Below are 54,012 nucleotides of genomic sequence, written 5' to 3'. Positions count from 1 at the left end.
AAAACTTACAATATCTATCCAGTCATCTAAATTCAATTTGCAAATTTATTTATATTGTGATACATGCTTGGAAAGACAGGTAATTGATCAAGACATACTCCCTCTCCTCAGCAGAAAATAATACCTACTAAAAGATAATAACAAAAGGAACTATAAAAATAATTACTAGGAATGGTCTAAGCTCTTTTCATATATTTTATTTTATTCATATATTTTATTTTATAATGTCTTTTCATATTCATTTTATTTTAAAAATAAAATATTCTAAAAGTTAATGGGTAGTATTATTTTCCTAATTAGACAGGTGAAGAAACTGAGGCACAGATAAATGATTCGCCTAAGGTCCTCTATCTACAGTTAGAAATTAGCAGAAATAGAAAAATGCTGGTCATCATTCATACCAGCCACAATATGGAAATAACCTAATGTCTGCTAATGGATGAATGGACAAAGAAGATGCGTTTGATGTGCTTGTATGTGCACACACATGTGCATTTAAATTCTTTGGAATATTATTCAGTCATGAAAAAGAAGAAAATCCTGTAATAGCACAGATGGAGCTTGAGGGCATTATACTAAGTAAAGTAAACCAGAGAGAGAAAGTCAAATACTGTATGATAGCATTTATATGTGAAATCTGAAAAAGCCAAACTTACAGAAATATATAGAAATAGTAGAAAAGTGTGGTTACCAGGAGTAGAAGAAATAGATGTTGATCAGACAACATAAATGTTCAATTATAAGGTAAATGAATTCTGGGGTATAAAGTACAGCACGGTGACTAAAACTAACCTCCTGTATCATATACCTCAAAGTTGCTAAATGAGTAGCTCTTAAATTTTCTCATCACAGAAAAAGAAATAGCAATTATGTGCATGAATGACGTACCCAAGTTCTTGTTCAATTTTAAGCTGTGAGCTAACATGATGGTGGTAACCATTTTCTAATGCATAAGTGTGTTAGGTGACACATAGTACACTTACACAGTGTCATGTGTCCACTGGAGGGAGGGGAACAAATTACTGCAATCACCCAGGCTGGAGAGAGTGGAGTGACTTCCATTGGCCCACAGCCCTGAGTGAATGGAGCCCAAAATTCTGCCTGCTCTATGCTGGCATCGAGCAAGGAAAGGGGCTCCCTTTGGAAATAATGGACTCTAGTGTAGATTCCATGGCCTGCAAAGTCTGTGAAAAATAGTCTGTGATCATCTCATTTCCATATATGCTTCTATTCTGCCCAGTTTTAAAAATTGTTCTTCCTGTACGTCCTCTGAGGTCTGGGGAGAGTGCGTGGCTCTGAAGGTTCTACATAAAGGCACGTGCCTATGCAATAATTACAGACAGGTTAGAATAAGGGATTAAATGGAGAAACTGGGTTGCCCCCCCACAATTCCCAGGCCTCCAAAGAAACAAACAAGGCAAAATATTGACTAGAGAAGTTCTCTTTCAGTCTTAAGTTCTTTCTTGATGACTTTGAGACAAGCCACCCTGGCTTTGTGGCATTTATGATCTCGTCAAATCTTTTGTCTGAATTACAGCTTCATAATCATTCCGTCCCAATTATGACACTGTGTGTCACACTCCATTATCTAGGGTGCTGCCAGAAAATGCCTTCCCAGAGGGTGGATTACCTTGATCACAATTCTTTTCTTACCCAGGCCTGCTCTGGGATGTGTGGTGAGGAAAGAAGCAGAAGGGGAAGGGAGTCCTGATATCTCGATGACAACGAGAAGGAGCCTGACATTTCCACCCAGCTCTCCAGGTAGCACTGCCCGTTCACTCTCCACTTCGCCCTAAGCCTTTATTAACCTGGTGTGGAATATGGCAATTTTCTAAGCCACGGTCATTAAAGTAAATATCATTTCTCTCCATAAGGCTCCTTTTAGCTGCTGGCTTCCTCGTGCTTGTTTAGCTCATGCAATTTGATGCCAAATATTTGAGAGACAGTACTCAGAAATCACCAAGCAGCTAGACTGTGAAATGAGGTGTTCCCATGCACCAGGGGAAGGAGCAGTCTGCAGGGATGTTGTGTTTTGTATTTGCTTTACATTCATTATATGTTTCTTGCTGAGCCTGCCTTTTCCACAAATATTGAAGACTGAGCTGACTAATGACTCCCCATTAACACCAACTCATGTTGATGATTATGCATCTTCAAAAAGTACTTAATAAATACTATTAAAAGATTTTGCTTTACAGCGATAGCAATCTTGCCAGATGTGATATTGTGTTCTTAGACAAAGGCAATCTTGGAAAGATTTCAAGGTAACATTTAAAAAGTAATCTTTTATTACATTGCCTAGTAAGATGCCCTGCAAGTGCTTAAAACACATAAGAGGTTTGAATTCAGATAAAGAGTGTGTTACCAGATGAAGACAGTAATTACCCTGTCCCCAAACTCAAATTGCATTTACCCTGCCTTTTGCCTATGAACCTGCCAACACTCGATCCAGCATTCAGCTGGAAAGTGCCAGTTCCTGCTTCCTGCTGATATGCAGATATTAATGAATGGGTGCTTTTATTAACAGTGTAAGACAAGAATATTTCTGTCATGTTGTTACACCTACTGCCTGGTATAGATCATAAAGGGCAAGGTAAAATTTAATTTGCAATAACTCTGGAGCCAGAGTAATAGTGGCCCAGGAGTCCTTTGTCAGAGCATCTTGGCTTTTCATTAACAACTCAGCCACTAAATTCTTTTCAACTCTGGCAGAAGCAGCCAGGGAACACTTTGGGAATGCTATAAAAGGCATCCTCCTAATCTTCACATCGTTGGAAAGACTCTTTAGCATCTGTTAAAATATTTTTTTCCTTCTAATCTGCCTGAAACCAATAGGGAGAAAATTCTGAGATGTTTCATAATTAAGCAATAAGAAATGGTAGAAGGGGATCTGTGCTGAGTTAATCACAGTTGTGGAGCATTAAAAAAAAAAAAGAAAAGACTTAAGTACCCCGAAATCTTTAAGCATCTAATTCTCCTCTGAAAGTGCCTTCTTGCAATTATTAAGGAGTCTTTTCTTATTTCAAAGAGGAAGATGCCAGTTGTGGAAAACCCCATCCTTAAGGGAGGGTTAAGACTGGGAGTGGTGCAGGCTAACAGCGAGTGCAAGCCTTTGGCCTGAAGCGGGGAGGGAGGAGAAATGCTGGGGATCTTGTAGGACATGAGGCCTCTTGTTTAGACCCTTTGTCCGTTAGCCCGAGTGTCTGGGTGTGGTTTATAGACGAAAATGCAATTGTAAGAGCTGCAACATGTGGGGAATGGGAAGGAGGGGATTATAACTGAAGACTTGAGCTGGTTTCACCTCCAGGAATTTCTTGTGCACTTCTGAGTTGTCATCAGCACACAGCTGGTTACCAAAACAAATCTGAGAGCAGAAAGTCCTTCCCCAAAGGTTTATGTCCCCCTCTTTAAACCAAATAGCTGAGCACCTAATCCCTATTTTCAAATGAGGACTCAGCATCCCCATAAAGTCCTTACTAGCCCATTTGGAGCTTAAGGGAGACGCCCCTGCAACTCAAATGTGCTGTCTCTTCCGGCCATTGACCCAGGAGTTTTTCCCATTATGTTTATTCAAAGCTGAGATCAAGGGTAGGAACTAATTCTGGAAAAGTCTTTTACACTGGTGACCATACTCACCTTTGTGAAAAGTTTACCTGCTGAGTTGACCTAATTTTATGAATTCACTTGTTAACAATAACTACCTTAGCAATAACAATAGCGAACTTGGGCCTCCCTGCTGGTGCAAGGGGTTAAGTCACTGCACTATGAAGCTATCGGCAGCCACTGTAGCACGAATTCAATCCCCGCTGGCCAGGGAGCTACCCACATGGCACAGCAGCCCTCTCCTGTCTTGCCCACTGCTCCCCTCAGCAGTGTGTTTCAGTCAGTCTGCCCGTTCTGTTCCCTACTTTTTCTGGTGAATCCTCTCAGCCCCTGCACCTCTGACCTGTACCCCATTTCTTGGATGCATAAATAAATCAATCTTAGAAAAAACAGCAAACTTGATCAACTCTACCATTATAACTGTAGTCAGGTCATCGAATGCGCACCTTGCCACCTGTAAGCAGGCGCTTAGTCTTGTTTATCTACTTGTGTTGATTTGACATTTTATTCTGTTAAACATTTAAGGCAGGGAGGGCAATGTCTAAAGAAAATTAAATTGCCAGGACCCCAGGAAACACTTGCCAGAGTGCATAAAGCCCAGGAAGACAAGAAATACCCAGAGGGGAGAAAGGTAGCCCTGAACCCAACCTACAGGCAGGCGATAAAGCCTCAGGAGAGCAAGAAGCGCCCCCTTCCTGAGAGGGAAGCATTTCCTTGAAAACGGCAGGTTTCTAGGCTCTAAAGCAATTCCCTAAATAGGAGAAGCAATATCCCAGGATTCCCCTTCCCAAGGGAAGGGCAGAGCTGGTTGACGCCATGAGGACTTAAGCCAAATGCTCTTCTCTGCCCCACCCTGCACCCAGGTTGCACAGTAAAAAGAAGTGACTTAAAGACTGCTGCCTGGGGGGCCTCCCTGGTGGCGAAATGGGTTAAGTGTCAGCACTGTGAAGCTATCCACAGCCACTGCAGCACAAGTTCAATCCCTGGCCAGGGAGCTGACCCACGTGGCACAGCAGACCTCTCCTGACTTGCCCGCTGCTCCCCTCAGCAGTGTATTTCAGTAGATGCACCTGTTCTGCTCCCCACTCTGTTTTTGGTGAATCCTCTCACCCCCACCCCCACCCCCATCCCACACACCTCTGGCCCAGCTCTTGTCTGCATAAATAAATAAATATTTAAAAACAAGAAAAACTGCTGCCTGGACCTGCTCGGTACACCCCAGGAAGGGGCAGAGTGAGCAGTTCCTGCATCCCATTCAAGACCTGAGCCCCACAACTTCTTCTCAATTGTTTTACCCAGGACTCTACCTGCCCGAACCTCTTTCTGGGCATAATTTCATTCTGTCTCTAAATAAACTTTGGTTTTGCTTCTGTTAAGGATGTGGCTGTGAATTCTTCACACCATAGTCAAGGACCCAGGAACCCCAAAATCCAGGAACCACCAAGCCCAGTGATTTCACAAAGAGGCCAAAATCTATTGGCTTGAAACCCTCCATTAAATACTGGAATTAAATACAGAGCTGGTGTTTTGGGATGATCTTCTCAGCACAGTCACAATTCCCTGAGGCCACATTTGCACACTTGCCTACTCACTGCAGTGTATCTGCCACCTCAAAATATAGGCCAAGGCCCTTGCACGGTCACTCACAAGCATTCGTCTGCCTGAAGCAGTGACAAAATTTGAGTCACTTGACACATGCTCAGCTGAGGTCAATGAGGCAGCCCTGCTTTGTTATTTCAGCTTTCCTATTCGACACAAGCATCCTTTGCAAAATCTATTTGCCATGTTTTTGAAATTCTTGTACTTTTTTTAGTTGGTGATTTTGTTACCAAGCGTGAACTCACTACTGGGAGTGCTGCAGGCTGATACAGTCACAACAGACTTTGAGAAAAGAAAGAAACTCTATTGCAAATGGATTAGCAAGAAGACAGGAGGTAAACAAAAATCTACCTCCCCAGTTGAGAAAGGATATGAGTTTTTATAGTTTGGGGCACCAGGTTTGAGAAGAAAGGAGTTAAATTTTATTGGCTAAAGGCATAGAGTGGGCTGAGGGCAAAGAAATTGGGACTTGGCTGGAGTGCCTACTTACAGGCCAGCTCAGATGTAGAGAAGTCCGGCTTGTCTTCAACTAGCTGAGTTTGAATTTCTGTTGGTGGGTCGCTTCCCTCTGGGTAGACCCCTCCTCTGTGCACACAGGGTCCTGGTGGCAGTCAGCCCTGGAGTCAGCCCAGTTAGCTCAAAGTTAGTGGCTTCTGCTTGTTCAGCCTGGGTCATTTGCACGTAAACTGCAAGTGCAAGCCTCCCAGAGAAAGTTCAAGAACCTTTTTTTCTTTTGTGCTCTAGAGTCTGAGAACAATTCAACCCTTTGGGCTGGGTTCCAATGTTGTTGTTTAGAATGTTCTCCAAGCACAGCGACAAGCACGGTGTCTGTTCCTAGACCCAAGGTGCCTATGATACATCTCAGAGGCTAGATGTGTTTGGTAAGCTTCGTTCAGGGATGTTCAGGGGAAGCTTCATTCTTGGCTATGAGTTCAGTGTCAATGAATCAACCTCATATATTAACTAAGATGTCTTTAAACAGAGGCACATATGAAACAGTTATGTATTGATCAGTTGATGAAACTGTTGTGGCCGGAGGCTTGCAGGAACCTGACCCTGTATTTCCCCTAGGACAGTGATTCAGTTTTCACTAATTCAGTGTTTACTGTGACTATATAAACATAACTACCAGGAATAGCAAGAATCAACTGTATCATCATAATTGTGTACTTCATTGTCTCCCTGCTCAGCCTGCTCTAACGAAATTGACATTTGCAATGGTCTCGAGGTTAAATCACGATCATTGAAAAGGTGTTTTCTCCTGTCTCTCCTCTTTAGCATCTTAGATTGTAGATTTTCTTAAGTCTTTTGACCTCAGTCCCTGCTGAACCTCTCTAAGTCATGATTCCCAAGCTCCCCCTCCAAGCCTATGAATTTCTGAGGTCAGCATTGGGGCTCAAGAGACAAAGGAACTCTCTCTGTGGGGTTTCTTGATCAACTTTGGCCTTGCCCGTGACTCTGATCGCTAAGAAAATGTCTTGTTCATAACTTGATGACAATATCCAGCCTACAACTCTTGCTTTAAGGAGTAAAGGAAACTGAAATAAGTTATTATAAGGAATATTTGGAAGCTTTCTAGTTTTCTGCTGGTCTGAGGACTCCGCTGACGTCCTGCATGCCTTTATGGTGTTAGAAAAATGACTAAGGACTATTTAGGGGATACACAAAAACTTTATTTAACACTTTATGAAGCGGATAGTTTCTTTCCTTGAACTGCAAAATGGGAACAGGGCAAGAAGCTTATATAGGACTAAGAATAAAGAACAAGGAAGAGAGACATAGAAAGCATCTATTGACTAGGGCCACAAAGTCTGTGTTATTTGGGGGCAGTAAGCCCAGAGCTGGCATTAGGGGATATTGTTAGCTGCATCAATTGTCTTTCTAGTTAAGCGGAGCGTTTACAGGTGCAAGAAAATTATCTATCTGGCACCCTTTGCAGAGGCAGACCTACCTTGGACCTAGAAATTTATTTCAACAGTAGAATAGAAAGAATTCCCCATTACTTCAGTTGACACCCCAACAAGTACAGCTGAATAATTTACCAGACTCACTGCAAAATGAAAATATGGAGTGTTTTGTCAGGGGGAAAAAAAAGTCAGTATAGGCACTAAAACACAAACCTTTTCCTTTTCTTGTGAGATCACTCCCAATTTATCATGGTGAGGTTTTTTTTTTAAGACTTATTTATTTATTTATACAAGAACTGGGGTACAGGCCAGAAGCATGGGAGGATGAGAGAATTCACCAGAGACAGAGTGGGAAGAAGAACAGGCAGACAGACCGAAAGCACTGCTGAGGGGAGCAGCGGCAAGACAGGGGAGGTCTGCTGCGCCATGTGGGCATCTCCCTGGCCGGCGGGGAATCGAACAGCACTGCAGAGGCTATGGACAGCTTCGTAGCGCAGCACTCAACCCACTGAGCCACCAGGGAGGCCCTGTCATGGTGTTTTTAATAAGCTTTTCAATACTGTTTTAAGTGGGGATAAAAATTAAAATATTAGCATGAATTTGTTGGTCATTTTTATATTATGCAGTTTAGAACGAAACTACAAGTACATTCATTGACATACACTCTCTGTATTTTTTTTTTTAAAGATTTATTTTATACAAGAGCTGAGGTACAGGCCAGAGGCACGGGAGGGTGAGAGGATTCACCAGAGACAGAGTGGGGAACAGAACAGGCAGATCGACCAAAGTACACTGCTAGGGGAGCAGTGGGCGAGACAGGAGAGGTCTGCTGCGCCATGTGGGAATCTCCCTGGCCGGCCGGGATTCGAACCGGCACTGCAGAGGCTGTGGACAGCTTCCCAGTGCTGCGCTCAACCCGCTGTACCACCGGGGAGCTCCCACTCTCTGTATTTCACGCACATATATTTCATTGTTACCAGAAACAGTAAAAATGATGCACAAAACTAACTCCACTGTTGCCATTTCATGTCTTCCCACACATGCAGCCATGGTTGCTGTCTACATATGGGCTGTTCTGCTCTTCCCTTTCCGTCATCACTGTTCAGGATGAATGTTGGGCTAATAGAGAAGAAGGGGGTGAGAAAAGCTACCATAAGTTTCCTTGGTCTTTTGTATTACTTAGAACGCCATCAGTTTCTTTCCGCATTTGAAGCAAGTTCTCATTCAAATTAAGTGAGGCCCCTTGGGGCTGTCTGTACCCCTACTTACCAGTCAGAGGTGCAGCATGCCTACTGGCATGCTCTTTGTATCTTGCTGAACACTCACCTTTGTTGGGTCTGCGGGAATCTCACGCTTGTAAGCATCACAATGCTATATCTGAAAGGGTGGCAAAGAGCAGCAGACACATCCCTCAGGCCAATCCCTTGAACGAGTGAACGTGCTCATTCAGCCTGGACAGGTATCTGTTATCAGAAAGGAAGCTCTGGGTCTGAATGTAAAGCTAGCTGAGCAAATTGCAACACGTCACAGTAAAAAGTGTTGCGATGATATTGTGTGACAAAAACAATCTGAGGGCCTCCCTGGTGGTGCAAGGGGTTAAGCACTGCACTATGAAGCAGTCCGCCTCTGCAGCCTGAGTTCGATCCCTGGCAGGCCAGGGAGAAACCCACTTGGTGAGGCAGACCTCTCCTGTCTCGCCCGCTGCTCCCCTCAGCAGTGTATTTCATCAGTCTGCCTGTTCTGTTCCCCACTCTGTCTCTGGTGAATCCTCTCACTCCCTGCTTCGCTGGCCTGTACCCCAACTCTTGTATGCAAAAATAAATAAATCTTTTAAAAAAAAAAACAAACAATCTGAGATCTGGGTCTGATAGGCTGATGAGCTGCCGCCCAGATGAGCTAATCCCTGGAAAATGCCTTCATGTTTAGAAAGAATGAGCATCAACAAGTCGTTCAAAACCAATGATGCCTCTAGGGAAAGGTTTGAAGAAAAGAGGGATATCCAGTGTAGAAAGTGGAAAACTGTTCACAAGACTAAGGTGGAGGCAGGATGGTAAACAGACAAAGGAAGAAGGCAAAGATCAAAAATCCTGTTCTTATAAGCAGCCATTTGAGTACATTTGAGAAAGAAAGTGACAATTTCATGTGAGATGCTATTATTTCACCTCTGAATGTAAGAATCTGAGTTTAAACTTCAGAAAATGCGAGGAAGCAATTTCCAGAAACTGTGAATGCAAGTAGTGAGGGGAGGGCAATATTGGCAGGGGGTGGATGAAAGGAAGAAAGAGGCAGAGGCCACAGAGGACTATGAATAGACTATAAGTCCCATTGTCATTCCAAAATCATTTGTGCGTCTCTTAGCTAAAATTGATTGCAATAAACAGCTGTGGATTGCAGTGGACACATGCTAAGGTGGTCCCCTCGAGTCCCACCTCTGGGTTTTGTGCTGCTGTGTCTTCTACTGCACTCGAGTGCAGGTGGGACCTGTTACTTGCTTCTAACCAGCAGAAAATAACAAAGGTGACAGGAAGCTCATGACTGTATCTATTCCCCCAAGACTCACGGTGGATGCCCGCAGCTGCAACTAGTCCTGAAACTTACATATACATCTTTTACCAAAACGTGCAAGACCAATGCACGTATACCTAGTAAATGCTTTTTCCAATATGTATATACCTATGTATATACACATATATTCATCACTTTAATGGCCTAATGCAAAGGAATAGTTCAGATTGGGATTGGAGATTAAAATTAGCCTCAGTCGGGCCTTCCCGGTGGCGCAGCGGTTGAGCGCTGGGTTGAGAAGCTGCCCGCAGCCTCTGCAGTGCCGGTTCGATCCCCGGCTGCTCCCCCAGCCACTGGTCGAGGGTCCCACATGGCGCGCAGACCTCTCCTGCCGCCCGCTGCTCCCCTCAGCAGTGTACTTCGGTCCTTCTGCCTGCTCTGCTCCCTGCTCTGGCTCTGGTGAATTCTCTCACCCTCCCACGCTTCTGACTGTACCCAGTGCATGTATAAACAAATTAAATTAAATTAAATAAATATTTTTAAAAAATTTAAAAAAAATTAGCCTCAGTCAACTACCATTTACCACCAATATGAATTCTAAGGATAGTTAACATCCAAAGACCTTGAGGTTGAAAGCTCAATCACAATGATATATTCCTGTAAACTTCAAACTAATTCAAGATCTTTAATCACCATTTCTGTATAATTTCTAATGACATTTTTATTATTCTTTCTATTCATTGGCTTCACTATTAAACCTATAGAATTCATGTTCCCTGGAAGCTAAGTCTACCCCTACTTGATTTCCATTGTTGTTCAAATAGATTACATTTGAGAAGTTTACCCCTTACATTCATCTTTTGTCATTTTTTTTCACTCACTTTTCTAAAATATAAAGAAGTAAACATGAAGATATATGCTCGAGTAAATTCACAAATCCTGCAGCGAGAAACACCTCACAATTCCAAAGCTGATCTGTTGCCTGGCAGGTGGAACCTGTGTGTGTAGCTCACAATTTTCCCTGGTTCGATTATAAATACAAATCCAATGTGCAATTTGTAAGGCAGCCTAAGGCTATCGATGCATAATTTCTGGAAGAATGTGTTCTACAACAATCAAATATGTGAAAGACAGCAAGATATGCAAAGACCAAAAAAGACCTTGGGAAGGTTAAAATGATAAATTGAAACCTTCAAGTACCGGTAGGGGGGCATGTGGCTGAGCAGGGGGAGAATGTTCTTCATGTTCTCACCTGTCCTGTGATGAAGTGAATAGCTCAGGCTCCAGAGTGAGAGATAAGCTGAGCTAGTCAACGCTCTCCCTCCAGATGACCCAATCCCCTTCTGCTTCTCTCCCAAACCAAAGCCAAACCAAGGGACACAAACCAAGGAAAAGACAGAATCCAAAGTTTTAATAGATCTGTGGTAAATCCAACCTGAGTCCACCATTAAAGTTCCTCTTTTCTTAGAAAATTGGAATCAGGGAACATTTTCTCTGGCTTCACAAGCAGAAAAGATGAAATTGGTAATGAAGCAGAAGCACCATGTCACTTGCTTAAAGTTCACTCACATTTAACATTTCACACACCATTTACATTCCAGCTCTCTCTCCACCAAGTGAAAAAGGCAGTGGTGCCCTTTGGGGCTGAGCAGGAGGGTTGACTCTCCTTGAAGGGTCTCTCTCTCACCCCCTGCCCCACGTCGTTTCCTCGCTCAGTCCTGAGAAGTCTTCCTGTCAAATGAAACCATCTGTGGCTAAGTAACAGTTCACCACCATCTGAGCACCACGAAATCACAAAGGTCTTTCTATCACAAACAAAGGCACCAGAATCCCCCAGCAGGGCCCTGCTTCATTTTCCAGATATCTTTACATATTCTGCAGAATCTGCTTTTGAGTTTTACAGTCAGCATTTCCTGTCTTGATCAATGAGATTTAACTTGCAGCCGTGGTTTCACACACCACACATTTCAGAGAGATTTGACACACAATATTAACAGGAAGGAGTGGATTCTCTGTTCAAAGCTTCATGGGCTGACTTATGCCCCAGCCCCCATTTGTTAGCCATCCCAATCCCTGTAACTTCCAAATATAACCCCTTTTTGGAGATGAAGATTTAAAGGAAGTGATCAAGTTAAAATGAAACCATTAGGGAGGATTTAATTCAATCTGACTGGTGTCTTTATAAGAAGAGGAAATCTAAGCATACCGAGAGGCACCTGGGGTGAGTGTGGAGAGCAAGTAGCAAGATGGCTGCCATCTACAAGCCTGGGAGAGAGGCTTCAGAAGTAACCGGCATCGCCAACGCCTTGATGTGGGATCTCCAGCCTCCAGAACTGTGAGAAATAAATTACTGTTCTTTAAGCCAACTGGTCTAATACACAGGCAGTGTTCTGAAGCAATTATATGCATGAACTCAATTTATTCTTACCACCTGTGAGCATGAATCAGGAGAAATGTTAACGTTAGCTTAAAAATGAAAGTTTAAAGTAGGTGGGGTGCCAAATATGTGATGGGACTGGATTGTAAATATCTTCAAAGATTATATTTGTCTTCTGCACTGATAGAACACCAATATGTTTCTTTTTCAAACTTTAAGGAACAGGAAAAAAATTCTTTTTACTCCATTGAAGGCATGGGTTATGGTTTCTGGAAAGAAATAAACCAACTCCTCTGTTTCCTCTCTTTATGTTTAAAGTCCCTGAATATGACCTATCAGTTAGGATGCTTTATAATGTAAGAGAATTCCCAACTCAAATTGACCAGAGTGAAAAGAAAAAAAAAAAAAAAAAAAAGGTGGCGTTCCCCCTAGCTGCTTCAAATTCTCCCTCAAGGAAGCAATATAGCTGCCTAGATTCCGGACTTCACATTTTCTCCCCATATCACTCAGTGGCAAGACCAATGTCTTTTGAGTATATTTTCTAAAATCCTCAGCAAGGATCTGTGCCCAGTGTTTTGACTTTCAGTTTTACATCATGCATGAAACACTGCAGCCAGGGAAAAGGCATAGTGTAATTTTGGTTTAACACAATTAAATTTCCACCCAAGTCATAGAACTGAGTGTGTCAGGATAGAGAAGTGGTTAAGGTAGAAAGTAATAAAGAATTATTTAATGAGTGTAGAGCTTGTTTGGGATGATCAAAAAGCTCTGGAGTCTAAAAACTTTCTTTTGTTTACTTCTTTATTCATGTTTGTTTTCTCTATATATCACATATGAGTAAAATCATCTAGTGCTGGCCGTTCTCTATCTGATTTATTTCACTGGCAAAAATTCATCTTTTTGACAATTTGGTATTCCATTGTGTATATATTCCAGCCCTCCTTTATTCAGTCATTGTTGATGGGAAGGGGGTAGAGAGATCAGTAAAAGAGGGACAGTAGTGTGCTGAATCATAGCCTTGGACTTGAGCAATGAACTTAATGTAGTACATACATTGATGTTCAATGATGCACATCTGAAACTTATATAATGGCATAATATGATATCACTTTAATTAAAAAAATAGAAAGGAAATACTCCTTAATTTTTTTCTGGAAATAGATGGTAGTGATGCTTGCACAAAATTTGAATACTTACTGTCACTAATTTGAACACTTAAAAATGATCAACATTGCAAATTTTATGTTATCTATTTTACCACAAAATTATTAAAGTAATTCAAAACATAAAAACAAGAAAAACTTTCTAACAGGTTCACTTCCACCCCAACTGAGGTCAAATGGTATTTCAGCCCCAAAGTGCATTTTTGCCATTAAAAATAGCCCTTGAGTGTGCCCCTCCATCTCAGAACCTCCTCAAGGCTCATAGGACAAGGGGAAAAAAAAACCTGCCAAATGTCAGCAGAGAGAATTATACTGCGGTTGTATTGAACACGGGCTTGTGCAGGGCTGGGGGTATTCGATGCTATTCATGGGATCTGGAACCCTTTTGTTCAACTGGCAGAGATTTCACATGGGGAGATAATGAAGGTCAAATCACTTATTGGTGGTTCCGATGGGGGAGAAAGTAAACCAGTGGGCTCGTAAACTGTTATTTTCTAGCAGCACTTTTGGTGCATAAGAAAGAGAACAAGTTCTCTCGGGGGGAGCTGGCAGGTATTCTCAGAAAATGAACTGCTGAGGGTCGGTTTTCTCCTGTGATGTGTATGGTCAGGCAGATCCAACCCTTTCAGAGAGCAGAGTTCTTCCCTCTTGACAGCTACAACCCAGGTGAGCAGATCACCTGGCGATAAAAGCTGCTCCTTTGCACTATTTCTGCAGCAAAGGGGAAATCCAGGTCCAAGGCAGCCACCTAGCTGCCAGGTGGGTGAGTTCACCCGGACTGGATGTTCGAGTAGCTGTTGTTTAAAAACAATGAATGCACATCCATTATGCCCATCAACTTCCTGATGATTTCAGCCTGCCTGGTGGGTTGTGACAGACTGAAGCAGAAAAGAAACAAGTTTTCGGGTTCCTGGGTGGTGAGCCCCTTTGATGCTTGCAGAGGCCCCCGATGCTGTGCAGCGCCCACAGACAGCCGCGCTCCAGAGACAAGACACGCTGCATCTCAGCTCTGGGCGCTGACAGCGAACCACTTAGAGTGAGCACTCCATCAAAGAGTGTGGACCATCTCAAGCACCAGCATTAAAAACACAAAGAAGCCTGCATCTTGATAAGAGGACACAGCTGAGAAGAGGAATGTACAGAAAGAAAGAAAACGACCTAGAGTCTGTGAAATGTTACAAGTCTCAAAATTGTAAAAATGCCTGCCATGAAAAGAGAAGGCACAGCTCCACTAAGAGTTTCAGAAATGAAAGGGAGGAAGTTGCTCGCTGCAATGGAGGCTCCGCATGCACTGAGCTGTGCTTGAGATCACATTGTTTTCAGGACTGAGCATTTCCTTCCCTGAGCAGGCCTGTGATTTGAAGCATTTCAAGCTAGCGGTGCCTCCTTGCCAAGAAATGCAAGATCTTCTGAAATACAAACATTTTTTGATGAAGAAAACAAAACGGATTAGTGGCAATAGTCAGGACAAAACTTGCTTTTGCAAGAAGCAAATGAACAATTTGGAGGAGATTCCAGGTCTGGGAACCAGAATTCTTCCAGTTGCTTCCTTGTTGCACCCCAAGATTCAGGAGGACAGGACCTCGACCTATGTTTCTCTTCATCTAGCTGTAGATTCATATCTTTTAATATCCCCTGTAATAGATTGGTGGTCTAGTTAAAAAAAAAAAAATATTGGAAAGGAGACTAAGTAGAAACATAAATAATAAATTTGCTATGCTGGAAATTAAGTTCTCAGCAAGGCGTGCCACATAATAATGTTGATCCATGGGGAGTGAAGACTGGGTCTCCTAGAGAGAAGACTACATCTTCTGGAAGTGTTTGTATTTTCATAATAACTCCCCAATTTCTTCTGTTTTATTTTCCTCTTCCCTAACCTCCATTAAAATCGCCTGCAATTTAGGATTGCAACATTGTGTGAAATGTAGTTGGCATTCTGTTATCCGTATAAAATCAAAGTCCTGCTACCTACTACTGCTCCACCAGACATCCAGAGGTCACTAATTCAATGTGATAACTGGATTATATATCAGTTTATATACCCAGGCAGTTTTCCCAATAATCCCAGTTTACCATGAGCCCCAAGGCTCTGGGGCAAGCAGCCAGGATCCAAAACCGTATTGACAAAAGTTGACTTGCTGCTGTTTGCCAAAACATAGGTGGGGGCCTCCCCGGTGGCACAGCGGTAGAGCGCTGGAGCGCTGGGTTGCGAAGCTGCCCGCGACCTCTGCGGTGCCGGTTCAGTCCCCAGCTGCTCCCCGGCATGGCACGCAGACCTCTCCTGCCACCCGCTGCTCCCCTCAACAGTGTACTTCGGTCCTTCTGCCTGCTCTGCTCCCCGCTCTGGCTCTGGTGAATTCTCTCACCCTCCCACACTTCTGACTGTACCCAGTGCTTGTATAAACAAACAAATAAATAAATAAAACATGCCTCTATTAAAAAAAAAATCTCCTGTTGTTATTAGGGGGAGAGGATGTCCTGAGGAACTCCACAAACTCAGGGGTTTTTTTTACCACACCACCACCCCAGGCCAAAGAAATCCAAGGCACAAAGGACTGCAAATCCCTAAATGTCATCTCCAGGTGGGGAGCATGCTGGTGCCTGAGGGTGGGGTTGAGCAGCCAGGCTAGGGATAGAACCAGAGACACGTGGGCCTGGGCGGTGCTTGGTTTTTCTCTGGCCTTCAGCGTGCTGTTGGGGTCCCGGCTCAGCAGAACTGGTAGGATGCATCCACCAATTTCTCTTTCTTTCTCCCCAGGTTATTCCTTTCTTTGTTTCCCCCTTTTATAAATAAGTCCTTTATTGACGTTTTTTGTGTATGCCTGCAGCTGAGTCTCATTATAAGCCCCTTTTAAGTGCGCAGGTAAGGACCCACACTCAGGCCACCCCACTTCACACTGGGGTTACCCTGTAACATTGCCACAAGTCTCCATCTGGAGAGAACCTCCAGAGAAGAATAGCAGGGAGAGGCCCTGTTTTCTCACTTAACCAACACTTTTCAGAATAAACAAACATCAATGCCTCATCCCCGCCCCTTTAATTTCTACCTGAATATACAGACCTGAAGGGAAAACTGTAAATTTAGATAGAAATCATGTTCTTTTTTATTGTTGGAATCCTTTGTTCAATCACCTAATAAGATAACCCATGGTGGATATCCATATAAATATTGGCTTTGAGCACCAGTGTGCCAAGAGTCCAGTTGTGAAAAACGAAATTTTCCAGAGTGAAGGACATTTCTGACACAGCTCACACCCATGCCCAAATTCAGATGTTTCTATCTGGTTCCAATTTACTAGTCCAGTGTTTTTTCCTAAAGATGTCTCCCAAATTTACCAGTTTCTCAGTAACAGTTTTTAATTGAGAAAGAAATTTCCCCAATCTCTAGCTGCCGTAGGGGCATATAAATAATATTTAACTAAATTATACCCTGTGTGTATGTACAAGCATAAAAGAGTTTTGCCCAGCGGCTCAAAGTGTTCCCCCAAATTTTTATGACTCGCTGGTGAATCTAACATTTCAAAATGTATTTGAAAGGAAATTTGAAGAGCCTTAATTATATGATTACCTTGCCTGCACAGGAAATCATTTCCTTCTAAATTTGTGCTTTATCTGTTCTGAATTTATGGCAAATCATCCAACATTTGTTCTTTTTTTTTCCTCTGATGTAGGCAATTAACCATGGTAGAGGAAAATGGTTGTAAGTTTTACTACATTGTGCAATATTCAAATAAAACACAAGAGGGCAGGTTTTGCTTTATTGTAAGCCTAATTCCACTCCCACTTGTTAATCAGGATGGTTATTGTACTCATTACCAATTCAGAAACGCTCGATAACACACAAAGTGAATGAGTAATCAGAGTGTGTACTCTGCAGCGATAGCACTAGTATTTCAATAAAGGACTAGCCTCAGCCTTTCTGCATGGCATTATTTACAACACAAAGAACAATTATACTTGGGAGACACTGAGATCCTTTTAGCTTGTGTTTATAAACTGCTAAAGAGTAGAGAATGGCCAGAAGAAAGGACCACACTCAGCCAAAGGACATCCAAGAAATCTGACTTGAGTTGATGGGGTCAGTAACACAAGTAGGTTAAATGGTTTCAGCCAAATAGATACAGTCTTGTTGGAAATACCTAGAAGACACAGGCCTTGAATAGGAACCTTGAGGGGTTTTTTGTTTTGTCTTAGAAGATTTTAAACGTATCCTATAGCTCACAATTTGCTGGTGTGTTCTTTTTAAAAATTTATTAAGCCACCTGCTGAAGCATAATTAAATCCACCCACGGGGATTATTTTCAGTTTGAACTGCCAAGATAGCCAAAATCAGTTTCCTGTCATCTGTAGGGGGCTTCTAAGACAGAGCTGCTTTGATCTTTTGGCTTAAGAAAGGCACTGGCTTGTCTGGCTACAGTTTCCCAGTAACTCCGTCCTCCGAGACCAGGCCTTCAAAACATCAAGGTCTTAGCTTTCTATCCTAGGTCCTATAAGTGGTAGCACTGAGGCCTAAGAAGAAGAGACATTCGAAGAGAGAATGTGGCTGAAAAGGGTCCCCTTGTTTTCAGTTGCAAAGAGAAAACCCTCACCTAGAGTATGGACCACCCCAAATTTGGGATAGGTTATTATTCATTTCATGGCAGAGACAGAAGACCCCACTTTATTATGTTTTATCCAGCCCATGGTAGTAGTAAGTAGATGCCTGAGGTCGTGAGTTTAAAAGTTCTACTTTGAGATTAGTTGATTCATTCACAAAATATTTGTAGAGTGTTCAGGATTTACTAGGCACTGTGAGAACAGAATCCTTAGGTTTCTGTACTGAGGCAGAATTATCTCCCACAGCGAGTTTGAATTAGCTCTTTATGCCAGTTAGCCTGTATTGATTGACCACAGCCATTTTCTGAGGACTCAAAAAGTGCTTTGGTACAGGGCATTGCCATTGTATGGAGAAGTGGATGACCTGACCTCTAGAAGCTTCTAGTCTAGATGAGGAAGTGAACACCCATCACCAATACCTCCCCGGGCCTGACTTCCTTATTCTGGGGGTGTCTAATATGTTGACCAAGCTGGAAGGCTCTCCTGGAGGGTCACCATGTTGGCTGCTGCAAGACCCTTCATGCCTAGTCAGTGACTTGAAGTAGCCGCTTTAACCCAACTTGCCCCTAAGATCAGTTTTTAGACGTTGGGGACAGTAAAAGTCACTGTCTGGAAGAGGGCTGATGCTTCATTTTCATATCTGTATAATAGAAAGCAAAGAAGTAGCCATTGTTTAGATTCTCAAAAGGAACTAGAAACATCAGTGTATTTAAGAACTTCTTTTTAAAAGTGACATAGTTATGTCTATATATGTCTATATTTGTATATATGTGTATATATAGATAGACACCACACATATATTTCAATATATGTATATTGCAATCAAAAAGATGGGAATTAATGTTCACTACAGTCCCCAAGAGATGAACACTAATCTACAAAACATTTCTTTTTTCCTCTTTCATAAATTTTCCATTGGTTAACTTGAGGTTAAAATTACTCACTGGGATTATGATAATTGAGAATGTTACATTCTAAGAAAGATACAAGTGAATGTCAGAGTTTGAAAATTAAAAGAGCATTTGATTTGCAAGGAAAAGCTGTTATAGAATTTCATTTCACTTTTGAATGTTAGCTCTATAAAAGCACTTCTTTTGAAATCATGATTCATCTACAATTTTTTAATATTGTGGATAAAAAGCATAAAAAAGTGATCTATTCATTTTCTTCAAGATACATTTTTTTTCTGCCATTAAGAAGAGGTATAGCCATACAATGCTCAGTGATGTTTTCTGGGTTAATTTACATAATAGTGCAAGTAAATACCAATGTTTTTATTCTACGGGTTTGTTCTACCTCTAGATTTGTTAAAAGGCATTCCTAATTGATTTATTGTAATGTTAGAAAATTTTATTTCTTTTACAAGAACTACAAAATTAAAATTATTTCTCTTAGGACATTATAAAGCATAATATTTATAAAAAGGTACACACATGCTAGATAACAGTAGCTGAGTATAAATGATTACTCTTTATTTCTACTTCAGATAGATCTTGCTTATGAAAATCTTATGAAGATACAAAGTATGAAAATTCTGATGTACCTGACAGGTGAGCTAGAGGCGGCTATTTGCTTTATAGAATTATTCATAATAGTTCATCTATAGAAAGTAATTTCCCCTGGTGCTTTTATCACATAATTGATTTATATACAACTTCTCAAGAACATATCTACCATGCATAATTATGTCTTCATTTTGATATATTTCTCTTTGGGCTTAAAAACAGGATGTAAAAGTAAGTTCTCTACCAACCCTGAATTCAAACCATAAATCTTCCAGAGTGAAGCATGTGAATTAAAAAGTGCTGAATTTCCCATGAATACTGTTAAAGGCAGGAATCGAAATCTATGCATGTGACTGTCTGAAAATGCCCAAGCAGGGCTTGACCCATGATAGAGTTGAGACTTTCCTGACTCATCCCCTGAACCTTCTCTCCGATACACCTGTAGCTTTATGAGACTCACTCAGACTCCAATGCCCTTCAAATGGGTTTTTGTCCCTCTCTCTGGAATTTGCAATCTTATCAAGGGGATACCACTAGTTCTTAGTGAATCCTGCATTCTCCAGGACCCCCAAATGTAGGTGATAGCTCTAGGGCCCTCTTAATACCAACTCTTCACACACATCCATCCCAGGAGAGAAGAACTCAAATGAATAAATAAATCACCTTCTAGAACTGTGGCCTCATTATTGATATACAGGTTTCAGATATGAAAAAATGAACTCTATGTTGAGATCTCAATAACCACCAACTACTCAGAAATAGAGATCATTTTGCTAAGCCTAAACACCTTAGAAAAGAGACTTCATTCTTATTTTTCATGATCTGATGATTGCTTAGTAGAAAATAGCACTTAATTCTGAGTTGTTGTTATGTATGGATGGTTTTCTTTTTAGTGATAAGACAATTGATGAGCATACATAAGTAAATGTCAGTACATCATTAATACATCTAAAATCAACTCTTAAAAATAAGCCAAATGTATTTATGCAGGTTAGCTGTATCAATTAACCATGGCCATTTTCTGAGGACTTAAAAGTGCTTTGGCGTAATGACATTGGAGTTGTAAGGAGAGGTGTACAACCCGACCTCTCGAAGCTTCATCTGAGGCCATCTTGTAAAGGAATTGGTTCAGGATTACTGAAAGGAGACCTAGAAGCAGTGACTCCAGTCAGCTTTTCCTAGAAAGAAGGATTCTCTACTTGCCATAGGTTCAAAGCAGTATATTAATGACCTGGAAAGCTCTGATTTAAGTCTTCATGTATTTATTTATAACTATCGGATCACTGTTAATCCAGCCATTGGATCTTGTAGTAGATCTACTCTTAAGAAGTGTAGACTTTTGATAAATTCTGTAAAATCTCATTTACCAAAGAGAACTAAATTGATCTTTCATTCTCCATCTTATATGGGAAATAAAGTTTATTTTCATCATCAGTGATTTTATTTTTTTTTTTTTTCATCAGTGATTTTAAAGGCTGGGGAGTAAAAGACAGAAAAGAAAATTGAAAAAATGATGAAGAAAGTATCTAAGAGTATAGATGTTTATCTAAAGGGATATCTAAAGGGTTATCTCCAGATATCTAAAGGGATATCTTATCTAAAGGGATATCTCCAGCTAAAAGGGATCCTGGAGACTCAGACTATGCCTACCAGACCCAGCTCACCCCATTCACATAAAGCCCCTAAGGCCAAGAAGGATACAACCAACATCTTGATGTGGTGTCAAATTACATTGACCTGAAAATTAAACTGAATCTACTCTATCATTTGTGTGTGTGTGTGTGTGTTGCTTTCAGAACATGAGAGGACTTGATCAATATGGAAATTATTACCAGATACCACAGATGATCAGTTCTACCTTTGTTTGATGGTAGAGATAGCCTCAAGCATTTCAGCTGCAGTTAAATTGAAACTACAGCTAAGCATCTTCTGCATCTAGGGTCATCACCACAGTAGGAGGAGCTGTGCCAAAGTCTTTCAATTAAGGGAAGAACAAGTTTGTTCATTGTCGGGGTCAGCACCAGAGTTCAGCCAGTCTTTTCTTGAGGGTAAGGCTTAAGCATCCTAGGCTTCTTCTGTGTATCTCTTGTGTGGTTGTGTCTCCATGAGAGGTGTATATCCTTTTCGAAGTCTTCTATACTGCAGGAAAACCAGCAACACAAAAAGACCAACCAAAGCCACCAGCACTCCCAGAACCACAGAGAGAGTTGTTGTCCAACTGGAAGTTTCTTCAACTGAAACTAAAGCAGAAGAGTTTATGTTAGGGGTTTCCATTAGTTGAAATCTCTCAGGATAAGAAAGAATAACCAATTTGCCTTTCACATGCATTTTTGTTGATCAAGCAAAACTACACATGCTGGAATAAAATTTATCTTCTTCCCCACCAACAATTTATCATATCCACAATTGTTTTCTTGAGGCATCCACTAAAAAATGCCATTCCATTATTTAAACACAGTTTATTGCATTAAAAAATTCTCACAAATGCTTATATAGAATAAACCCTTCAAGGAAGTATATAACTACTTTTGTGAGTTAGAAACTCATTTGTAAAAGTGCATGCTAAAGTGGTATGTAGGGAACTGCAAGAAATACAACCCTTAGGTGGAGAAATTCTATTATTGCCTCCGCCTTTTTTCACAGGATGATAAATGTGTAAAACATCAGACTGGCTCTTAACATAGGGGACATTCCTTGGAAGGAACAGATGAAATTTATACTCATTGAAATAGTTGTGAGTAAAATCAGAATCTTCCGCATGATATATCCAATCCTGTACTCAGATATATTTAATAAGCACTCTTCCATAAATAATGAATTTTATTTTTAGACATTTATGCCAATTAGTCATTTAGAAAAAAAATTCTTATTCCAACAGCTGTTTCTAAATTCAGTTTCTCTGAACTGGGTTCTTGTTCCACACCCCACATCTATCTAAGATTCTTTTTCTAGTTTCTATTCCTCTGCTCTCACAGAGAGCTCTGGCCCATCCCAAAGGGATTCCTCAAGACACATCATTTTCCCCTGCCTGCTATAATCCAGCAGCATTTGTTGCCAGTCTTGTCTTCTTAAAACAAATATTTTTATTCTGCCATTTTTGTTCAACAGCAAAATAATATTATTTTTTAAATTCTGTTAAAGCATACATAACACATATAGTATCACCTTAACCATTTATAATTCTGCAGTTTTGTGGCATTAAGTCCTTCCGGTCCTTGTGCCGTCTTTCCCACCATATATCCACGGAACTTTTTCCTTGCAAAACTGAAACAGGGACTCCCTGTTCCCATACTCCCCAGTCTCTATAAATCTGACTACTCTGGGTACCTCATAAAAGTGTAATCGTACAGCTTTTGTCCTTTTGTCACTGGCTTATTTCACTTAGCATAATGTCTTCTAGATTCATCCATTTTTGTAGGAGTAAAAAAGGATTTACAACCTTTGTAAGGCTGAATAATATCCCACTCTGCACACTTCCCACTCTGTCTCTCCATTTGTCTGCCGATGGACATGTGGATTGCTTCTACCTTTGTCTATTGTAAATGACATTGTTATGAACAGAGACACACAAATATCTATTTGAGCTCTTGCTTTCAATTCTTTGGGCCACATATCCAGAAAATGAGTTGCTGAGTCCTCTGGTAATTCTATGTTTTATTTTTTGAGGAACTGACCTACCATTTTCCAGTGTCTGAGCCTTTTTACACTCCCACCAGTGAGGAATATTTCTATTCCAGTTTCTCCAATCCTCGTCAACACTGGTTATTTCCTTTCATTTTTTGTTGTTGCTGTTGTTGCTGGAGGAGGAGTAGTCACCCTCCTGGGTCTAAAGTAGTATCTCATTGTGGTTTCTGCCTAGCCTTTAAGGCTCTCAGTAATCAGGCTCATCTGCAGATCCAACCTTAACTCATGACCTTCTCCCCAACGCCTTCCCTTGCGCCAGGATTTCTTCTCATATCCTCTACTGTTTAAAGTCACATATCATTTTTAATTTTTGCACAAATGAAAAATGATGTAAAAATACATAAAATAAAATAAAATTTAAATTTTTTTAAAGATCCTATAAAGTATTAATACAATGGAAAAAAAATAGTCACATAGAGCTTCCAGTTATGGTTTCTGCAATTTTCAATCGAAAATTCTCCTTTCTCTCTCTCTCACCCACCTAAGATCTATCCATCTCTTTGAACCTAGATCAGGACCCACCTTTTTCAGGAAGCCTTTCCCAAATCCCTCATTCCCTTCTCCAACCTTCCATTATAGTGATGTCTCCTCAGGCATTATTGTAAATTTCTTTTTCTCAAACCAATAAATGAAGGTGAATTTGTATTTCCTAGTGAGTTAATGCATGATGGGCATATTTAGTTCCTCAGCCTACCTGTTAAATAACTAATGATGTCATGAGCAGAGATGATGAATGCATGTCAACATGCACATACCAATCTTTCTGAAAATTATTCTGTTCAGTCCCAGAGGAAGGAGGAAGAAGTTTCAAAGAGCTTCAGCTGCCCAGAGAGAGGAAATAGCTGGAGCAGATGTAGAAAAAGAAGGTAAAGTTGGGTACAAATTCCAGACCTGAAAGACTCAGAAGTCAGAGAGAGATGCAAACTCAGAAATCATCCTGCTTATGTAGTGAGGTGATATTTATGGAAGACAAAAATAGATACACATGGGGGAAGCCACCAACAAATATTAGATGCGTATTTTTCAGCTTTTTAAAATTTACCCTTTTCTTAACCTGTCCTAAGATTCTTTAAATGGCTGGTAAAGCTACATTTAAGAGCTGGGCAAATTAAAAATGTATGCCTTTATATATTCTTTAAAAATATTCTCCCATATTTTAAACAAAAAAAAAATAAAATTTGCATGACTTAAAAAACATTAATTAAAAAAAACATACACAGGAAACCCCATTTAGCCCACTCTGTTGGCAGGCCAATGTTAACCTCATAAACCCACCTGGCAGAGGCGATGTGGCTAATTGGGAAAAAATGGGTGTAGTTACAAGATAAAGCAGGTGTGTAGAAAAAACAAACAACAGCAGGCCTTGATTTAAAGTTTGATAGTCATCATGGATTTTTTTTGCATTAACTTTTTTTTTTTGCATTATATTATTACTTATCTCGATTACTGAAATTTTTTACCTCCCCTTGAACTTTGTGCTCAAGGCAAGTGCTGTGCTTGCCTCCCCTTAAAGTCAGCCTTGACTTGAAGCAATGATCGCTGGGTCCTGCAGTGTCCATCCACCTGTGGCCAGTACTTCTTGACATGGTTGGCACCGATATTTCAAACCACAGCCAGCATTTGATTAATTCCAATAGAATTGTCAAAGCAAGTGTAACAACAGATAACTGCTCTGTTGAACAGTCAGTTTCTAAAACAGTCATCCAACCAGCCTTTCCCTGATGTTTAATTGGTAGCACACAGGCTGATTATGCTAAATCTATATATTCTAGAAAATTGCCTATAAACTTCGAAACCTGAAGACTTCGATTTAAGATCTTAGTTTACCTTTAAAAAAAAAAAAAAAAAAAAAAGCTGCTTTAGAAGATGGATGAATCACCCACTTAGAAGTTGCATTAGTTACCTGGCAAATCAATGGCATAGCTATAGCCAAGTTGGTCTGCGGTTAAAAAGAGTTCCTCATTAGTTACCGGAGGGAAAAAGGGAACCATGTTATACATCCGATTGTGACCGATGGGTGCCAGTTCCTGTGGCCAGGCCTCCACAGACGGGTTAAATCTTTTCATCCACTCGTCAAAAATGGCATCGGTGAAGGAGTGTAGTACCTGCAAGACAGTTGAACATGGCAATTAACCTTGATGGGGCTGCTCCAATCAGACCAATTGTGGAGCTTTCTAGAACACAGAATGGAGCTCCTCTTGACACAAGGAACCTCTGTTTCCTGACCTACCCTTAGTGATACACTCCCTGGTATTTTTTATTAAGTTTTCAAGGCTCTCTGACATGTCTCTCCAAACAGGGTTATAAATCCCTTTGTCAAGTGAACCCATCGAAGTTCACTTTGTAGGTTTAATATTGATTTGGGAAATTTTGAGGTCTTCAACAAATGTGTGTCTTGTTATTAAGTACTAAGAAAAATGGCAAGTGTGAGACACAGTCTAGACAATATTCAGATGCTTTGATTTTAACAGAGAAGAAAGACATCTTTTGAATATAGTAATACAAATGGACAGTAAAGAAGAAAGTACCCAAAATGGCTTTTCAAATTTTCCTCGCCAGGGCCACCTTCTGGGTGGGTGCTCAATCATAGCCTTCACATTTGAATTCCTGTCATGGCAGCAAGAGTCAGTCTAAAAATGGTGTCATGTGCTATGATCATTTTTATTTTCTCAAGAAAGCTATTAAAATCCTTTTGAATATAGTGATTATTACATGTGTAAAAATATTAAGAGTAGGCCTCCTTGGTGGCACAAGGGGTTAAGCACCAAACTATGAAGCAATCCACAGCCTCTGCAGCACGAGTTCAATTCCCAGCCAGGCAGGGAGAAACCCACTTGGCGCAGCAGACCTCTCCTGTCTCACCCATTGCTCCCCTCAGCAGTGTATTTCAGTCAGTCTGCCTGTTCTGCTCCCCTCTCTGTCTCTGGTGAATCCTCTCACCCCTCCCCCCACCCCTCACATCTCTGGCCTGTACCCCAGCTCTTGTATGTATAAATAAGTAAATCTTTTTAAAAAATATTAAGAGTAAAGGGTCCATGTGTACAGTCCCAATTTCTCAATAGGACAGACAGGAGTACAGATCAGGCCCACACCAGGCTGTAAGAGGACCTCATTCATTGCCAAACCATAAGTTCAGGAAGCTCAGGGACAATGTCTGCTTTTCTATCCCCTCAGTGTCCCCAGTGCCTGTCACCCCAGGGCCTGTCATTTGGGTACCGGGGAGGTATTTATTTCTATAAATACAGTTCAAAGAATTCATTGACCTATTCACTATTTTACCTTGTACCTCAATTATAGCCCTGGTCAAGTTACACTGTAACTTGTTACTTATTTGTTTATCTATTTCCCCTAAAAAGACCCCTAACTCCTAAAAGCCAAAGGTCTTTTCAGCTTTGAAGTCATAGGCATGTCTTGCACATAGGACAGAGTTGTCCATACCCTGCAAATATTTGTTAGCGGTAGCGCCAGGCAAAGTGGTTTTAGTTTTTTTCCAATTCAACCAAATAGGCCCCTTTCTGGTTTCCTCAGTGTGTGATGTTATTCCGGCTGTTTTCTAGCATCAAAGTTGTTCAAGGATGAACTTGATGGTCCCTGTCTGGAGACATCTTCCCTGGTCGACCCTAGTCTGAATTCTTTGCTCTCTGAACTTCTTAACCCCTTTAGTTGAGTTACCTTCCTGGCTTGCACTTCGGTTACTTATTTACTAGAGAGTATTTTTTAATCTTACCTGAGGTTCCTATAGTTAGTTGCCCCTATTCAGGCAACAGGGAGAACTTTCTACTTGTCCTATCTCATGAGACCTCATTGGGGATAGTTAAAAGAAATGAAGTGCTTTACTGAACAAGTTTCTCCCCTGCCCCTTCCCAGGAAGATTTTTATTTTTATTTATTTTTAAATAAATAAATAAATAAAAATAAGCACGGGAGGGTGAGAGAATTCACCATAGCCAGAGTGGGGAACAGAACAGGCAGGCAGATGAAATACACTGCTGAGGGGAGCAGCGGGCGGCAGGAGAGGTCTGTCACGCGATGTGGGACCCTCACCCGGTGGCTGGGGATGGAACCGCGCTGCAGAGGATGCGGGCAGTTTCGCAGCCCAGCGCTCAACTGCTGCGCCACCAGGGGAGGCCCCCTCCAGGAAGATTTTTTAAGTTTTCTGCAGAGATAATCAAGTTAAAAACCAGAACTAGGAGACTTAGGCTTTCAGAGAGAAAAGATTTTTCAATTCTAAAATCTTGAACTTGAGCAACAAAATTCAAGCGGCAAAGGAATAAAGGCAAGGAGTTTACTACATAAGTAGCAACTTTGGAATAACACATGATAATGTAAATGGCCAATGTTTTCCACAAGTAGAGCTCAGGGAAAAGTCATCTCTGGGAAGGGACAGCAGTCCGGGAAAAGGAGCGAATTAGCATGAGTTACTGGGGTGGGTCCTTGAGGAAGACACTCCATGCTCTGAATCGTGGGAATGCCACATAAGGTTAGAAAGTTCCAGAAATGTATGTGCTTCATTCCTCTAAGTGTAGCCTGGGGATCCTGCCAGCCTCAAGGGAAGTTTTGCCTCAGGCTTGCAGTCCAAGCAATAGAGATAGTAAGTCTAAGGGCAGAAATCCCTGTCAGCTGCTTACCCAATATCCCTTCTCCTCTTCTTCAGTGTTTTCCTTTGTACTTTGGGGAATGCACTGTGCCAAGCTATCCATGAGATTTAACAGGAACTCATAGGATGGCACTTCTAGGGAAGTTCTTTAAAGGTGGTGGTGTCAGCTGAAAAGTGTCCTTTTTCCCTTTCCATTTCTCCTTGTTGCTTCCTGGAACATGAATGTGATGGCTGGTGTTGCAGCAGCTATTTTATCCATCAATAAGTTAAGAAAAGAAACCACTCCACCAAGGAGGGCAGAGCAAACAGACAGACAGTGTCTGTGATGACTCTGGAGATGCTATACCAGTTCTGGACTGCCTGCCACCAGAGCTCCTTTATATAATGAGGAAAATAACCCTTTTTTTGTTTAGGCTTCTGTAACTTGGATATTCTGCTTTAAGCAACTGAGGCAATCTTAAATGATACCCAGAAAAAGTATCTAGGGGGATACCAGAAAGTATTTTCCAAAGAAGGCCGTGTAGTAGCTCACAAATTTTTAGATACTGTCTGAGTTTAAGTTGGAGATCAAATTCTGATTAGAAAAAGAGGCAAGACATTCGGGACCTGGAAATACCCATATTCAGAGCTGCAAGAGTCAAATGACTTTTGAAAAGCACCAGGGCAAAGTGTAAATAATTAAGTAGGATACAAGACCCTAAAGCAATTTATAATTTGGAAAGATAAAAGAATGAGGAAAAATAATGAGGAGAAATTATAGGTCTCAGAGGACTGTAAAACACTATACAATAAATACTCTAATAGGAATATACACAGACTACCCAGTTTATAGAATGTAGTAAAAAATAAATAAAAAGGCTAGGGTGTGCCAAGAAGATGCAAAGAATGTAATAAACAAAATGCTGTGAGAAATAGTGTAACCACAGGCTAGAGAGGTAAGGCAGCCTATTGAAGAGGTATTTTGTTCAAATTGTGAGCATTGTTCTGTAATGCTGTCAACTCGTGTTGGGGAACTAATGGTATCCTCATTAGACACAGTTAAAAAGAATTTGCTTAATATCTCTGTAAAGGCGAATGTTATTTGAGGGGGATAAATTAAAGCAAAAGTAAAGCCAGTACACTCTGCTATAGATAGATGCAGCTTTATTTTGGTATCAAATGTGGAATGCTCCAGAAATTAGGTTGCAAATTTTGGTGTATAAACCTGTTCTACCTCTACTTCAACAAAGTAAGTGTAGGATAAGGAAGGGGGTAAATGCACTAAATTTCAAATTGGAGACTCCCACCTAGGAGTAAGTGACTATATATCTGTTATTATATGTGTTTGTGTGTGTATAATATTACATATATATAAAACAAGTAAATGTATTTTAAAGACACAAAGGCTACACATTATAAAACCAATGCTTTAGCATTTCAAAAGCCAACCAAAATTATGCAGACCTGCCCTTCACCAATTAGTGTAAGTTCCTAGTAACATGATCCAACAGGAATCCATTTTCTCAGCTATAATAAAAGCAATTGTAAAGAGAGCAAATTAAGAATTGTCTAAACTGATGCAAAGCAAAACTGTAGCTAGAAGATGACATGGGGAAACTTTTTGAGTAGGAGATTTTTCTTCTAATCTCAGCTCGAGCACTTACCGATTCGTATGACCTTGTATACATTTCTTAGCCTCTTTGAACTTCATTTTTCCCTATTTAAAACGAGGAGGGCTGTTACCATACACAGTTTTGTGACGTTAAAAGGTTTGCATGAAGTTAAAAAGTTTATATGACAAGTTAAAAGGTTAAGTTGTGTGTACAATGGGTTTGTACACCAAAATTTGTAAACTAATTTCTGGAGCATTCCATTTTTGATACCAAAGTAAAGCTGTAAAGTATAGTCATGAGCATATTAATGCAGTGTAACTTTCTCCTAACAAAAACTCATTGGGCATCTACTAAGTGCCAGGCTGTATATGGTGTTGATGACCATGTACGCGACTTGTATTCATAGAAAACTCAATTTTCTATGACCAGCATATCAGGTTTGCAATAAGAGTATAGTATCATGAGATGTTTTTGTCACTGACATACGTAGGGAACAGACCACTTTTCCAGATTCTCTTATGAACTTTTAGATTTTCTAAGTCATTGTCCTACATGAACAGATAGATCACAGAAAAGGAAAAGTAAATGGTTTTTTTTAATGTATGACACATGTATTAATGAGAGAGTAGGGGAATTGTCACTCTGCTCCACAGCTGGCGAGAGGAAAAGCCATTCAACCTTCTGGAACACAATATGGCACTATGGATCACAACTTCAGATACTTCCATTTGACCTTTGACCCAGTGATTCTATTCTCTTGGCTCACCCTGCATATTTATTCACTGCAGCATTGTTTGTAAAGCAAAAGATCAGAAACCACCTTAAGGTTCACAGCAGGAGACTGGTTAAAAATTTTATAGTATAGAATACCATACAACCTTAAGAAGAAGAATGCAAAAGTCCTTTATGAACTGATATGGTGTGATTTATAGTAAGTGGACAAAAACAAGAACAAAAAGAAGTAATCAATATGTATATACATTGGATGAAGAGGGGAGAAATATGTAAGCATATATTTATAAAATATTTCTGGAAGAATAGGGAATGATACTGGAGAAGCAGTGATATGGAACTTCATTTTGTGTCTTTTAGATTTGAACTTCTGATGAAGATCATGAATTTTAAAATTAAAAAACATTTTGGAAACAGATGCAATATCCAAAAAATATATGCATTGTAGTTGCAAGTGTGTAAACATAGAGGAATATGAAAGGAAATAAGCAGAAAAATTGAGATCAATTTATATACTTTTAAAAACCTTTAGCCAATGTTTATTTATATGTCTATCTATAATGATAAATCATTAAATATCATTAAACCATTAAAAAATTAATCATTACAAAACAATGTTATTTTAATTAAACATGAGCCTAATTATGATTTTTTTCTTTCTTAAGAAGAATAAGTAAAATAGATTCATTTTAAAGTTCTCTACTATTTGGGAGAAATAGTGGTGCAAGGGGTTGAGTGCCGCGGACCAGCACAGCAGTAGGCAGTAGACGATGAGGCCACCTCAGGGTTGAGAGAAGCGTGCAGGGTGGTCAGGGTGTCGGCGAAAGAAATGACAAACAGACACACTTCAAGAGTGAAAATCTGAGTGTAATTTTCTCTAAATTTGTGACCAGTATATATATGTTTTCGAAAAGCACAGGAATGAATATCAAGGAAATCAGCTTGCTCATGGGCTCAGCCTACCACTATCAGGGAGGTGATCTACATAACAAGCAATGACCATTATAGAAGAAAGAAGGAAGTTTAGAAAGACAAATAAGGGATTAAAGTTTGTAGTTCTAGAAAGACGGGGAAAAGATTTTTAGCATTCTTGTAGTGGTTCTTGGTGGTCGTTATCTATTGATAAGCTTTTGCCTTTTCAGGGAACTTCCGTTGCGCTTCCTCTGCTTTAGGCTGTTCCCCCCCCCCCCCCCCCCCCCCCCCCCCCCCCCCCGCACTGGTTGCCCAGCAGGATCTAGGGACCGTGGAGAAAGCCATTCCTAAAGATCACTGCGGGGGGAGAGGTGCAGCAGGTTATGTAGGGTTTTGCTGTTCTCCCGCTGCGCGATGGTTGCCCAGCCGGACCTAGGGCCGGTTAGCCCTAAAGGTCACTGCAGGGGGAGGTGCAGCAGTTGAGCACCGCACTATGAAGCAATCTGCAGCCTCTGCAGCATGTGTTCGATCCCCGGCCAGGGAACTGACCCTCATGGCTCCCCACTCTGTCTCTGGTGAATCCTCTCACCCACTGCATCTCTGGCCTGTACCCCAGCTCTTGTATGCATAAATAAATAAATCTTAAAAAAATTCCAAAAAATTCCAATTAGACTCATACTAACTCTGTGTTATACATGGTTTTGTGACCTATTAATTTTACTAATTTGATTGCAGCCTGGAGGAGTAGAGAAAAGGTCTTACCTAGGATCTTTATTTTTAGACACTCATTTTCTCTTTTCTTGCTTTACGTTCCTAAATTAATCACCTACCTTATCCAATTGAATGCCATTGTTAATGAATAAAAACATAAGGAGACCACTTTTATGTTTTATTCCACTCAGAATTTTAGTGTACAAGGTAAGAATGAGCAGTTCAGTTTTAACCATGCAACCAATGAATCCCCCAACCACTGAGGAAATTGAAGCCCCCATATTTACCTATCTGAAAGGGTACCGTTCAAACTTACTCTTACGAATGGCACTGGGAAGAAAATCACTAGTCTCCAACATAGTCTCTTGCATGGCAGTTAACTCAACTATTTACAGTCTATCCATTTCCCTCTTTTTTTCTTTTTAGATTACATCTAAATTTAATATTAAAGACAGCCCTACTTAGTATTCCTGTAACCTAATCTTGTTTTCCATGATAAATGTGTACATTTCCTTCAATTACCTTAGGAATTATTAGCATTATTAGAATTGTGATCACATTCAAATTTGTACCTCTCTGGCTTGAAGAGATTTCACAAAAATAATTTTAATAAATGTTGTTTGTAATGTATTTGCATGAATTGCCTTGTGAGTTAGAAATTCCTGAAGCTATAACTCTGTTAACTTAAATGCTTTAACTTGGATCTCAATATGTGAAAAATCATTTAAGGTTTCAACATGAAACTCTTTGTAAATAGCCTGAAGGAACTGTGAGTAATGTTCTGGAACGGGGGCCAAAACATTATTCTTTCTGTGCCATCAAAGAAAGACTGTGGCTTTTCTCTATTTATATGTACATGGTAACATACCACAGAAAAACAAAATTTTAAATATTAAATGTATTAAAACTAATGAAGACAAGGATGATTAACATATAATATCTTTGAACTATATGCAAGTCACAGGATTCCTCATCCATAAAGTTGGAAGAGAAATATGACTAAAGAGATATCCTTTCTGCAGAGGGGTTGATAAGTTTGCCAGCCAAATAAGGCTCACTGTGTGTTTTTATCAATAAAGTTTTATTAGAACACCACTCTCATTTTTCAGGCACTGTCTGTGTCTGCTTTCCTGCTCCACTGTCTGGATTGAGTAGTTGCCACAGAGATTATCTAGACTTCAAAGTGTAAAATACTCGCTGTTGTGCCCAAGATCAGCAGACTCGGCGAGCATAGCCTCCAAGAATCCAAAGACAGCTGATGCAAACGCAAAAGGGAGTTTATTACGGGCTCGAGACCGGGCCCTCGACACGCACCGATGCAACGGCAGAGGTCGAGAGCCCCGAACAGAGGAAGCAGGGGTATCTTATTGGGTCGCGAGTGACGCGAACTTTGCAAGAAGCTGGCAATTACTCATTGGCTACTACAAAGGCATTTTGGCGCGCGCGGTTAGTTTCAAACTCATTGGACGGTTAGAGATGCTGTCGCATTTATGGACAGGACTGCCCTCATTGGTGGCTGGGGTGGTCTGCTTTTTCGTCACCAAGTGGAGTGAGGGTTGTGACTGCTGAAACTATCTCCGGAATGCGGCTGGACAAGGACTAACATAGCAAGGTGGAGGATATACAAAATGGCGAAACCTCGGCTAAGCTTGGTTCCACACTCGCTTTGTGGCCATTCACAGAAAAGTGTTGCTAAGTTCTGTGCTCTTAACAGACCTCACCAAAAGAAGATATGACATGTAACAATACTTAAGGTGTAGGATGTTGAAAATCAAATTACTAGCATCACCATTTTCTCCTTTAGTAGGAGAGCAAGGTTTGGGGTATAATCCTCCGTTTGCCAGAGGATTCTGCTGCTCTACTCCTGCATAAGGAGAAGTACTGTGACATTTTTCCTCATGAATATGGATTGTGCATACAAACTTCATAGTTGAAAATGTATGCTTTAATAAAACTTATTTAGAGATATAGTCTGTACAGTACGTGGATGTGTGTGTGTGTGTGTATATATATATCTATACATATAGTAAAGATTTATTTATTTATGCATACAAGATCTGGGGTATAGGCCAGAGATGTGGGGGGGGTGAGAACAGGCAGATCGACTGAGATACACTGCTGAGGCGAGCAGCGGGCCAGAGAGGAGAGGTCTGCTGCACCATGTGGGTTGCTCCCTGGCCAACCAGGGATCGAACTCGTGCTGCAAAGGCTGCGGATTGCTTCATAGTGTGGTACTTAACCCCTCATGGCACCAGGGAGGCCCAGATGAATATATTTTTTAAAGATTTATTTATGCATACAAGAAGTGTGGTGTAGGCCAGAGGTGAATGGGGGTGAGAGGATTCACCAAAGACAGAGCAGGGAACAGAACAGACAGATTGACTGAAATACACTGCTGAGGGAAGCAGCAGGAGAGACAGGAGAGGTCTGCTATTCCTTGTGGGTCACTTCCCTGGCTGGGAGTTGAACTCGTGCTGAAGTGGCTGCAGATAGCTTCATAGTGCTGAGACTTAACCCCTCACGCCACCAGGGAGGCCCCAAGTGGATGTGTACTTTATTAAGTGGATGTATAGCTCTACCACAAAGAAGGTAGACACCAGAAATATTTGGCAAAAGCCAAGAGCTGAGATGATAGCTGAAAACATAATGGGAAATAGCACGTTAGAACTATGGAGCAAGGCTGGCATCCTACGGAGCAGCAAAAATGGATAAGCCCCCCACTTGTTAGAGAGTGGGGCTAACCTCCACATTTCTGAAAGCCCCCCCCCCCACTTAAGGAAAACATAAAACATATGACTGGAAAACATATTTTAGGAAGACAGAACAATTCACCAACTATTCCGCTCTCAGGAATCGTTAAAGTTCACCCTTAGCGCCCGTCATTAAACTGGTTGCCCAGAGATGGTCCTCAGCCCCCACGCACCAGAGAAGCTGAGGGTGTTGGGAACTGAACCTTCCCCTCCCTCTCCACAGCTCCCCTTCTGTACCCTGGGCGGAGTAAAAATAATTAATCACCTTGGAAATATCTCTGACTTCATGCTTGTCAGTAAATAGCCGTCGGACACAACTGACTGCCACGGAGGACGGAGCAAGGAGCCATAATTAAGGTTTGCAAACTCAAAGCCAACACACAGCATAGCTCTCTAATTTTTCCCCACCAATGATCATAAAACACACTGTTATTTTATGATGACATTTGCATTGTACTTGACAGTTGCTAGAGCAGCTTCTTATTATCTTTGTCTATTAAGAGTTGTGTCGATGAGCACAATGGTTTTTCCCACACCAGACCAGGTCCTGTGACCTGCTCTGTACAGAGCAGGAAACAGGGGCTGCACAGAGCTTGTTGAGATTCCCAAGAGCACACAAGTCAGGGCTAAATAAAACGGACTTGACTTGGAATCCATGCTCTTTTGACTATGCTGTGTGGCCTCCTAGGATGCCAGGGAATCAAACTGCTATCAGATGACGGTTTCAGGCTTCCTTGTCCTATGGAGTGGATTGTACCCCCTCCTCTACCTCAAATTTGTGTGTTGAAGGCCTAACCCCCATTGTGACTGTATTTGGAGATGGGGCCAATAAGTAATAAAGCTCAATGAAATCATTAGGGTAGAGCCTGGGATGATAGGATTAGTGTCCTTATAAGAAGAGACACCAGAAAGACTGTTCCCTCTCTTTCCACCATGTGAGGTAAGAAGGCATCCCTCTGCAAATGAGGAAGAGAACCCTCAGTACCAAATGGACCAGCACCTTGACATTGGACCCCTACCCTCCAGAACTCTGAGATATAAATTCTATTGTGTGAGTTATCCACTCTGTGCTATTTTATTATGGTAATCTAAGCAAACCAAGACAACTTGCTAAGATTGACATTATTTAAGGTGAGGAAAATTCTGGAAAAATATATAGTTTGCTATAGTAACATCTAAATTGGATGAGAAAATAAATTCAAAGTACAGGCAAATTTTTAAAAGGGCCAATGGTGAAATTTCATGATTACACAAATTATAAATTCTTGTAATTGATCTGCAAGCATCAATCCCCAAACATCCAACCTTAAGGGTAGTGTTAAATTTTGCCTGGTGAGTTAAGTGTCGGTAAAGCAGAGATCTTGTTAGAGTTTAGTTGCTGAGCGATGAACCTCTGTGTTGTCTGGAGCTTCTAAATCAACAGTGGTGAACTGTGCTTGAGAGGAAAGGAAGCAGCCCTGAAATACAGCAAGGTTTTCATGTTTCCTGCTTGGACAGAATCAACTTCAGGGGAGGCCAACATCAGACAAGGTCCCTCTGTGACATTGATGGATCAGGACAGAGCGCAGACAATGGCAGGCACATGGTCCAAGCCACAACCTACTGATCATAAATATTCACCCTTCCCAGATAATACCCTAAGGTCAGCTGCTCTGCCCGGTTCATCTGCCCCCCTTATAGGTAAGTGTCCCTGGGGTCTCCAATCACAGAATCACCGCCCTGTGTGAGTTATCCACTCTGTGCTATTTTATTATGGTAATCTAAGCAAACCTTAGATTACCTGCTTCCTGTCAGCCTGCAGTCCCAAGCAAAGTCTGGCTTCCTTAACCTCCCCAGCTGCTAGCACAAATCCTTCCTTTCTTGAGTCCCGAGATGCCCCATGGCTTTGCTGTCCACACCGCCATGAGCAATAGGCCCTGGGTATCCAGGTTCTCCGTCATGGGGGTCTTTGGAGGCTCTGACCAAGGGGTCACGGGGCCCCGCCTCGCACTTCCTCCATCTTGTTTGTCTCAGACAATCTTAGTGAACATATTTTTAGAATAAAGCCTTGAAATTCTAACAGTTGAAATCCCACTGTCGTGTTTCCTTCTGTTTTTCCTTTTGTTTTAAAGTGCGACAGAAATAAGATTCAAATATATCAAGGGAGTTAATTACACTTGGAATTTTAAAGAATTCTGAGGTCCCTTCATAGGCAATAGTAATATCTCCACTAAGTACATTACCTCTGGCTGGTAGGAAGCTGGTTAATAAAATTAAGCGATGTAGGTTTTGTATCAATTGAAGACATTTGTTATTTTTGCCTGTCTAGAGCCCTTACACACCCTCTCCTCTGACAGCTCATAGAAACTTTCTTTCCTGCGGGGAATTCAGTAATGGGGTGAGCTCCACGATCACACACTAACTTCTCCCTCCACCCACCCCCGACCCCATACACATAACACAAAATGCGATACACCTGTGATCTTGGTCTGTTGAACCAGAAAACCCCAATCCCCTTGCCACACTGATTGGTTTAGGGAAGGCAGGTAACCTAGGACTGGCCAGAACTGGGGCTGACACAGCAACTTTCTGCCAAGTCTAAGTTGGTACCTGCACAGCTGTGATGCCACTCATCCTCAACACCATTCACTTTAAGTTATGATTATGCTAATTTATGATAAAATTATGCTAAATTGATATAATTTAAATATAATCTCATTGTGATAACTTATGAATTCACCTCTGGACTACAAACTGTCTAGGGTCATTCTGAAGCTAAGCATCTCCAATTCATGGCTTTCTAATGGGGGGACATCAAATGTGGCCTAACCACCTCAGTGCTGTGGATTAACATTAATGGACACAAGCAAACATTCCATTGTTCACATTGAGAAGAAAACATACATCAAGACTTACTCTTATTAAAAAGCAAGTAAATACAACTTATTATCTACAAAGAGTTTCATCTATTCTGAGTCTGAACATACCACAAAAACAGGATCGTTGGCAGCAGAATGTGGCAAAGCATTTGTTCCACTGAGGAAGGTATGGACCAAATTGTGGAGGTTGGTCATTGGAAAGTCCAAGGTCCCATCTGCTTTGTCAAACCCTTCCAGGGCATTCCTGAGAACAATCAGTGTGTCAGCGACAACAGTCATGAATTAATAAAGGTTTCTTTTTATTTCCAGCCTGAGATCAGGTAGGGGAATAGGATATTGTGACATAGCTAATTAACTACAAATTAGTCCCAACCTTTAATGATGACCTTCTCTAAGAGGAGGGCATTTTCAATCAACACTACTCTGTACCTACTCATTTGGATTATATACTTTTTATGGACAGGTAGGACAATTATTTACGTGCATAGCTATCCTCCATCCCAAATTATGAACTCCTAGAGGTAGAGGCTGTGTTTGCTTTGTTCAGATTTTTGTGATCAGGGCTCAGCACCATCTCCAATACACAGTCAGTGATCAATAAATATTTTTTAATTAATATATAACCACGCATTCCATTTCTCAACTAAATAAATCTGCCATTTGATTGTGATGTATTCAGCATTCTAAACATATCCCAAAGTTTCCTTAGCCTCCTCTCTTTTCCTCTTCCCTATTTTCAGGAAATTCTAATTGTCCGTACCTTAACTCAGTGATCCTCAAATTTAAGCATATATTGGAATCACTGAAGAAAAACACATATTTCATGCCCCACTTCCAGAGTTTTTGCTGCAGAAGGTATGGGCTGGGTTCTAGCAATCTGTAGTTCTAACCAGCTCCCAGGTGGTACCGATTATGGTGGTGTCAGCTCCACATTTGGAGAATGACTCCCTGTACCAACATCTACATGGAATGCACTCTGTTTTCTAAGCACTTCTGTCATGATGAAAAACAAATGCATTTTATCTGTTTCAAAACAATCTTAAATGTCACCCTTTACCTCACTTTTGACACTACCCAGAGGACTGTGACCAGCCCTGGCACAGACTCAAGCCTTCCTTCACTTAGCATAACCTCTCCATTTAAGCTCCACCTCCCATCCCTGGCCCCAAGTCAGTCATATAATTTACACACAGTCTCATTTGGAGACTGTGATCTATCCATCATTCCTTTTGGCCCTTATTCATCTTTGTTTAGTATCTTGTTTATATCTCTACATATTTCTCATCATCCTCAAAGCCTTTTTAGAGGGAGAAAAATATCAGCGGTCCTTTAAAATCAAGTATTATAATTTCACTGCTGTGCTATGATTTGAACTGAATTTAGTTTGTTTTTCTAGAGAGCTCAGATTCCAAATTAATGTGTATAACTGATATTGTTTTGTAAGATAAAGGAGCATAAGCAAATATCTTCAATACTACACATATAAATTTGTTTATTTAACATATAGAATATTACTATTCAGCTATAAAAAAAGTTGCCATTTGCAGCAACATGGGTGGAAATGGGAGGGGTAATGCTAAATGGGATAAGTCAGAAGGAAAAAGAAAAATACTGGATGGTTTCATTCATATGTGGAATACAGAGAATCAAAACAAAGGAACAGACAAAACTAAACCAGAACAAACCCTAGAAATCTCACTGTAGAATTGAGACTACAGAGGGAGGTGTGGTAGGGGTAGGTAATGGGGGTGGGGCTCAATGGACTGTGATAAATATTATATTTAATGGGGTACCCTGGTTCTGAAGGCCTTACCAAAAACAGAAATACAGAAGATGACTTTGAATAACTAAATTAGATGGTGTGAAAGCCATACTATTAATTATAATTATAATGAGTATATAACAACTCTCCTGACACTGATGTTTTATTAACTGCTCTCATCCGGCCCCTCTCCCTTACTTGGTTTTGTAGCTCTTCCCCAACACTTGGATTTCCCGCCAGTTCATTCTAACCACAGACTGAAATTGTCAAAAGTGTAAGATGCCAGTCTAGCAGAGCTCAGCGCACCAACCTGAAGCTGAAGGTAGAGTTCTGGAAGAAAGGGGGATTGTCAAACTTGTTGAGCGACAGGCAATCTTGAATGTCTTTTAAGGTTGGCAATTTCTCATTGTTTCTTCCCACTTGATTTCTTCTCAACAAACCTTCATAGGTCCCATTACATAGCGTGACTCGTTGGTTGTAGTCATCTAAGCTAAGATGTGTAAGAAACGTAAAAATAGAGAAACCAAATAAAGGAGTGATAAAGACAAGCTTAAAAACTAACCCTTGAGCGCTGACTACAGAACTGAAGCATCCGGGGAGGGCTGGGAGGAGTAAAAACAGAGAGAAGAATACAATGAGCTGTGGGGTAGACTGTTGGGTGACGTGGCGGCAGGTACACTCCAGTAACTACACCTGAAGGGGAGGATCCTGTACTTCTACAATACCAACAATAATATAAGCTGATATTACTTCAATAAAAATAAACCCCTTTAAAAAACTGCAAAATTTCAATTAAAAAAAAAACCTAAAAATAATATGTCTTGCTTTGTAGTAGATAATTTCATAACTTTGGGCCAACCAGACCAATCGGGTAATAGTCACAGACTACATAGTACCATGATAAATTATGCAGTTCTTTACATATTAATTATACATTGCATGTCATGATATACATTATTGATTTATAATTTATATTGCAATATGCATTATTGTATAATGGATGTGATACCTTACAAGGGTCAAAAATATATAGTAAGGGCCTCCCCGGTGGCACAGCGGCTGAGTGCTGGGTTGCAAAGCTGCCCGCAGCCTCTGCAGCGCTGGTTCGATCCCCGGCTGCTCCCCGGCCACCGGAGGAGGGTCCCACATGGCACGCAGACCTCTCCTGCCGCCCGCTGCTCCCCTCAGCAGTGTACTTCGGTCCTTCTGCCTGCTCTGCTCCCCGCTCTGGCTCTGGTGAATTCTCTCACCCTCCCGTGCTTCTGACTGTACCCAGTGCTTGTATAAATAAATACATAAATCTTTAAAAAAATAAAATAAAGTAAAATAATAATCAAAAAATATATATGGTAAAAGAACTACCTTTGAAAGCAACTAAGGATTGAGAAGTCTCAAAACATAGATGTATAACTATGAAGAACACTGCTCCACTTCCAGGCAATAAGAGCCGTTAGGAGGCAAGAGGGTGACTCTTGTCACATACATTTGAGTCTTGAGGAGCTGAAGAGAAAACAGGGTGGCCCATAACTTACTCGACTGAGGCAGTTTGGGCAGAAGTGTCCATGTCAAGTTAATCAGACATTTTAAACAAACTGATGGCAAGTGGCAGAGGTCAGAGTAAAAGCAGATGGGACTATCTAGAAGAGAGGCACTGAGGGAGACACTCTATTAGAAACCGTACGAAAGCAGTGGGGGTGGTTATGTGGTAAACACGGAGGTTGAAAAGGTTCCATCCCGTAAAAGGTGATACCCCGGGGCCTGCTGTGACCTGGAATTCCACCTCCAGAAAACTATTTAGCTAGTAGATTTGAATATTTAAAAATTTTTCTGTGTGGGTTTTAATGGGTGAGGGGGTAGTATGAGCGTGTGTGAGAATAGAATCTGCACCTACGTGAGGCTGAGGGAGGCCAGTGCCTAAAAACGAGGCCCAGCAAGGCCTGTCAGGCAGCATTTCCCCAAGTGTATTCCAGTGACATGGTCTATGAAGTGTAGGTCACAGAGTGAGACAAGTTTAGTTCCTTCCTGAAGAATAATTATGTTTACATAAGAAAGACTCTAAGAGATCTAAAATGAAAATAACTTTTTCACTCAGTATATTCCTTCAATTTATTTGATCATGAAATCTCCTTCACATACTACCTATGAATACCCTAAAGCAGGGTGAGAAATAGTACTCCATGGCATCAAGTTAAGTCACGTGAAAAACACTTATAATGTGCCTGTGTGCTGTGGAGCACTGTCTGGTGATCTGTCAAAAGGATTAGGGGGTAGAAGATAGGCTCCCCACTACCTCAGCTGGGGCCCCATAAGTGTGGGCCTGTCCAGGCTCAGAGGCATTGGTTCTGAAGCTCTGTGGCACGGGGCAGACAAAAGACACGGGACAAGGGAGGTAGAACGATGGGTTTACTAACAGAAAACCTTGAAGGGAAGAAAATAAATAAGGAAGGTGTCCCCCTGGGAATCTTTTTCTGAAAAGTATCATAGGAAAGAGAAACTCACTCAGTGAATCCCCAAAGACAGAACTGCTCAGGGCTGCAGGCTGCAGTCTACCTGCTTATGCGTCTTTATAGGTTCAGAACTCCTTCTCTCCTGCCCCTCTCAACTCACCAGCAGTCCATGGCAGCCAGACTGCTTGCAGACTTTTCTAGCTTCATGTGTGATATTCCCTCCACCTGAGACACACGCTCCCCTCCATCTGCATAAGGTTTTAAAGTCTTAAGGGTAATCGCCATCACATCCTTAGAATTTCCCTGCCTCTCTTCTGAGCTTTCTGTGTACACCTATTAGGATGATCCTGGCACTGCATTGTAACCTTTTTACATGCAATCTACCTTTGTACCTATAAAACAATATTCAAAAGGAAAGCTATATTTTATTTGTCTTTGTTTTCCCAGCACTATTACACTGCTTAGAATATGACTGGTGCTTAAGAAATGTCTGAATGTAGGAATGAACTACTTCTAATTTCAAAAGAGATGATCTCAAAATGACAGGCAAGTATCCTGAACATCCAAGTGCCATTTCCATACCTCTATTCTTTTGTATTAAGGGACTTAGAGTGTTTTAAAATCCCACTATGGTTTGGAAAACCATTGTTTGCAAATATAAATAGAGCACACCATGCATTAGGCACAGAAACATAAAATGACTCTCCATCCCTCAGGCAAGTAAGACAAATTAAGTCTCTGGATTTTCATGCAGGTGCATCCGAATTACCTGTCACAGACAATCTCCCAATTGGAAAATCTGGAGTTCGTGCTAATGAGGGTTGGGTCGTCTTGTCTCGCCGCCCCCAGGAGCTGGTCTGTACACACGTCACACTCGTTTCCCCCGGTGGCAAAGTTCCAGTAGGGCAAAGCAAAGGACTCGTTGCCAGTGAGCCGCTAGAAGCAAAGAGCACGCCTAGTCACAGAATTCGTGCCATCGGATACGAGAAAGCATGAGAGCAAAGTCTGATGTGCATCATCACCAAAATGTGGAACAAAATGAAAAGAACCAAATGTAGAGTTTGAACCAACCTGGAGATCTCTTTCCAGCCACAACAAATGGTACCGGTGCCAGGTGACAAAGGCGGGTCCTTGATGCGAGAAATCTATGGCCTTATATGGGCGCCCTGGTCCTACAACAATCGGAAGCCATTAGGGAGCACAGAATCAGTCTTTCAATCTTACCTGGGGTGTGTCTGCAGAGCCTTTAAGTGTATCATGTTTTAGCCAAAATAAAATTTGTTTTTGCAACAATAATTTCAGAAGCAACAAGCACCTTCATGATATGGTCTCCTCCCTCTCTCCAAGTTGGATTGCCAACAGAAATCCAAAATATCAAAATTCAGGTCACTTTAACATAACATGAAAAATGACATATTTAACTTCTATGCACATTTCATTGAGATGAAATAAGAGTAGCTAAAGGAAGGGGTCATTAAAAACTAAAGGCAATAGAATCTTTAAAGACAGTTTCTAACCTAGTCTCACAAATGTGCAAGTTTATAAGGGAGGGATTAATTCATAATCAGACAACCTCCTCTGTGCTCAGCCCTAATTCAGCATTTATAGAACGAAAAGAACTTACATTGATTGTACCTCAGCCATCAATCAGTCCCAACAACTAGCTGACAAGCTTGGTCGCCGAGACCAGAAGAGGGAAAAATACATTCAAGCCCATTTGGCCCGGTCACTGGAACTGCCAATTTTAGTGAACAGCTTTGGGCAATTTAATGACCTCCTTATAGCCTGTTCCATCCCTCTTTCCTTTTCATAACAGCTTTTGATGGTTATGTAGAAACTTGAGCTAACTTCAGTTCTTTTTTAAAGTACCTATAATAACTTCAGGGAGCTGAAGAGACATGAATATAAATTTAATTTCTAGATATGACCAGAAACTATAGTTTTCTTTCCCTCTTGAGAGACAACCCTCTCATAAAGCAAAAATTCCTCAGAGTGATGACAGGAAAACCATAAAGGTTTATAGCCAGGAGAGCCTTCTTATCTATAGATAAAGAAAGACAGATGCTTCCCTTAGAGGCAAGTTTTTTAAAAGCCGTTCCGCTGAGGAAAGAACTGCTCCTGCTGCTGTTGACCACACAGTCCTTTTTTAATGTTTTGATCCAGAACAAAGTTTAAAGTTCTCAAAACAATACAATCTAGTAACAGTGAACCAGTGAAAAAACTCTAGGACAGACAATTCTATTTGAAAACCTCCCTCCTCAAAGTGGTGTTTCCAACCACCCCGACACCAGGAGGGGTCCCCAAAGTGGAGGGCGTTGCAGGTTGAGTCAAGGGCTCAAGCCCCATGCGCAGCCTGGAATGGACTCAAGTCCTCCTGGAACAAACTGTGTCTACAGATTTCGCCTGACTGAACAATGAGTGAGGACAGAGCTGATTCTACTAGAGGAATGAAATTCCTAACAAACCATTCCACGGCCCACTCGTAGGCCCAATTTTTAGGATCCCGAGGCCTCCATTTTCTCAAACAACCAATATTAATTGTGGTCCCAGGGGCTAAGCAGGAGAAATTATATTTGAGCTGCACAGCGATGGCCCAGCTTATGCTGGTCCTGGGCAACAAAACAACCCCACAAAACCTGGGGGGTCCAGCAGTACACAGGCGTAACAGTGACCTGAAAGGCGAAGACTAAGACATGTGAATTCAATGGAATTAAGCTGAGATGCACACTTCCAACACAGACACTAATTCTGCAGAAAGAAGGTTCATGTGCCTAAGCTTATGTTCAGTTAATGCCTCTAATTTGAAGGAAAGGTCAGTGATGGTTTCCATGGTCAGATTTAGGAATGTTTCCTTCTGGAATTAAGAGGAATTTGCACTCACTTCATCAGGTCTGGCCTTTGAGGATTAACAACTTCAAAGCGACAAGTTTAGACTTTGGACCCAAAACACAAGCCACGGGACAGAACTTTTCGAATGTCCGCAGCCAATGTATAGGAAGAAACTTCTCCTTTCTTACTTCAGACAGGGCCTCCCTGGTGGTGCAGCGGGTTGAGCGCAGCACTGTGAAGCTTCTGTAAGCACCGGTTCGATTCCCAGCCGGCCAGAGAGATACTGTTTTCATAAAACTAATCCCTCCTTGAGGTCTTCTTCTTGCTAACTAACTTGTATGAAATTACTTCCTAGCCATCCACCTGCTCAATCCCAAACCAGTAAGAATAGACCTTAAGGTAAGGAAAAAACCCACCTAATAGTGTATCTCTGACAGAATAGTAATGGAGCCACACAAAGAAATCGTAAATGCTGCAGTTGGCGATCTGGGGCTGGGTCCTGTTGGGCCCGAGCAGGCCCAGCCAGTGCTGCGTGGTGATCACGTAGTCGGGGTGTGGGGTGTTCTTCGCCAGGTCTAAGGCACCCAAGAACTGCTCCCTCTCCTGAGGCGTCAGCGAATGGATGTTCTTCCGAATGACCGGTGGTTTCTTCCGATCACAGTTGGGACCCGTCCAGCCGAACTTGCAGTCTCCACAGTCATAACCAGCAAAGTTTCCTGGTGTATTTTAAAAATAATAATAATAAAGGGAGAGATGGAAGAAGTATTTGTCATTTGGAAGAAATTTCTCCACGTGAACACTGGAGTAGAATGGAAGCGGGGGACAAAGTCTTATGAGAAGGCAATAAAAGCCAGTTTCCTCCCCTTTTATAATGTTTGCATCTCCAAGTGGACTGAAGACCAAAGCATTAACTATTAATTATTAATTAATTATTAATAAATTATTATTAAGCATTAATTATTTCCAAAAACGAAACAGGACATAAGTGCATGATATATGATTATAGGCTGATATGTGTCTCCCCCAAATTCATGTTAAAATCCTACTGTCTGGTACCCCAGTATATGCCTACTTGGAGAGGGGGTATTTCAGGAGGCAATTAAGTTAAATGAGGTCACCTGGGTGGCCTTAATCCAGTATCTTCCCAGGTGTCCTTGAAAGTGAGGAAATTTAGACACAGAAAGTTACTGAGGCAAGACCATAGGGAGCCGCAGGGAGAAACAGCAACCCGCCGAGACCTTGATCTGGAAGGACAGGCCTCCAGAACTGAGACAGAATGAGTTTCTCCTGCCCCCCAAGCTGTGGTACTTTGTGATGCAGCCTCAGCAAGCTAACGCCTGTGCTGTCTCGCACCTCTCCTTCCTCTCACCGGTCACACAAAGGGCCCCCCTCGTGCTTTTCACACCCCCACATGGGTGGGGCAGGAGCCTGGGATACCCGCTGCAGATCCCTGCTCCCCCGTGGCACACACCACAAGCACCCACACCAAAGCATTCACTGATTTCGAGGGGGAAAGAATATATCCAGCTGGGCCTCCCTGGTGGTGCAAGGGGTTAAAGCACAGCGCTGTGAGGCTTGTCTGCAGCCTCTGCAGCACAAGTTTGCTCCCCGGCTGGCCAGGGAGCTATCCACATGGCACAGCAGACCTCTCCTGTCTTGCCCACTGTTCCCCTCAGCAGCGTATTTTAGTTGATTTGCCTGTTCTGCTCCCTACCCTGTCTCTGGTGAATCCTCCCTCCTGCACCTCTGGCCTGTACCCCAATTCTTGTACGCATAAATATATAAATCTTAAATATATATATATATATATGCCAGCTGAAGGTGCAACCAAAATAAGTAAGCTCATATCCAGAAATGTAGGTGACATCTAACACTAGAAATGCTGGTTTATTTCACAAAGGAGGCAGAATGAAGGCAAAATCCACACAGGCTGGCGGGTCATCAGGGTGAATTAGCAGCCAACAAACCCCAAATCCCAGCAGCGCTCCATGTCAGCTGCACTAATGACTCTGCTTCATCCACCAGGGAATGAGAACTACTTCCATCAAATGCCAAGCATCTTTCTGATTAGCTCTAAAATTTAAATTATTTGAGCTTGCCCTTGACTTTCTTCTTAGCCTTGAATATTGCTTTTGCTATGACCATCCATCCTTCTTTAGGTGATGATATGTTAGACAGTAAATATTTAAATACTATTCAAGTAGGACAGTTGCATGGGAGTTTGGGGGAAGGTGAGTGAAGCAGGTGGCATGGGGTGGTGTGAAAATGTACCCCCAAAATGATATAGTTATGCAAAATACATAACTAAACATATCAATAATATTTCAGGAAAATACATGCATGCATACATACATACATAGACACATACATGCTTAAATATTCATGTGAAATGTCACAACAAAAGGGAATAATAACACTGACCCCCCCAGGGGGTGAGAGGGGCTATAGAAAGCATTTAACTGGGTGACCAGCTCCCATGCGCCCCTCATCCTCCCTCATGCTCCCAGATCTTCACTTGCTCTTCCTTCTGTCTACCTTTTCCCTCACCATCTTCCTAAATTCTTCTTTACCAGAGTTACCTCTCGTAAGCATCATGATGAGCTTCTATAAGGTCATCCTTGATTCCACAGATGGGATCAGGTACCCCTGGTCTGTGCTCCCATGGAAACTTGATTCTATTGTATTTATCCCACTGACTGTAAAATCTACTTGTCTCCACTACAGGCTAACAAAGGTTGTTATTCTGCAGCCCAGGCCTGGATTTGGCCCTAATCAAAATTAAAATCTGCCAAATGAGTGAAAGACAAGTCCAACCAAATCATCACGAGGAGTGCTTTTAATAGCTCTTAATCTTATTTGTTAACTATGTCTCCAGGAAGCTGAAATGCTAAAATTTTTAAATAAGAAATAAATATAAAGCATGTCATAGATAATTCAATAAACAAATTTTCTTCCTTTCTCTTTGAGTCCTTGTGGCTTAAAAGAAAAAGAAAGCCCTGAAAAGATAAACTTTAAGTATAAAAGTTAAAGTGAATAAATAATATGAGAGAGAGATCATTTGGATCTCTAAAGGAAAAATAGCATAAAAATGAAAATAATTGGCATTTGTACTATGTAAAGAAAATGCACAGATCTCCTTTATTATTTATTCAACAGACCGTTTCATGGTTACAGAAAATTTTCTTTAAATATCTTAAAGAGGAAGAATTTTGTTAAATAACTGGCTACTTGGGTTTTATGCTCTTTGTAGCATATATAATATATCTACCTAACCTTAAATAGCTCAATTATCTGTATTTTCCCATGTTTTTTAAGAGATTGAGTTAAACATTAAAATTTATATTGATTTCTGGAGTGAAACTGTTAAACTACAAATTAATGGCAAATATTTATTGAGCATCTATTACAATATCAAATGCTGTACAAAATGCTGCAGTCATCATGGTCTTGGGTGCCTTTCTTTTCCCTCAGTGTAGCTACTAAAAATGTGTAGTATCTAGTTTAAAAACGCCTTTGATTAAAGCACATCATGGAGTTGAGCAGCTTTGACATGAATAGAAAATTTTTTCAGGAATCATTGAAAAAAAGGCACCTGAAGAATACTAAGAACCCAAACTTCCAGCTCTTGCCTACAGCCAGATAACTGAAGGAGAATACAGTCACAGCCCTAAAATGAAAGAGTAATTCTTTCCTTCAAAATATTAAGAAAGAGCACACCTAAACTGTATAATAAATTCAGTACACTTCTATACTAAGGCATGAAACTTAGAATTTTGGGGTCTTACTGAAATCAAGTAATTAGAAGCTAATTTATGCCATAAGTTTTATGATTCCTGCACTTTCTTTGCTACAATTCTTTTTGGTTGCTAGCACAAAATTACTAATAACTAATTATCTCCCCCATTCATTTATTCAATAATATATTAACACCTACTCCTTAAAGGATCATCAAAACTAAGCATACCTCCACTGCTTTATGTATGTTCAGACAAGTTGCCACACTTTGAACTTAACCGCTCAGCCCTGTCATATTGGGATAAGCGCTACTTCACAGGGTTCTTATGGAAAACAAATGTGTTCATAAATTCGATCAGTCTGAACCGTGTCTGACACAGAGTAGGTTCCGTGTTAGGTGTTATTATCTTTATTACGAAAGACCACTTAGGGAGCAGTATTGTAAATATTTGTTTTCATATCTGTCTTACTTATCCACTCCACTGTGGGCACCTTCATGTTGAGATTTTCCCCCTCTGTGTACCTGAACATAATTGGTGCTAAATAAATACTGGTTGGGTGGGTGATAAAGGAATCCATGAATAATTGAAAGAAAAGACATTTTAATAGTAGGGATGCAGATGATGGACATAAGCTGATAAAATATCAGTGCATGTCTAACGGTGGAGAAAGTGAAAACAGAGGGATAAACTGAGATCCGGGAAGAACAAAAAGTGACATGATTAATTCTGACTCAGAAGACCAGAGATGCTTCATAATCATGTTGAACAAAGCTGTCTAGTTTCACCAAACCTGGGTTACCCCTGCAAAGCTCCGTACAGACATTCTAGTAAGAAAGCGTTTGTCCCTATCTGAGCTCATGTAGTCTGGGTCTACACTGACATGTGGTCTACACTGATGTGTAGTCTGTGGAAAAATTCCTTTTCCAGTGTGGCTCAGAGAATATACACAAAGCTCAGAAGTCAGGCCCCTTTCGTTTCTGAGCTTCGAAATTTGGTCCAATGAATGTGCTGAATGCCAAAGACAAATGAAAAGGACCGAACAAAAATCTAGCACACAACTTATTTAGTTAGTTAGTTTAGCTCTCCTACTAGTTCCTTACATCAATTTAATGAGTTAATTTTTCCTTTAATTCAATAATAGCAGCAGCAAAAAATATAATATAAAATATAAATATTCTCTCTAAGAAAATGCAATAATAAAAATAAATCTTTTTTAAAAGGGTTAATAAATATAAGCTTATTTATAATCATAAAATATAATCATTTTAGCAAGGACTGAATTCTCTTGCTGGGAAGCGGAGAGAGAGAAAAAAAACCAAGGATCCTGAGAAACTGATCTGTGGACCAATGAGTGTGTCCTTGAGCAAAAATGAAATTTAAAAAGTCAAAGTTCTCTGCCTGCTTAGCACTGGGATAATAATGGAAAGGGAGCGAAGAACAACCAGACAATACACGTTTCTACATGAACAGCATCAGCTCAACCTCAGGAGGCTATTAGACTAAATAAGCTTAAAGACCACCGATTAGTGAATTTACAAGGAACTCTAAATAGCCTATTCCTTTTAATTAGACATTCTATTATTTTAATAACAATACTTTATACTCACCTGGGGCCTTTCATCTGCAAAGCTCAAAAGGATTTTACAAGTGTGGTTTCATCATTATCCCCATTTCAGAGATTGGAACATGGAGGCACTTAGTCACTTGTATGAACAAGAAGTTTTCAGACAACTGTTCAAAAACAATTTGATGCGCACGTTTTTCAGAAGTCCAAAGTCTGCAACGGGTAGATTCTCAGAAATGCCAACTGGCAAGAAAGACTTGTAAGGTGAACGGCTCATGCCAAAGTCTCCTGAAACTCAGCTCTTCCTGACAATTAAGTTCAATAATGTTTTATTCCAACTTCTACAGAGAATAGGGAAGTGCCCTCTAGAGAATTTGAATAGTAATTTAGGCTTTTCTTTCCTCAGAGTTTGCCTTTATTTCTATGCATTAGGCTAAAATATCTTACCAACTTCCAGGCATGTTTATTTTTTTCTCAAAGATTTATTTATTTATGCATACAAGAGCTGGGGTACAGGCCAGAGGTGTGGGGGGTGACAGGATCCACCAGAGACAGAGTGGGGAACAGAACAGGCAGACTGACTGAAATACACTGCTGAGGGGAGCAGTGGGAGAGACAGAAGTGGTCTGCTGTGCCATGTGGGTAGCTCCCTGGCTGGCCGGGGATGGAACTTGTGCTGCAGAGGCTGCAGACATAAGATCAGTGCACACAATGGTGACCTGTAGGTGTGATGTTGCACAGAACTCCGGACCTTATTCAACTTGCTTAACTGAGACTTTCTACCCAGGGAATAGTAACTCCCCATGCACTACTACTCTCCCCTCCATTCCACTCTTTGATTCCACAAATGACTGTCTTAGGTACCACAGGTACGTGGAATCATGCAGTAACTGTCCTTCTGTAATTGGCTTATTTCACTTATCATGATGTCCTCCTGATTCATCCATGGTGTCACATATTACAGAATTTCCTACTTTTTTAAGGCTGAATACTAGTCATCTGATGTATATGCCACTTGGCAAGGAAGTGGAGAAAGTGAAACCCTGGTGCACTATTGGTGGATATTCAAAATGGGCCTGCTGCTATGGAAAACAGTGTGGGGGTTCCTTTAAAATTTAAAAAGAATTATCATATGATCCAGCAATCCCATTTCTGAGCATATATCCAAAAAGAATTGAAGTCAGGATTTCAAAGAGATATTAGCATTCCCACATATATTGTAGCATTAATCACAAAAGCCAAGATGTAGAAATGCTTAAATGTCCATTAACAGATAAATGACGTTTATTTTTCCATTGAGTTAACAAAGTTCAGGATCATCCACAGTCTAGTTACCAGAAACTAATCTACATCTCTCTGTTGATAAATTATGGGTGACCCCAGGGGAATGCTGGAGTCCTATTTGAAAAAAAACTCTGACACTGCCAGAAAGAGGGGACTTGCGGGACTCCAGATTAGGTTAAATTCTGAAGACTGTCTCCAAACCATGACAAATTTACCCTAGGAAGGCAAGAGACTCACTCTTTGGGAGAGAAAAACTGAGAAACATGTGTCTCGCTTTGGGATACATGTCATATCACCGAATGGTGAATTCTGTGTGTGCTAGATAATTTTCCCGTGCAGGCACGAAGGATTTGGTCTGGTGCCCTGAGTCTCAAAGCAAAAAACCATCAAAGTCATCCTAAGTGGCACCATCCAACATTAGCTGGAAAAAGCTATGGGCCTAAGTAAGTCTAGAAAAATCCAACCATGGAAGTCAGCCACCGTCTGCTTTTGGATCACAGGGGAAGTCAGCCACAGTCTGCTTTTGGATCTCAGGGCAGCCATGACATTGGCTGCAGCTAGAGATGGAGACCACACATTCTGGGAGGCTCTGCTGCCTTGTGTGGAACTGTGGACCTGTGATGGAGGGCAGGCCCTGTGTCTGGCCCACTGGCTTCTCAACTCTGCTTATCCTCTGCAGGGTTGGGGGGGGGGCCCTTTTTATATATTAAAAGTAGGCCATTCTAACCCTAAGCACTGTCACCACCTTAAATATATATATGTATATATATATATATATATATTATTGCTAGTCTGGTCAAAAGATAATAGAGGTCACGGTCAGAAGAATTAATAGTTATATGGGGAGGGCCCAATAGACTAGGGCGGAGGATTTTAAGTGCTTTGGTGTTGGGTGTGATGTCTTGACACAGACCTGAAGGGGGTGATCCTATGCCTCTAAATCATATACAGTGTTGTAAACCACTGTAGGAAGGAAGGAAGGAGTCGATCTTTATGGAAAAAAGAGAGCTAACAGTCATAACTGATTTCCTAGTAGCTTCTGCCCAAGATTCCATACAACCGATTATAAGGTGTGGCATTCCTTCATTGACTGACCCGGCAATACATGTTCTAGAAAAGTTTTCAGAGTCACGGACAAAGAAGTTATTATATCCTGTGCTTTCCAGTCGCCCGGATAATATTAGACCTGCTGACTCTCATTAGACTGAAGAGCCAAGAGAATTGAGATAAGGTCTATGGAAGCAAATGCTTGATTGGCTATTAAATAGTAACAATGTTGGTCACAATGCCTGTCCAGGGCAAAACTAACAGTTCCTTTGAGTCACAGAGTTAACAAGGTGACTCTGAAATGAGTGTAAAGTCAAATTATAAAAACAACTGATGTCCCTCCTGCCTCCGTCTCAAAGTCCTTTGTCGTTTTCCTTTTTATACCCTTATCTAGTTATGATCTGTGTTCTCCTCTGTTCCAGCTTCACATGAGAACAGAAACAAAAATATTTTAAAAAGGAAAATTCATAGGCAGCTGGACGCCGTAGAACAGTGTCCAAAGCTTTACTACGGTTTCCCCTGAGGATTTTTTGTTTGCAGATGCCCTGCAAGGCTTTGGGGGTTCATCACCACTGAGCGAGGCTGCTGAACTCGAGGGGCACATTATGAGACTCAGAAGCTCTAGGGAGATGAGAAATGCAGAGAGGTTCCACAGAAATGGGTAATAAGACAGACCCAGAACTAAAAAAGAACAAATTTTGAAATGTCCACATCAACCCCAGACAAAGGAGCAAGTCACCGCTGTCTTTCTCCAGCCTCCCTTCTCCACGGCATCCCTCCAGCTCTGGCAAAGCTGCAGCCCGGCCATCGCCTTCCCAAGCAAGAGGTGCTCACTTGAGATCTGTTCAGGCCATTGGAAATGCTGCGAGCAGGACTAGGAATCACTGCTGTGGACCCTGTCTTTTCCAGGCCAAGCCTCTCCCACCCCACCCCCAACAAGAGCAAACCCATTTCAGAAGCAGAGGCCACCGAATTCTTCCTGAAAGGACTTGCTCTGAGTTTCAAAGCCAAGTCTGGAGCTGCTTAGCTTCGCCATCCAACAAACCAGCCAATGGTATGTTGGCAGCAGTTCATCTAACCAGGCGTGTCCTGTCATATTTATGTCGCTGCATGAACTAGATGCATGAGGCGGCGTGAAGGAGACCAGCAAGGCCTCAGCCTTCCCCAGCAGCAAACTCGCTTTGCTTTCCCAAGCCTGGTCTGACTGAGCCTAGAGTCCATCTCCTTCGAATGGGCTCCCCCTGACCAGCCGGGGTCCTCCTCAGAGCGTACCTGACAGGTGGGCCCACCTTCCTCACCTGTGCACTTGCAGGTCCGGTCGAAGAACTTCCTCGGCCACCGCTCCCGGTCATCCTGGTTGCGCAGGACGTAAGGGCCACTCCAGGGCCTGGTGTCCACTTGCACCTCCACGCAGCGGCCCCGACCCTGCAGGGAGCCACAGGCGTTGGCGGGCTCGGCGCCCAGCAGCGGGCAGCACTCCTTGGACACCAGGCGGCCGACCGTCATGCAGACCCGGGGGAACTGCGCTGCGGCGCGGGGCAGGCTGGCCCAGCCCAGGCAGCAGCTGAGCAGAAGGCCCCAGCCCAGGGGGCTCATGGCTCCACTCCTTGCTTCTCTCCTGCTCTCCCTGGCCTCCTGCGCGCGCGCTCTTGAGAGGTCACTCTCTGCTCTGATTTTGGGGTTTGGGGTATCTTTCTGTTTTGCCCTCTAGTCCTCTCCTTTTTAAAAAATAGCCGCACTGATCACAGCACCTATGCGTGTGCCCATGTGTGCGTGCACACGCACAGACCATTTTATGGGATTCAAACTGCAACAAATCTAATTCTGTTAGAAGCGCCTTTAACAGCTCAATTTAATGAGGGTAGCGCTTGTCCCGTCTCCTCCATTAAACCAGGCTTTGTCTAATTGAGTTAATTCACAGAGCGCCCCAGTCAGACTCCTTGTTATGCTGGTATTTCTAAGCCCTCTCCTTCCCTCCTTAGCCCTTGACTTTAATTGCCTTGAACTCAGTTCAAAAGCCAAACACCGAGCTGTCTTTATTCTGTCTGGCTTGCCAAGCCATGGGGCCTTGTGGGGTTTGTGGAAGGGCTGGGAGAAGCCGTCATTAGGGGAATTAGCATTAGAGAAATCCTCCTCGTTAGCACATGACCCCAGTGCACAATGAAGTAGATAAAGTTTCTGGCTTTGTTTCAAGGGGGCAAAACCATCTTCATTATCTGGGCTCATGTGCTCCCGCCAAGCTCGTGACCTCA

General features: G+C 41.5%; 1 protein-coding gene across 1 annotated transcript; it reads right to left on the bottom strand.

The window, feature by feature from the left end:
• Nucleotides 1-18,923: 18,923 nt before the first annotated feature.
• DCT (dopachrome tautomerase) lies at nucleotides 18,924-53,754 on the bottom strand. The gene is made up of 8 exons (XM_037528799.2): nucleotides 53,059-53,754; nucleotides 44,545-44,844; nucleotides 42,371-42,471; nucleotides 42,069-42,235; nucleotides 39,163-39,342; nucleotides 37,199-37,334; nucleotides 24,843-25,044; nucleotides 18,924-21,495 (listed from the first exon to the last, which is right to left on the bottom strand). The coding sequence occupies exons 1-8, from the start codon at nucleotides 53,354-53,356 to the stop codon at nucleotides 21,320-21,322; spliced, it is 1,560 nt and encodes a 519-aa protein (XP_037384696.1). The 5' UTR covers nucleotides 53,357-53,754; the 3' UTR covers nucleotides 18,924-21,319.
• Nucleotides 53,755-54,012: the final 258 nt, after the last annotated feature.

Source organism: Talpa occidentalis, unplaced genomic scaffold (assembly GCF_014898055.3).
Source record: "Talpa occidentalis isolate TD23 unplaced genomic scaffold, MPIMG_talOcc4v2.1 talOcc4.5, whole genome shotgun sequence".
Lineage (NCBI taxonomy): Eukaryota > Metazoa > Chordata > Mammalia > Eulipotyphla > Talpidae > Talpa > Talpa occidentalis.
The sequence above is the reverse complement of the archived record's forward strand: the minus strand, read 5'-3'. Positions and strand labels throughout refer to the sequence as shown.

Excerpts from the sequence above, each read along its gene's own strand:
- DCT (XM_037528799.2), bottom strand. The coding sequence starts at position 53,356 with ATGAGCCCCCTGGGCTGGGGCCTTCTGCTCAGCTGCTGCCTGGGCTGG. Across the intron at positions 39,343-42,068 it reads TGGGAGATTGTCTGTGACAG|CTTAGATGACTACAACCAAC; the intron begins GTAATTCGGATG and ends TACACATCTTAG. Across the intron at positions 37,335-39,162 it reads AACTCTACCTTCAGCTTCAG|GAATGCCCTGGAAGGGTTTG; the intron begins GTTGGTGCGCTG and ends GATTGTTCTCAG.